At 37.9% G+C, this 72,089-nt stretch overlaps 1 protein-coding gene and 1 pseudogene across 1 annotated transcript; one reads left to right on the top strand and one right to left on the bottom strand.

Moving 5' to 3' along the window:
• The window catches only part of LOC126068347 (olfactory receptor 12-like), a 935-nt pseudogene extending 760 nt beyond the window's left edge, over positions 1-175 (top strand).
• Positions 176-46,587: 46,412 nt separating this feature from the next.
• Positions 46,588-47,582, bottom strand: LOC126068258 (olfactory receptor 10A2-like). The gene has a single exon (XM_049870702.1). The coding sequence runs from the start codon at positions 47,580-47,582 to the stop codon at positions 46,632-46,634; it is 951 nt and encodes a 316-aa protein (XP_049726659.1). The 3' UTR covers positions 46,588-46,631.
• Positions 47,583-72,089: the final 24,507 nt, after the last annotated feature.

Genomic DNA, 72,089 nt, shown 5'->3' with positions numbered 1-72,089 from the left:
CCATGGGACTGTGTTCTTCATGTATGCTCAACCTGGGACCATCGCCTCACCCCAGCAAAACAAGATCATTGCTGTGCTCTACAGACTTATAATACCAATGCTCAACCCTCTAATATACAGTCTGAGAAACAGAGATGTGAAAGATGCTGTGAAAAGAAAATTATGTAGGAAATAATCCTCTCACTGATGTTTTTAAGGCTATCAGTCAGTGGACACAATTTATTTTCTAAGACTTCTAGTTCAAAATATGTCTGGTTCCAGAATTCTTTTATCTAAATATGTACTCAGTGTATGGCATGTGAAATACTGTAAAAATGTAGTTTTACAACCTAGAAACAACCACTGTAAGCATTTTATTCTACTTTCTTATAATATTTATTAATCAAATGTAAATTAATTAAATTTAATGTATATGTATACATTTATGTACACACATATATATGTATTTCAAAATTGGGACCACACTTTAGGAATTTTTTCATTGTTATCTTTTCACTTAACTCATTTTGTTTACAGAGAAACATTTATCAATGTCATTAAATATTCTATAAATGTATGAATTTTGATATTTTTATAACATTGTAGAATATCAATGCACCATTATCTGCTTAAACGGCCCTTTTCACTACACATTTCCTGCACTGCAGTGGGATATGAAATGTTTCAAAGGTTTATCTGTGTGGGATCACATTGACAACGGCATCTCAGAAGGTTAGATGAGAAGCTCAGGAGGCAGTTACTATATGCTGATGGTTGTGGAGTAGTTTGGAAAGGGAGAGCAAGAACAGCTACACAGCCTGAAGAATGTAAACAATGGTACTGGATTGTACTTGTAGAATTTGTTGAAAGGGTATATCCTTTTTCATGTATGAGTCTGAGTTGACTCAGTTGCAATGGTTTTTTTTTTAATGTATATTTTCATAAAAACATTAAAAAACATATCTTTGGTATTTTGATAGAAATTGCATTACACTTGTATATAAATCTAGGGAAAATTGACATCTTTGCTATGTTGAGTTTTCCAATCCTTGAGCACCGTATGTCTCTCAATTTATTTAGATCTTTGGTTTGCTTTGCCAGCATTCTCTAGTTTTCATCATATAAGTCCTATAGATGTTCTATTTACCACTATTTTTATTTTAGCAGTTCTATATGGTATTATATTTGATGTACATGTGTTCATTGCCAATATATAAAATACAATTGTTTTTTTAAAAAGATATTTTTAGAAGTTTGAGGTTTCCAGAAAATTTGGAAAGATAATACAGAGTTCCCATCTACTCTACGCACAGTTTTCTTTATTGTTAACGTTTACATTAGTATACTAAATTTGTTATGATTAGTAAAACAATATTGATATATTAACTATAGTCCATACTTTATTCAGATTTCTTTATTTGTTATTTGATATCTTTTTTTCTGTTCCAAGATTCCAACCAGGATACCACAGTGGTTAAGAGCTCAGGCTGCTAACTAAAAGGTTGGCGGTTTGAATCCACCAGCTACTCCTTGGAAACCCTATGGGTAGTTCTACTCTGTCCTATAGGGTCACTATGAGTTGGAATTGACTTGACAGCAACCGGTTTAATTTTTTAGTTTGATTCAATGACCTTAGCAGTATTTAGGAATACTTGTTATGTATTTTATAAACTGTCTTTTTATTGGAATTCATCTTCTGTTTTTCTGAAGGTTAGATTGAGGTTGTGGGTTGCTGGGAGGAAAATCACAGAGGTAAGTGCCATTTTCATCACATTGTATCAAGAGTAAATACTGTCATCGTGAGTTATCACCGTTGATGTTGACCTTGATCACCCAGCTAAGACAGTGTTTGTCAGGTTTTTCCACTGTAATGTTACTCTTTTTCTTCTGCTTTCCATATTACACTCTTTGGATGGAAGTTATCATGCATAACCTATGCTTAAGTAACGGGGAGCTATGTTTAACCTTTGTGGTGGCAGAGAATTATTTGGAATTCTTCTGCAGGGGAGGATTGTCTGTTCTTCATTTATTAAAGCATTCAGCCATGTATTTATATTGGTTTGGATTCATGACTATTTATTCTGTACTTTGAGTTATAATCCAATCCTATGTGTTTTTTTTTTTGCTCAAATTATTCCAGATTTGCCACTGGAAGTTCTTTCAGTTGGCTTCTGTGTTTCCTTGGCATATCTTATTTACATTCATTATTATAAACTATTATTTATCTTTATTTTGCCATTTTAAATATTTTTTGTTCTTTCTCCATTCCTCCTTTTTGTATTTTTCTATTGAGAAAATAATTTCCTGCTATTTACCTCTTTAAAAAGAATAAGGCTATATTATATTATGTCAACTGTATTTATATTCAGCTTATAGTGCTACATTTTTTTACCTTTTAAATTTTATAACCAAATTATTATAGCTCATTTTTCAAGAGCTTTTGTAAAAATTATACATATTTTTCAGTTGTCTTTGCACTATAAATAAATAACCTGGCATGTGAGAAACTTGTTTTTTTTTTCCTGAAAATGGTTTGTATCATTATAACAGATGTTGTTGTTCGGTGCTGTTGAGCCGGTTCTGACTTGTAGCGACCCTATGTACAACAGAATGAAACGCTGCCTGGTCCTGCACCATGCCCACAAACCTTATGTTTGAGGCCACGTTGCAGCCACTGTGTCAATCCGTCTCATTGAGGGTCTTCCTCTTTTTTATTGACCCTGTATTTTACCAAGCATGATGTCCTTCTCCAGGGCCTGATCTCTCCTGACAACATGTCGAAAGTATGTAAGATGTAGTCTTGCCATCCTTCCTTCTAAGGAGCATTCTGGTTGTACTTCTTCCAAGACATATTTGTTCATTCTTTTGGCAGTCCATGGTATATTCAATATTCTACCCCAACACCACAATTCAAAGGTGTCAATTTTTCTTCTGTCTTCCTTATTCATCATCTAGCTTTCACATGCATGTGATGCAATTGAAAATACCAGGGCTTGGGTCAGGCACACCTTGGTCTTCAAGGTAACATCTTTGCTTTTCAGCACTTTAAAGATGTCTTTTGCAGCAGATTTGCCTGATGCAATGCATCTTTTGATTTCTTGATTGCTGCTTCCATGGATGTTGATTGTGGATTCAAGTAACACGAAATCTTTAACAACTTCAACCTTTTCTCCATTTATTGTGATGTTGCTAACTGGTCCAGTTGTGAGAATTTTTCTTTTCTTTATGTTGAGGTGCAATCCATACTGCAGGCTGTGGTCTTTGATTTTCATCAGTAAGTGCTTCAAGTTCTCTTCACTTTCAGCAAGCAAGCCTGTGTCAGCTGCATAACACAGGTTGTTCATGAGTCTTCCATCGATCCTTATGCCCTGTTCTTCTTCATATAGTCCAGCTTCTCAGATTATTTGCTCAGCATACAGACTGAATGTGGTGAAAGGATACAACTCTGATGCACACCTTTCCTGACTTTAAACCACACAGTATCCAGTATCCCCTTGTTCTGTCCGAACAACTGCCTCTTGATCTATGTACAGGTTCCTCATGAGCACAATTAAGTGTGCTGAAATTCCCATTCTGGAAAACCACTGCCTATCCCTAATTTCATCCTTCTGTCTCACTGATAAACTAAACATTACCCTGACGTTGTGCTAAGTACATTTTGTTTTTTTAGAAAAAACAATTGTACCATCTCTGTGTATTTTACTAAACAATATATTGTTTAGTTCTAAAAGTAAAAATAGTAAGCACAAGCCTGTCTTGCATGTGTGTTGTTTTATATTTTTTATTTTTATATCTCTTTTCCTGACTTTCATTCTTAGCCGTAGATCAAAGCAAATTATGTCTGTGAGGTAAAATAAATGTATCCAGTTGATCCAAGCCAAAGGAAGTGGAGTGGGGAGAAGAATCTGTACCCATCAGGAAAAGTTAAGTTCAGAAAGAAGCTAGGCCAAATCTATCTGAGCATTCTGTCTTCACATTAAAACAATAATATCTTGCAATTTACTGTATGTGAATTGTACTTTAATAAAGTAATATAAAAAGAGGAAAATAATACCAACATGCACATTGGAGATGTGCCTTTGATGTGTCCATTTCTTGAGTCACAATGATAAGCTCCAGAGATGCACTCTGGATCGAAGACTTCTACATCTATTGTAGAGCTGCCATCTTGGAATCTCACTTTGTCATCCTCACTTAGATTCTCTTTGTCTCTCTCATGTTGGCTATATTGAACATCTGTCACATTCTTGGTTTAGTCTCTCTTTTGGTAGAAGGTATCCTACAGAAATCTCTTGATAAGAGTGTGCGTGATATATATTTTTGAACTTTGTTGAAAATCCTACCCTTATACTTGATTAATAGTTTGACATGGTATAAGATTCTATGTTGGAAATAATTTAACTTCAGAATTTTGAAGACCTTCTTTTATTTATTTGTATTATTGATTCCTGTATTACAATGAAGAATCAAAAGCCATTCTAATACATGCCATGTTTTTTCTTCTAAAGCTTGTGAAATTTTATAACGATGTGTCCTTAGGTCAGTTTTCATCCATTTTTTTGAATTATGGTACCTGTTGTCGTCGTCAATTTGAACTCATAGCAACTCTGTAGGACAGAGTAGAAATGTCCCATAGAGTTTCGAAGGAGTGGTTGGTGAATTCGAACTGCCTACATTTTGGTTAGCAGTTGAGCTTTTAACCACTACACCACCAGGGCTCCTGAATTATGGTACCAAAAAACCAAAACCCAATGCTGTAGAGTCAATTCCAACTCATAGCAATCCTGTGGGACAGAGTAGAACTGACCCATAGGGTTTCCAAGGAGCAGCTGGTGCAGTTGAACCACCAACCCTTTGGCTAACAGCCCAAAACTTAACCAGGGCTCCAGAATTATGGTAGAGCCCTTTAAATTAAAAATGTTAAATCCCTTAGTTCTGGAAAACTCTCTGAAATATTTTGTTGATAATGTTGTTTTCATATCCCTACTTCTTTTAAATTTTATTATTTTTATGTTGGACACACAAAATTGTCCTCTAACATTTGTATCTTTTCTCACTGTTTTCTTTTTTGAGTGAAGGGTGGGCTTCTACTCTGTGTGAGATTTATTCAACTCTATCTCCCAAGCTTTTTATTAACTTTAGTTTTATTTTTGTTATTATGTTTTTAATCATCATGAGCTTTTTAAAAATTATTTTTCTCTGAATGAATGATTTTATAGCACCTGTTCCTTTCTTAGAAGGCAAATCTTCTCTTATTTTTTGAGACTATTAATGATTGGGAAACCCTGGTGGTATAGTGGTTTAGTGCTATTGCTGCTAACCAAGAGGTTGGCAGTTCGAATCCGCCAGGCTCTCCTTGCAAACTCTATTGCACAGTTCTACTCTGTCCTACAGGGTCGCTACGAGCCAGAATCAACTCGACGGCAGTGGTTTGGTTTATTATTATTAATGATTGAATTTTTGTTTAGTTTCTGTTTGTACTAGAAGGTTTTTTGTTTTTTTTTACTGCTACCTTGTCTGTTTCTTCCATATGTATATATCTATATATTTTTTTCCTTATTTAAAGTCAGTTTTCACTGAAATGACAGTTTCAGTTACTGAAGTTTTGTAGTTGTGGTTTCTTTTCCTATTCTCCCCTTTTAAATTTTATTTCATCTTGTAAAATACTTTTGTGAGTGTGTGTGTGGAGTTGTAGAAGGAAGCAAAATCAGAAGCATATGTCCAATTTAATATCTAGACCTACAAAAAGGATTTTATAATTCTTGCTTGTGTCCAACTAATGAGGATAAAGCCAATTTAGTGAGCCATGACACGTAATACATTGCTACAATTATTCCTTTAAAATGAGGGACAGCAAGAGTATGCGAGACATAGTCTCGCCATCCTTGATTCTAAGCAGCATGCTGGTTTCACTTCTTCGGAACCAGGTTTGCTCATTCTTTTGGATGACTAGTGGATAGGATGACTTAATGTTGTCAACATGGTAGTACTTCCTAAACTGATCTACAGTTTCAATGCAATTCCTAACAGAATTTCAGCTGACTTTGTAGAATTCGACAGTTTGTTTCTAAAATTTGTATGCAATTTCAAGAGACCCTATTATTGCCAAAACAACCTTGAAAAGAAGAATAAAGTAGGAGGAATCATTCTTCTTCATTTCAAACTTACCACAAAGCAACAGTAATCAAGATAGGGTGGTACTGGTATAAGAGTAGTCCTATTAACCGGTGGAATAGAATTGAGAGTCCAGAAATAAACCCATACATTTATGGGCAGCTTATTTTAGACAAGAGTGTCAAGATTTTTCAGGAGGGGAATGAACAGTCTTTTCAACAAATGTTACTAGGACTACTAGATATCCACATGCAAAAGAATGAAGGTGGATCCCTTCCTTATACCATACAAAAAAATTAACTCAAAATGGATCACCGAAGTAAATATAAGAGATAAAACTCTTAGAAAAAACATAGACGTAAATCTTTATGACCTTGGATTAGGAAAAGTCTTCTTAGATATGACACCAAAAACACAGAGGGCAAAGGAAAAAAATAGATAAATTGCATTTCATGAAAATAAAGACTTTTGTACTTCAAAATATACCATCAAGGAAGTAAAAGGAAAACCGACAGAATGGGTGAAAATATTTGCAAATCATATACCTGTTAAGGGATTTGTATCTATAACATGTAAAGAACTCTTCCAATTTAAGAATAAAAAGACAGCTCAATTTAAAAAAAAGGGAAAAATAATTAAACATTTCTCAAAAAAAAAAAAAAGATAAATGGCCATTAAACAAAAGAAAGGATACTTAAAACCATCAGCTATTCACACCACCCATTGCCAAGGAGTCAATTCCAACTCTTAGCGATGATATAGGACAGAGATGAGTTGCTGTGTAGGGTTTCCATGCAGCACCTGGTGGATTCGAACTGCCTGCCATTTGGTTAGCAGCCATAGCTCTTAAATACTAAGTCACCAAGCTTTCCTCATTAGCTATTAGGGAAATGCAAATCAAAACCACGTTGTAATAATAGCCTAAAAATGAAAATAAATTAACTGTTCATCAGTTGATGAACTGATACATAAAATGTGGTATATCCATGTGTCTTAGTCATCTAGTGCTGCTATGACAGAAATACCACAAGTGGATGGCTTTAATAAAGAGAAATTTATTTTCTCACAGTCTAGTAGGGTACAAGTCCAAATTCAGGGCATCGGTTCCAGGGGGAAGGCTTTCTTCTCTCTGTCGACTCTGGAGGAAGGTCCTTGTCATCAGTCTTCTCTTGGTCTGGGAGCATCTCAGGTACAGAAATCCTGGGTCCAAAGGATGCACTCTGCTCCTGGTGCTGCTTTCTTGGTGGTATGAAGTCCCCAACTCTGCTTGCTTCCCTTTCCTTTTATCTTTTGAGAGATAAAAGGTGGTGCAGGCTCCTCCCCAGGGAAAAACTCCCTTTACATTGGATCAGGGAGGTGATCTGAGTGAGGGTGATGTTACAATCCTACCCTAATTCTCTTTAGCATAAAATTACAATCACAAAATGGAGGACAACCGCACAATACTGGGAATCATGGCCTAACCAAGTTGACACACATTTTTGGGGGGTAAAAAATTCAATCCATGACTTTCCATCCTTTGGCTCCCCCAAAATCACATCCTGTAACATGCAAAACATATTCACCCTGTCATATCAGAGCAAAAGTCTTAACTCCAAGTCCAAAATCCAAAAATTCCTCTTCATCTGTAAAATCTAGAACACAATTTATTTGTTTCTAAAGGTACAATGGCAGAAAAGGCAGAAGCTAGACATTTCCATTACAAATGGGAGAAACTGGAGGGAAAGAAGAGATAACAGGCACCAAACAAGTCAACAGAACACATTACATTAGCCCTCAAAGCTTTGAAAATAATTCTCTGTTCTCTGAGATAATTTACACAACAGCCCTGCGCACCAGACTCTAGGTATTGGCCACACTCTCTGGATTCTGACTGGAACCCATCAGCCCTGGGCTTTACCTCCACCTTCCAGGCCCACTGGGAGAGGAACTCTGCTCCCTCAGCTTTAGGCGCACCATTCTCGTAGTCCATCTGAGTGGAAACTCCACCTTAGAAACACCAGAGACCACGGCTCCACCCTTTGAAACCCCTTAGGTCATGACAATATCTTTTGAGACTGAGGCAGCTCCTCTTCTTGTGTTGTCTCTTCAGCTTCTGCTTCCTGGCATCTTGGCCTCTCAGTTCCTTGGGCCTCATGCCTGCATCTGTCCTGCTGGGGCATGTGTTCCAAAGCTCTGTAGCTCCACCAATAAGTGCCAGGAGGCACCCCACTCCGCCAGGAAGCCTCCTATGCACAGGCACTCAGCTCTCTCGCTCCGTGGGTTGGTTCCAGCGCTGTCTTGTGCTGGTCTGCTGGTTCTCTGCTGTTGCTGCTTCTCTGCTGCTGCAGGTTCTCTGCTGTGCTGGCCCTCTGCTGCTTTCGCAACGCTATCCACTCAGTTTCAAAACCGGTTCCACATTTTAGGTATCTGTTAGAGCAGCACCCCACTCTCTTGGTAAAAAATGCTGTCTTAGTCTTCAATCCATAACACCAGGCAATGAAATGTTATTCAGGAATGAAATCCTTTTACATGCTGCAATATGGATGAACATTAAAGACATTATGCTAAGTGAAAGAAGTTAGTCACAAAAGACCAAATGTTGTATTATGTCATTTATACGAAATGTCTGAAATAAGAAAATACATAGATACTTAAAGTAGACAAGAATTTGTCTAGGGCCGTAGGGACCTGTGGTGAAAATGGTGAGTGACTGCTAATGCACATGGGGATTCTTTTTGAGGTAATGAAAATTTCTAAAATTAGATTGTAGTGATGGCTACATAACTCTATGAATAAACTAGAACCTACACACTTCATGTGAATTATATCTCAATAAAGCTGTTAAAAAAAAAAAAGAACAAGAAGTAATAAAATACTCCTCAACTATTAAAGGGATAAGGCAGAACTGTTTGTTACAGATTTATAATGAGCTAAGGAGCTTGTTCTGGAATCTAAATCAACCTCATCACTAAGTTCAGTTTATCTAACATTTTGTATTTACCAAGACGTTCTGGATAAACAAAGCAATACCATGATCTACATGTTACAAAAAGAAACTTCCAAATAATTTTTCCAGAAAGTTGTATGACTTTACATTCTCAACAAGAGTGTGTGAGTTCCAATTGCTCCTCATCCTTACCTTTACATTTTATGTTCCCCTTTTTATATGTTTTTGCTTATTTATTTGTTTATATTATAAATATTGTGTTTGTTTATATTCTCAATCTCCCTTTCTTGCTCATTCTTCTCCATCTTGATTTTAGCTTTACAGTTTAATTTGGTCATAGACTCTCATCTTCTTAGTTTAGACTTCCTTCATAGGTGATAAAATCTGTATTGCCTATTACAGTGTATGCATAGCTCCCAAATTTATATCTCTGACCCAAATATCACTTCTGACTCCAACATAATGCATAATTTATCATCCAACCCTTCCTCCCTCTATTATTCCCTATCTCAGTTAATGCATTTCTAATTCATTCATTCCTTTTCACTTCAACAACACTTTCAAATCAAGAATGGTAGAATTAGGCACTTCCTGCTCCACGTTCACTGAACCTTATCAATAAGGTAGTTATAAGGATACTAAAGTGAATGTTAAACAGGCCCTTAATACAAAGATTTGTAGAATATCCTGTTGGACAATGTATGAAACTCACAGCAAAATCTAAGAAATAAAATGGATCAGAACATATCAAAGAAAATATTTTGTTCAAGATATTTTTGGAGTAAAGTATGCTGTAAGTTAAAACTGAAGCAGGAGTGTCGTTCAACACATTTACAGAAGCTACCATAATCTTTGTCTCTACTGACAAAATTGCCTCTGTATACATTTCCTATAATTACTCTTCCTTTTCCAATCTATTTCCTAACCTGTATTTCCAATAATTTTTCTATGTAAATATATTCATATCAATCCATTATTTGGACTCCATTGAATGGCTTGTCTTTATTATTTGGAAAAAGACCAGAATTCATTTTCTGTCTAACATATGACTGCTGTGAAACTTTCCAGTCTCATCTGTCATCTTGACTCATTTTCTCTCTCATTCTTTCTATTCCAGCTTCCCAAGTTTTGTTTGGTCTTTCTCCCCACCTCATGGCCTTTACAAATACTATTAATTTTTGCTAAAATATTCTGTGCCTTCTCCTCTTTATCAAAGTAAAATATATATTCTTCAAATTTGGTTAAAACATATGTCGTAAGTGGCCCCTTTACCTGACCTGAAAGAAAGAGCAGATCCAGTTGATATTCCCCTTACAAGGCATGCTATGCATTGCCTAGCAGTTATGTTTGAATAGATTTTATTGATTTTGGTCTTCCCTACTACAACGGCAGTGGTTTTTATTTTCTACTACTTACAATCTCCACAAGATGACATAAAGTGTCTGACTTATCATTATATTCCAAAACCACACCACAAAATATGACAAGACAAAAATAAATACGTTGATAACAATGTTGATAATTACAACAATAAACCATATTTTCAGCACTTATGCTATGCCACGTGCTATTCTAAGCACTGTAACAAAACAGACAAATAAAAAACTATTTCCATGGAGTAGATTCCCACTCATTGCAACCCCACATGTTTCATTGCACTCCATAGGGCCTCCAATGGCTATAATTTTATGGAAGTAGATCACCAGGCCTTTCTTCCACAGCTCCACTGAGTGGATTCAAACCACCAACCTTTTGGATAGTAGCTAAGAGTAAACTCTGATCTTCCCAGGAACCTATTCTAAGTACAATACATGGATAATATTATACAACTCTCAAAAAACTGACAGTTACTATGTTTCCATTTTATACACAAAAAACAGATGAAATGTTAAGAAATTTTCCCAAATTGATGCAGTTAGGAAATATCATTTCAAAACAGACACTGTGATGCCAGAATGTTTGTAATTTACCATTTAATTAACTAAATAATACTTTAATTAACTCATTTCCCACTAGATTTCTTCTGACTGCTATACTTTTTATCACCACTCACTCATTCAAGTACAAAATTGGAAAGATATGTCTCACTTGTTTATGCTTTCCTCAAATTAATTAGTTAATATGGTCTGTGTATATTACCTACATTTAAAAATACGCCCTTCTTCATTAACATATGCATACTTCATGTCCACATCAATAACAGGAATTGATGCAGCCATTCCCTGACTTCAGTCTTGTCCATTTTATGCATCTTCCACTTCGCCCAAGAAGAGCTTCTTAAACAACCACCTAGTGATCTCTGTAGGGTCTCTATGGGGCTGCTATGAGTTGGCATCAACTCGACGGCAATGGGTAGTGATCTCTGTATCTTTCGCACTCATTTCTCTGGATTTTAATTTTTTTTTTTTTTATCCTACACAAGTAGTAACCAAAGTTAATCAAATACATAAATACATTCAGAGACAGAGATAAAGAAATTTTGGATCAAATCCAATTTTTATGACTCTCTTCTACACCTTCATTAAACATTCTTTAGCAAGAAGTAACACAGGACAAAATTATGAAGATACAAATGGAGCGAATGTTGGCTCAAAAACATTGGCAGATTCCTACTTTCCATTTATCAGACTCTAGGAATAAACAGTACTTCAGAGCATCCTACAATGTCTGCTGCATAATACACACTCAATACGCAAATTTGCAAGTTAATTTATCCAGTAAAAATTATTTGAAAACCCTAGGGGCATAGTGGTGAAGAGCTAAGGCTGCTAACCAAAAGGTTGGCAGTTCGAATACACCAGGCACTCCTTGGAAACCCTGAGGCAGTTCTACTCTGTTCTGTAGGGTTGCTATGGATCAGAATCAACTCATTGGCAAGGTTTTTTTTTTTTTTTTTTTTAAGATTACTTGTTTGTTTCGTCTTATTACAACTTCCTGTCTAGGTAACATACATAAAACACTTGATTAAAGGGGAAAATTCAATAACCATTTAACTGCTAAAGAAGGTAGTTATAAAATTTGAAAAAAAATATTTTATTTAAAAAAAATTAAGTTGGGCATCACTTTCAATTATCCAGTATAGTGTGTAAGGGAAAGGGACAATACCAAAAACAAACACAAAATAAAATACTGTTTAAGTGCATGCCATGAGAATGAATAGATACAAATTTCCTGAAATAAAATACTCTCTGAGATCAGTGAGGACAATGTTCACAAAAATTCTTCTCTAATGACCAGAACATTTACAAAGTCCAGGACTTTCTGGGCTAATACCACCTCAGAAGAAAATAACAATAATATATTGTATTTATCTAGGAAAGTTGTCAAAAATGAAATGGAACGCATAAACATTGATATTCTAGGAACTCAAAACCAAAACCAAACCCAGTGCCGTCGAGTCGATTCCGACTCATAGCAACCCTATAGCACAAAATAGAACTGCCCCACAGAGTTTCCAAGGAGCGCCTGATGGATTCGAACTGCCGACCCTTGGGTTAGCAGCTGCAGCACTTAACCACTATGCCATCAGGGTTTCCTATTCTAGGAACTAGTGAGCTAAAATGGACTGGCATTTGCTATTTTGAATCAGACAATCATATGGTCTACTCTGCTGGGAATGACAAATTGAAGAGGAACAACATCACATTCATTGTCAAAAAGAACATTTCAAGATCTATCCTGAGGTACAATGCAGTCAGTGACAGGATAATATCCTTAAGCCTACAAGGAAGACCAGTTAATATGATTATATTCAAATTTACACACCAACTTCTAATGCCAAAACTGAAGAAATTGAAGATTTTTACAAATTTCAGCAGTGTGAAATTGATCAAACAAGTAATCAAGATGCATTGACAATTACTGGTGATTGGGATGTGAAAATTGGAAACGAAGAAGAATCAGTGGTTGGAAAATATGGCCTTGGTAATAGAAACAATGCTGGAGATCAAATGACAGAATTTTGCAAGAGCCACAACCTATTTGTTGGAAATGCCTTTCTTCAACAACATAAACAGCGAGTATACACATGGACAATACTAGATGGAATATACAGGAATCAAATCGATTACATCTATGGAAAAAGACAATGGAGAAGCGCAATATCATCAGTCAGTTGCTCATATGCAAGTTCCAGTTGAAGCTGAAGAAAATTAGAACAAATCCATGAGAGTCAAAGTATGATCTTGAGAGATCTCTCTTGAATTTAGAAACCACCTCAAAAGTAGATTTGATATATTGAACACTAATGACCAAAGGCCAGACGAGTTGTAGGATGGACATTATATATGAAGAAAGCAAAAGGTCATTAAAAAGACAGGAAAGAAAGCAAAGACTGATATGGATGGCAGAAGAGATTCTGAAACTTGCTCTTGAAAGTAGAATAGCTAAAGTTAAAGAAAGAAATGACCAAGCAAAACAGCTGAACAGAAGATTTCAAAGGTGGCTGTAGAAGACAAAGTAAAGTATTATAATGAAATGTACAAAACCTGTAGATAAAAAAACAAAAGGGAAAAACACGCTCGGCATTTCTCAAGTGGAAAGAACTAAAGAAAAAATTCAAGACTCGAGTTGCAACACCGAAGGATTCTACTGGGAAAGTATTAAATGACACAGGAAGCATCAAAAAAAGACGGAATACACAGTCATTTTACCAAAAACAGTTGGTCAATGTTTAACCACTTCACGAGGTAGCATATGATCAAGAACTCATGGAACTAAGGAAGAAACCCAAGCTGCACTGAAGGCATCGCGAAAAACAGGCCCCGGGGATTTGCGGAATACCAACTGAGATGCTTCAACAAATGGATGCAATGCTGGAAATGCTCCCTAGTTTATGCCAAAAATTTGGAAAATAGCTACCTGGCCAACCAACTGGAAGAGATCCATATTTATACCGATTCAAAGGAAAGTGATCCAACAGAATGCAGAAATTATTGAATAATATCAATACCACACACAAGTAAAATTTTACTGAAGATCATTCAAAAGCAGTTGTAGCAGTACATCAACAGGGAACTGCCAGGAATCTAAGCCAAATTCAGAAGAGTAAATGGAGCAAGGGATATCATCACTAATGTCAGAAGAATCCTGGCTGAAATCAGAGACTACCAGAAAGATCTTTACATGTGTTTTATTGACTATGCAAAGGTATTCGACTGTGTGAATCAAAGCAAATTATGGATAACATTGCGAAGAATGGGAATTCTAGAACACTTAATTGTCCTCATGAGCACCTGTATATAGATTGAGGCAGTCGTTCGAACAGAATGAGAGGATACTGCGTGCTTTAAAGTCAAAAAAGTGTGCTTAAGCTTTGTATTCTTTCACCTTATTTATTCTATCTGTATGCTGAGTATATAATCAGACAAACTGGACTATATGAAGAAGAATGGGGCATCAGGATTGGAAGAAGACTCATTAACAACCTGCATTATGCAGATGACACAACTTTGCGTGTTGAAAGTGTAGAGGACTTGGAGCACTTACTGAAGAAAAAATCTGTGCAAAGGACCTCTTTAGTGTTGAAAAGCAAAGACGTCACCTTGAAGACTAAGGAAGACCTGAACCAAGCCATAGTGTTTTCACTCTCCAGTCCCTGTCCTTACTGGAAGAAAATGAATACAGGAGAGCAGAGTTAGTCCCCCTGGGGCTCCACATGGCTGGTTTCCATAGGAAACGTGACTCTGGTCTGATTGTTAGGGTGTAAGTGGGTAGTGAGAAGGATGTGGAGGTAGCCCCTAAAGGGGTGGCCCTGCCCACTGCTCTAATGAGAGGCAAGCCTGCAACTGGAATCACAACAGATGGGGTAAGAATACCAGACTGGCACCTTGAAAGTGCTTCTCAAGGGCTTGCAGAGGCAGAAGGGTGGAGTCGAAGCCTGGGAATGCAACAGTGATGAGCCATCTCTGCCTCCCACTCCATCTCTATTTATCAACAAGGCCCTGAGAAATTTCTCTCTCCCTAGAGCCCTGGTGGTGAAATGGTTAAACGTTCAGCTGCTAACCAAAAATTCAGCAGTTTGAATCCTCCAGCCACTCCTCAGAAACCCTATGGGGCAGTTCTACTCTGTCCTTTAGGCTCACTATGAGTCAGAACCAACTAGAGAGCAATGGGTTTGGTTTCAATGGATTTAGACCAGTTTTGAAGAAAATATACCACTCTCAGAAGACTGTAAAAATATTTCCCAGGACACTTTGGTCTGTTAATAACATTTCTGCCAAAACGGACTATTTGTAGAGCCGTGCTACAAGGCACTGATGTTGAATCTCGTCAATTCCCTATGTAAAACCTATCTCCAACCTGACAGAGTACAAATACCTTAAAAACCAAAAATCTAATCCCATTGCCATCGAGTAGATTCCAACTCATGGTAACCCAATGTATTACTAAGTACAACTGTTCCATAGGGTTTTCTTGGCTGTATTCTTTCTAGAGGCAGATTGCCAGGTCTTTCTTCCACAGAGCCAGTGAGCAGGTTTGAACAACCAACCTTTCTGCTAGTAGTTGAGCACAAACTATACTACCTAGGAACCTTACAAACACCTTCGGCTGGCACTTCATGGTCACAGTTTACTTGGTCTCAACGTTAAGGCCCCAACCCACACACTATCAACTATTACAACCCTGTACACTTACTTAGAACATTCCCTATTCCCAGGACACCCCAGTTACTTTCAATCTTGTCTTGTACACTGCCATTCCAACAGCTTGGAATGCTTCTCTCTACTTTGATCTCTTTGTTGTTGTTGTTGTTAGGTGCCATCCAGTCAGTTGACTCATAGCGACCCTACATACAACAGAATGAAACACTGCCCAGTCCGGTTGTTAATGCTTGAGCCCATTGTTGCAGTCACTGTGTCAATCCATCTTGTTGACAGTCTTCCTTGTTTACACTGGCCCTCCACTTTACCAAACATGATGTCCTTCTCCAGGGACTGGTCCCTCCTCATAACCTGTTCAAGGTATGTGAGACAAAATCTTGTCATCCCCACTTTTAAGGAGCATTCTGGCTGTACTTCTTCCATGACAGATTTGTTTGTTCTTTTGGCAGTCCATGGTATATTCAATATTCTTTGTCAACACCACAATTCAAAAGCATCAATTCTTCTTTGGTCTTCCTTATTCATTGTGGTTTTCCTTATTCATTGTCCAGCTTTCACATGCATACAAAATGATCGAAAATACCATGGCTTGGGTCAGACAGGAGTAAGTCTTGAATCCTGCTTTCATGGGTGTTGATTGTGGATTCAAGTAAAATAAAGAACTTGACAATTTCAGACTTTTTTCCATTTATTATGATGTTGCTTATTGGTCCAGTTGTGAGGATTTTTGTTTTCTTTATGTTGAGGTGTAATCCATATTGAAGGCTGTGGTCCTTGATCTTCTTCCTTAAGTGCTTCAAATCCTCTTCACTTTCGGCAGGCAAGGTTGTGTCATCTGCATAACGCAGGTTGTTAATGAGTTCTCTTCCAATCCTGATGCCCCATTCTTCTTCATATAGTCCAGGTTCTTGGATTATATGCTCAGCATACAGATAGAATAAATAGGCTGAGAGGATACAACGCCGAAGCATATCTTTCTTGACTTTAAACCATGTAGTATCTCCTTGTTCTGTTCTAACGATTGCCTATTGATCTATGCACAGGCTCCTCATGAGCACAATTAAGTGTTCTGGAATTTGCAAACTTACCAATGTTATCCATAATTTGTTTTGATCTACATAGTCAAATACCTTTGCATAGTCAATAAAATACAGATAAACATATTTCTGGTATTCTCTGCTTTCAGCCGGGAGCCACCTGACATCAGCTATGATGTCCCTGGTTTTATGTCCTCTTCTGAATCTGGCTTGAATTTCTGGCAGCTCCCTGAAGATATACTGTTGCAGCTGCTTTTGAATGATCTTCGGTAACATTTTACTTGAGTGTGATATTAATGATAATGTTTAATAATTTCTGCATTTGGTTGAACCACTTTTCTTGGGAATAGGCTTAAATATGGATTTCTTTCAGTTGGCTGGCCAGGTAGCTGTCTTCCATATTTCTTGGCATAGAGGAGTGAGCACTTCCAGTGCTGCTTCTGTTTGCTGACACGTCTCAATTGGTGTTCTGTCAGTTTCTTGAACCTTGTTTCTTGCCAATGCCTTCAGTGCAGCTTGAACTTCTTCCTTCATTACCATTGGTTCCTGATCATGTGCTACTTCCTGAAATGGTTGAACGTTAATCAATTCTTTTTGGTATAACGACTCTGTATTCCTTCCATCTTCTTTTGATGCTTTCTGTGTTGCTTAATATTTTCCCCCATAGAATCCTTCAATATTGCAACTTGAGATTTGAATTTTTTCCTCAGTTCTTTCAGCTTGAGAAATGCAGAGTGTGTCCTTCCCTTCTGATTTTCTATCTTCAGGCGTTGGCACTTGTCATTATAATATTTTACTTTGTCTTCTAGAGCCGCCCTTTAAATTCTTGTGTTCAGCTCTTTTACTTCATTTTTCTTCCTTTTGATTTAGCTACTTGACATTCAACAGTAAGTTTCAGAGTCTCTTCTGACATTCATTTTGGTCTTTTCTTTCTTTCTTTCCTGCATTTTTAATGACCTCTTTCTTCATGTACGATGTCCTTGATGTCATTCCACAATTTGTCTGGTCTTTGGTCATTAGTGTTCAATCAGTCAAATCTATTCTTTTTTTTTTAATTTTTATTGTGATTTAAGTGAAAGTTAACAAATCAAGTCAGTCTCTCATACAAAAATTTTATATACACCTTGCTATGTACTCCTAATTGCTTTCTCCCTAATGAGACAGCCAGCTCCTTCCATCCACTCTCTCTTTTCATGTCCATTTCGCCAACTTCTGACCCCCTCTGCCCTCTCATCTCCCCTCCAGATAGGAGAATCCAACATAGTCTCAAGTGTCTACTTGATCCAAGAAGCTCATTTTTCACCAGCATCTTTTTCCAGCCCATTGTCCAGTCAAATACCTCTCTGAAGAGTTAATTTTGGGAATGGTTCCTCTCTTGGGCTAACAGAAGGCCTGGGGGACTTGATCGCTGGGGTCCTTGTAGTCAGACCATTAACTCTGGTCTTTTCATGAGAATTTGGCTTCTGCATCCCACAGCTCTTCTGCTCCCTCTGGGGTTCTCTGTTGTGCTTCCTGTCAGAGCAATCATCGGTTGTAGCTGGGCATCATCTAGTTCTTCTGGTCTCAGGCTAATGTACTCAATTACCTTGTGTCCTTGGTGTTCTTCATTCTCCTTTGGTCCAGGTGGGTTGAGACCAATTGATGAGTCTTAGATGGCCCCTTGCTAGCGTTTAAGACCCCAGATGCCACTCTTCAAAGTGGGATGCAGAATGTTTTCCTAATAGATTTTATTATGCCACTTGACTTAGATGTCCCCTGAAACCATGGTCTCCAAACCCCTGCCCTGCTGCGCTGGCCTTCAAAGCATTCAGTTTATTCAGGAAACTTCTTTGCTTTTGGTTTAGTCCAGTTGTGTTGACCTCTCCTGTATTGTGTGTTGTCTTTCCCATCACCTAAAGCAGTTCTTATCTCCTATCTAATTAGTGAATGCCTATCTCCCACCTCCCTCGAACCCCCTCTCGTAACCATCAAAGAATATTTTTTCCTCTGTTTAAACTGTTTCTCGAGTTCTTATAGTAGTGATCTTGTACAATATTTGTCCTTTTGCAACTGACTAATGTCACTCAGCATAATGCCTTCCAGATTCCTCCATGTTATGAAATGTTTCACAGATTCATCACTGTTCTTTATCGATACATAGTATTCTATTGTGTGAATATACCATAACTTATTTACCCATTCATCCATGGATAGGCACCTTGGTTGCTTCCATCTTTTTGTTATTGTAAACAGTGCTGCAATGAGCATGGGTATGCATATATCTGTTCGTGTAAAGGCTCTTATTTCTCTAGGATATATTCCAAGGAGGGGGATTGCTGGATCATATGGTAGTTGTATTTCTAGCTTTATAAGGAAGTGCCAAATCAATTTCCAAAGTGGTTGTACCATTTCACATTCCCACCAGCAGTGTATAAGTGTTCCAGTCTCTCCACAACCCCTCCAACATTTATTAGTTTGTGTTTTTTGGCTTAATGCCAACTGTGTTGAAGTGAGATGGAATCTTATTGTAGTTTTGATTTGCATTTCTCTAATGGCTGATGATCGTGAGCATTTCCTCACGTATCTGTTAGCTACCTGAATGTCTCCTTAGTGAAATGTCTGTTCATATCTTTTGCCCATTTTTTAGCTGGGTTGTTTGTCTTTTTGTAGTTGATTTTTTGCAGTATCATGTAGATTTTAGAGACCAGGCACTGATTGGAAATGTCATAGCTAAACACTTTTTCCCAGTCTGTAGGAAATCTTTTCACTCTTTTGGTGAAGTCTTTGGATGAGCATAGCGGTTTCATTTTTGGGAGCTCCCAGTTTTTTTTTTTTTTCAGTTATCTAGTTTTTCTTCTGCGTTGTTAGCAACATTCTCTATACTATTTATGCCATGTGTTGGGGCCCCTAACATTGTCCCTATTTGTTCTTCCATGATCTTTATCATTTTAGATTTTATATTTTGGTCTTTGATCTACTTTGAGTTCATTTTTTGTGCATAGAGTGAGGTATGGGTGTTGTTTCATTTTTATGCACATGGATATCCAGTTATGCCAGCACCATTTGTTAAAAAGACTGTCGTTTCCCCGTTTAACTGATTTAGGGCCTTTGTCAAATATCATCTGCTCGTATGTGGATGGTTTTATGTCTGGATTCTCAATTCTGTTCCATTGGTCTATGTATCTGTTGTTTTGCCAGTACCAGGCTGTTTTGACTACTGTGGCTGTATAATAGGTTCTAAAATCAGTTAAAGCAAGGCCTCCCACTTTGCTCTTCTTTTTCAGTAATGTTTTATTATCCGGGGCCTCTTTCCCTTCCATACAAAGTTGGTGATTTATTTCTCCAACTCATTAAAAAAAATGTCCTTGGAATTTGAATCGGAATTTCGTTAAATCTGTAGATGGCTTTTGGTAGAATAGACATTTTTACAATGTTAAGTGTTCCTATCCATGAGCAAGGTATGTTTTTCCACTTATGTAGGTCTGTTTTAGTTTCTTGAAGAAGTGTTTTTTAATTTTCTTTGTATAAGTATTTTACATCTCTGGTAAGATTTATTCCTAAGTATTTTATCTTCTTGGGGGCTACTGTAAATGGCATTGATTTGGTGATTCCTCTCTGATGTTCTTTTTGTTGATGTAGAGTAATCCAACTGATTTTTGTATGTTTATCTTGTATCTTGATACTCTGCTGAACTCTTCTATTAGTTTCAGTAGTTTTCTTGAGGATTCCTTAGGGTTTTGTGTGTATAGGATCATTTCATCTGCGAAGAGAGATACTTTTACTTCTTCCTTGCCAATCTGGATGCCCTTTATTTCTTTAATTAGCCTAATTGCTCTGGTTAGGACCTCCAGCAAAATGTTGAATAAGAGTGGTGATAAAGGGCATCCTTGTCTGGTCCCCGATCTCAAGGGGAGTGCTTTCAGGCTCTCTCCATTTAGGGTGATGTTGGCTGTTGGCTTTGTATAAATGCCCTTTATTATGTTGAGGAATTTTCCTTCTATTCCTATTTTGCTGAGAGTTTTTATCCTGAATGGGTGTTGAACTTTGTCAAATGCCTTTTCTGCATCAATTGATGAAATCACGTGATTCTTGATCCATTAATTGTTTGTCAAATGTTGAACCATACCTGCATAAATCCCACTGGGTCAGGGTGAATTATTTTTTTGATATGTTGCTTAATTCTGTTGGCTAGAATTTCGCTGAGAATTTCTGCATCTAAGGTCATGAGAGATATAGGTCTGTAATTTAATTTCTTTGTGGTGTCTTTACCTGGTTTTGGTATCAGAGATATGCTGGCTTCATAGAATGAGTTCGGGAGTATTCCACCCTTTTCTATGCTCTGAACTACCTTTAGTAATAGTGGTGTTAACTTTTCTCTGAAAGTTTGGTACAACTCTGCAGTGAAGCCATTCGGGCCAGGGCTTTTTTTGTTGTTGTTAGGAATTGTTTGATTTCCTTTTCAATATCCTCTTTTCTTTTGGGCCTATTTAGTTGTTCTACCTCTGTTTGTGTTAATTTTTGGTAGGTAGTGTGTTTCTACGAATTCATCCATTTCCTCTAGGATTTCAGATTTGTTAGAGTACAATTTTTTATAGTAACCTGATATGATTCTTTTAATTTCAGTTACGTTTGTTGTAATATCGCCTATCTCATTTCTTATTTGGGTTATTTGCTTCCTCTTCTGTTTTCTTTTGTCAGTTTGGCCAATGGTTTATCAATTTTCTTATTTTTTTCAAAGAACCAGATTTGGTCTTATTAATTCTTTCAATTGTTTTTCTGTTTTCTATTTCATTTTATTTTGGTATAATTTTTATTATTTGCTTTCTTCTGGTGCCTGAGGGTTTCTTTTGTTGCTCTCTTTCTGTTTTTTCAAGTTTTAGGTATTATTCTTTGGTTTTGGCCCTTTCTTCTTTTTGTATGTATGCATTTATTGATATAAATTGACCTCTGACCACTGCTTTTTCTGTGTCCCAAAGGTTATAACAGGAAGTGTTTTCATTCTCATTGGATTCTATGAATTTCTTTATTCCATCCTTGTTGTTGTTGTTGTTAGGTGCCATCGAGTTGGTTCTGACTCATAGTGACCCTACGCACAACAGAACGAAACACTGCCCGGTCCTGAACCATCCTTACAATCGTTGTTGTGCTTGAGCTCATTGTTGAAGCCACTGTGTCAATCCACCTCGTTGAAGTTCTTCCTTTCTGCTGACCCTGTGCTCTGCCAAGCATGATGTCTTTCTCTACGGGTTGATCCCTCCTGACAACACATCCAATGTACGTAAGAGGCAGTCTCACCGTCCTTGCTTCTAAGAAGCATTCTGGTTGTACTTCTTCCAAGACAGATTTGTTCATTCTTTTGGCAGTCCATGGTATACTCAGTATTCTTAGCCAACACCACAATTCAAAGGCATCAATTCGTCTTTGGTCTTCCTTATTCATTGTCCAGCATTCACATGCATATGATGTGATTGAAAATACCATGGCTTGGGCCAGGTGCACCTTAGTCTTCAAGGTGACTTCTTTGCTCTTCAATGCTTTGAAGAGGTCCTTTGCAGCAGAATTACTCAGTGCAATGCATCTTTTGATTTCTTGTCTGCTAATTCCATGAGTGTAGATTGTGGATCCAAGTAAAATAAAATCCTTGACAACTTCAATCTTTTCTCCATTTATCATGATGTTGCTCGTTGGTCCAGTTGTGAGGATTTTTGTTTTCTTTATGTGGAGGTGCAATCCATACTGAAGGCTGTGGTCTTTGATCTTTATTAGTAAGTGCTTCAAGTCCTCTTCACTTGCAGCAAGCAAGGTTCTGTCATCTGCATAACACAGGTTTTTAATGAGTCTTCTTCCAATCCTGATGCCCCGTTCTTCTTCATATAGTCCAGCTACTTGTATTATTTGCTCCACATATAGGTTGAATAGGTATGGTGAAAGAATACAACCCTGACGCACACCTTTCCTGACTTTAAACCAATCAGTCTCCCCTTGTTATGTCTGAACAACTGCCTTTTGATCCATGTAAAGGTTCCTCATGAGCACAATTAAGTGTTCTGGAATTCCCATTCTTCTCAACGTTGTCTATAATTTGTTATGATCCACACAGTCGAATGCCTTTGCATAGTCAAGAAAACACAGGTAAACATCCTTCTGGTATTCTCTGCTTTCAGCCAGGATCCATCTGACATCAGCAATGATATCCCTGGTTCCACGTCCTCTTCTGAAACCAGCCTGAATCTCTGGCAGTTCCCTGTCGATATACTGCTGCAGCCGTTTTTGAATGATCTTCAGCAGAATTTACTTGCACGTGGTATTAATGATATTGTTCTATAATTTCCACATTCATTTGGATAAACTTTCTTGGGAATAGGCATAAATGTGGCTCTCTTCCAGTCAGTTGGCCAGGAAGCTGTCTTCCATATTTCTTGGCATAGATGTGTGATCACCTCCAGCGCGGCGTCTGTTTGTTGAAACATCTCAATTGATATTCCATCAATTCCTGGAGGCTTGTTTTTCGCCAACGCCTTCAGAGCAGCTTAGACTTCTTCCTTCAGTACCATTGGTTCCTGATCATATGCCACCTCTTGAAATGGTTGAACATCGGCTAATTCTTTTTGGTATAATGTCTCTGTGTATTCCTTCCATCTTCTTTTAATGCTTCCTGCATCGTTTATAATATTTCTCATAGACTCTTTCACTATTGCAACTCGAGGCTTGAATTTTTTCTTCAGTTCTTTCAGCTTGAGAAATGCCAAGCATGTTCTTCCCTTCTGGTTTTCCATCTCCAGCTCTTTGCATGTGTCATTATAATACCTTGTCTCTTCGAGAGGCCCTTTGAAATCTTCTGTTCAGTTCTTTTACTTCATCAATTCTTCCTTTTGCTTTAGCTGCTCGACGTTTCACAGCAAGTTTCAGAGTCTCCTCCGACATCCATCCTGGTCTTTCCTTTCTTTCTTGTCTTTTTAATGACATCTTGCTTTCTTCATGTATGATGTCCTTCCGCAACTTGTCTGGTCTTCGGTCACTAGTGTTCAGTGCGTCAAATCTATTCTTCAGGTGGTCTCTAAATTCAAGTGGGATGTACTCCAGTTCATATTTTGACTCCCATGGACTTGCTTTGATTTTCTTCAGTTTCAGGTTGAACTTGCATATGAGCAATTGATGATCTGTTCCACAGTCCCCCCGGCCTTGTTCTGGCTGATGATATTGAGCTTTTCCATCGTCTCTTTCCACAGATGTAGCTGATTTGATTTCTGTGTGTTCCATCTGGTGAGGTCCATGTGTATAGTTACCGTTTATGTTTGTGAAATAAGGTATTTGCAATGAAGAAGTCTTTGGTCTTGCAAAATTCTATCATTCAATCTCTGGCTTTTTTTTTATCCCCAAGGCCATATTTTCCAACTACTGATCCTTCTTCTTTGTTTCCAACTTTTGCATTCCAATTGCCAGTAATTATCAATGCATCTTGATTGCATGTTTGATCAATTTCAGACTGCAGCAGCTGATGAAAATCTTCTATTTCTTCATCTTTGGCCCTAATGGTTGGTGCATAAATTTGAATAATGATTGTTTTAACTGGTCTTCCTTGTAGGCATATGGATATTATCCTATCACTAACAGCGTTGTACTTCAGGGTAGATCTCGAAACGTTCTTTTTGATGATGAATGCAACACCATTCCTCTTCAAGCTGTCATTCCCAGTGTAGTAGACTATGTGATTGTCCAGTTCAAAATGACCAATACCAGTCCATGTCAGCTCACTAATGCCTAGGATATCGATGTTTATGTATTCCATTTCATTTTTGAAGATTTCCAATTTTCCTAGATTTATACTTGCTACATTCCAGGTTCGGATTATTAATAGATGTTTGCAGCTCTTTCTTATCATTTTGAGTCATGCCACATCAGTGAATGAAGATCCCAAACCTTTACTCCATCCACATCATTAAGATCAACTCTACTTTGAGGAGGCATCTCTTCCCCAGTCATCTTTTGAGTGCATTCCAACGTGGGGGGCTCATCTTCCAGCACTGTATCAAACAATGTTCCAGTGTTATTCATAAGGTTTTCACTGGCTAATGGTTTTCAGAAGTAGACTGTTGGGTCCTTCTTCCTAGTCTGTCTTAGTCTGGAATCTCAGCTGAAACCTGTCCTCCATGGAGGAGACTGCTGGTATCTGAATACCAGTGGCATAGCTTCCAGCATTACAGCAACACGCAATCCCCCACAGTACGAGAAACTGACAGACACGGGGGGATTCCATCCTTAATGTCTTCTATAGTCCAGTTTTTTTTGAGTAGGGTATTGTTCAGTTTCCAAGTGTTTGATTTCTTTTCCCTGCTTTTTCTTTTATTGATTTCTACTTTTATGTCCTCATGGTCAGAGAAGATGCTTTGTAATATTTCAAGGTTCTGGATTCTGCTAAGGTTTGCTTTATGACCCAATATGTGGTCTATTCTAGAGAATGTTCCACGTGCAGTAGAAAAGAAAGGATACTTGGTTGCTGTTGGGTGGAGTGTTCTGTATATGTCTATGAGGTCAAGGTGGTTGATTGTGGCATTTAGATTGTTTGTGTCTTTATTGAGCTTCTTTCTGGATGCCCTGTCCTTCACCAAAAGTGGTGTGTTGAAGTCTCCTATTATTTTTGTGGAGCTGTCTATCTCACTTTTCAATGCCAATAGAGTTTAATTCATGTATCTTGTAGCCCTGTCACTGGGTGCATAAATATTTAATATGGTTATGTCTTCTTGGTATATTGTCCCGTTAATCATTATATAATGTCCTTCCTTATCCTTTACGATGGATTTAACTTTAAAGCCTATTTTTTCAGAAATTAATATTGCAACACCTCCTGTTTTTTGACTGTTGTTTGCTTGATATATTTTTTCCACTCTTTGAGTTTTAGTTTGTTTGTGTCTCTGAGTCTAAGATGTGCCTCTTGTAGGCAGCGTATGAACGGATGGTGTTTTTTTCAATGTATTCTGCCACCCTCTCTCTCTGTATTGGTGCATTTAGCCCATTTACATTTGACGCAATTATTGATAGGTATGAATTTAGTGTTATCATTTTGATGTCTTTTTTGTGTGTGGTTGACAGTTTCATTTTCCCACTTAATTTTTTGTGCTGAGTAGTTTATATATTGTCTTTTCCTCATCTTCATTGTTGTTTTTTTTTTTTCTGCTGAGTTCCTTTTTTTTTTCTTGTATTTTATTTTGATATGTAGGATAGCTTGTCTCCTTTGTGGTTACCTTAATATTTACCCCTATTTTAATAAATTTCAACCTAACCTCTCCTTCTTTGTATCGCCTCGTGTTCCTTTCCATATGAAAGATCTATGACCACATTTCTTAGTCCCTCTGTATTGTTTTATTGTTGTTTTCTTTTACATAATGACATCTCTGTTTCCCTGTTTTGAGTGTTTTTTATCTTGATTTATTTTTGTGATTTTCCTGTCTGGGTTGACATCTAATTGTTCTGTCCACTGTTGTAGTCTTGGGTTGATACCTGATATTATTGATTTTCTAACCAAAGAACTCTCTTTAACATTTCCTGTAGTTTTGATGAAATCCCTAAAGTTCTGTTGATCTGGAAATGTCATAGTTTCACCTTCATATTTGAGAGACATTTTTGCTGGATATACAATTCTTAGCAGGCAATTTTTTTCCTTCAATTTTTAAAATATGTCATCCCATTGCCTTCTTGCCTGCATGGTTTCTGCCGGGTAGTCCGGACTTTTCCTTACTGACTCTCCTTTGTAGGTGATTTTTCATTTATCTGTAGCTGCTCTTAAAATTCTCTATCTTTGGTTTTGGTAAGTTTGATTATAATATGTCTTGGTGACTTTCTTTTAAAATCTACTTTATGTGGAGTTCAGTGAGCATCTTGGATAGATATCTTCTCATCTTTTATGATATCAAGCAAGTTTTCTGCCAACAAATCTTCAACAATTCTCTCTGTATTTTCTGTTATCCCTCCCTGTTCTGGTAGTCCAATCACTTGTAGGTTATTTCTCTTGATAGAATCCCAGATGATTCTTAAGGTTTCTTCATTTTTTAAAAAATTCTTTGGAAGGGCCAAGATGGCTGACTAGGTAGAAGCTACCATGGATCCCTCTTGCAACAAAGACTCAGAAAAAAAGTGAATTGATCACATACATGACAATCTACAAACACTGACCATCACACAGAACTAAAGAGTTGACCTGAGTGACAGGGGAGTGAAAAGCCACGCCCTGAAGCATAAACCACTTCTGGAACTGACATCCCACACCACAGCCTTGGGCCCTCATGGTTCCTGGGTGCCAGAGTGGTGGGGCTGATTGCGACTTACTGAGACGGGGCAAGCATGGGTCACGCCCCTAACCCCTAACCCCCTGGAGTAACCTCGGTAGACTCAGCCAGCACAAGCAGGCTGCACACTGACGCGGCTGACAAGAGAATGAGAAACCACGGCAGAAGCAGCAACTGTTTTTGGAGCCTGGAGCCAGCATCCCAGTCAGAAAACCTTGGTGCCGGGCTTTTGACTAAGCACAGAGGAGCCGAGCACGGCTTCCTGACAGGGCGCAAGCATGGGATGCAGCCTTAGCCCCCTGAAGTAACCTCAGGGGAAACCCAGCCAGTGCACACAGGATGCACAATGATGCGGCTGACAAGAGGAGAAATCACTGGGAAGTAGTGACTGGTTTCAGAGCTTGGAGTTCAGCGTCCCAGCCAGAAAACCTTGGTGCTGGGCTTTGGACTAGGAGTGGAGGAGCAGATCATGGCTTCCTGAGACAGCACAAGCATGGGACCAGGCCTGACCCTCGGGGGCAATCTCCATCCAGCCACCACACACAGGCTACACGCCCCTCTGGAATCTCAGACAAAACAGTCATCACCAAGCAAGAAAAGTAACTTTGTCTATATTGCCCATGCAACTCTCTCCTATCTATCTGATTTCTCCCCTCCCTGCCCCAGGTGGCTTCATTAGCATTGGAATTTCCTGGGCCAGGAAGTGAAGTGCTCTTCTGTTTTTTTTTTTTTCTGAACCCATTCTCCTGGCCTGAGAGAAGCAGCAACTAACAACCCAGGGACAAAAAATCCTTCCCTGACTTCCCTAAACTGGAATAAAAATACAGAACCAGCTTCAGCCAAGCATATGAGATCCACAGTCTTGGGCTTTCATCCCTATAGGGAACAAGGTGGCTATTATAATGCAAAGGCAATTCTGATAGAGATCTGAATGTAATTGTTTTAGCTGAGCAGTGGAAAAAAAAGTTTTCCAGGTCTGATACCTCTCTACCTATTAAACAGAGTCCTCTCTGATCCACAGCTGGGAACTGAGGGCTGAAGCTCCACCCAAACCATCTAGCCACCTGCTAAAGCAGTCTGAGGATAGTGATGCTTACCAGTCTTTAGAGGTACAAGCATTGGGTACGTAAGGTAAAGCTGCAGAGCCCACCCACTAAAGTGCGCTAGTAATAGAGACACACCTACTTCACTGGCATGTGGGGGAAGGCTGTCAGCATCCTGCCCTCCTTGGCGTGTGACCCCTGGGTGCTACTAGAATCTGGTGCACACAACTATCACCACTACTCCTCTAAGTTAACAGGTGACAGCCTACACCACACACTCGGTGACCCAAAATCAGAACACCTAAGCTGATTCTATTCAGGAATAGTGAATGGACTTTTAGGCTTATATATCTGGTAACAGCTCAAACCAGCTGCTAATAGGACATAAGTGATTCAAAGGCTACAACAATCAAGACAGCACAATCTAGTAGCCCATCTGGGTATATTGAAAGGAAACAAAACAAGAAGATAAGACTCAGTGGGCAAATATAAAATAAATCATTACAATGTCTTATAGATGCCTCAGAGACAGCAGTTGATATCAAATCATATAAAGAAGCAGATCATGATTGCTTCTACAAATCCCCAAATTAAAGAATCAAAATCTTTCCCAAATGAAAATACAATCCTGGAATTGTCAGATGCAGAATAATAATAATAAAAAAAACCCAAGATATCAGGGATGACCTCAAAAATGAAATAAGGCAATCTACAGAAAAAGCCAAGGAACACACTGATAAAGCAGTTGAAGAAATTGAAAAGATTATTCAAGAACATGGTGGAACAATTAAAAATCTGCAAGAATCCATAGAGAGACAGCATTCAGAAATCCAAAAGATTAACAGTAAAATTACAGAATTAGAAAACTCAGTCAGAAGTTAGAGGAGCAGAATCGAGGAATTGGAATGCAGGGTGGGGGAGCTGGAGGATAAGACAATTGACACCAATATAGTTGAAGAAAAACCAGATAAAAGAATTTAAAAAAAATTAAGAAACCCTAAGAATCATGTGGGACTCTATCAAGAAGAATAACTTGTGTGTGATTGGAGTTCCAGAACAGGGAAGGATAAGAGAAAACACAGAGAGAATAGTTGAAGATCGGTTGGCAGAAAACTTCCCTGGAACCATGAAAGATGAAAAGATATCTACCCAAGATGCTCGTCGAATGGCATACAAGATAGATCCCAAAAGAAAATCACCAAGACATATTATCATCAAACTTGCAAAAACCAAAGATAAAGAGAAAATTTTAAAAGCAGCCAGGGATAAAAGAAAAGTCACCTACAAAGGAGAATCAATAAGAATAAGTTCGGACTACTCGGCAGAAACCATGCAGACAAGAAGGCAATGGGATGACATATATAGAGCAATGAAAGAGAAAAACTGTCAGCCAAGAATCATATATCCAGCAAAACTCTCTCTCAAATATGAAGGTGAAATTAAGACATTTACAGATAAACATAAGCTTAGAGAATTTGCAAAAACCAAACAAAAACTGCAAGAATTATTAAAGGAAATTCTTTGGTCAGGAAATCAATGATATCAGATACCAACACAACACAGGGTCACAGAACAGAACATCCTGATATCAACTCAGATAGGAAATCACAAAAACAAAATAATAATAATTTTTTTAAAATTGCTCAAAACAGGGAATCATTGGTATCATTATGTAAAAGATTAGAATAATCGAAAAAAAAGGGATAAATAGAGGAGGCATAGATCTTACACATGGAGAGGAAACCAAGGTGATATAGGGTAATACAAGTTAGGTTTTTACTTAGTCAGATAGGGGTAAATATTAAGGTAACCACAAAGAGGTCTAACAATTCCATACTTCAAAATAAAAACCAAGATAAACACAACGACTCAGCAAAAATAAATTCAACAACTATGAAATGGAGGAACACACATTCTACAAAGAAAAACTTCTCAGCCCAAAAAGTAAGTGGAAAATGAAATTGTCAACAACACACAAAACAGGCATCAAAATGACAACACTAAACTCATACTTATCTATAATTATGCTGAATGTAAATGGACTAAATGCACCAATAAAGAGACAGAGAGTTGCAGACTGGATAAAAAAAAACACGATCCGTCTATATGCTGCCTACAAGAGACACACCTTAGATTTACAGACACAAATAAACTAGAACTCAAAGGATGGAAAAAAATGTATCAAGCAAAAAACAATCAAAAAAGAGTAGGAGTGGCAATATTATTTTCTGACAAAATACTTTAAAGTTAAATCCACCACAAAGGGTAAGGACACTACGTAATGATTAAAGGGACAATTGACCAGGAAGATATAACCATATTAAATATTTATGCACCCAATGACAGGGCTGCAAGATTCATAAAACAAACTTTAACAGAACTAAAAAGTGAGATTAGACACCTCCACAATTATGGTAGGAGACTTCAACACACCACTTTCAGAGAAGGACAGGACATCCAGTAAGAAGCTCAATAGAGACACGGAAGACCTAATTGCTACAATCAACCAACTTGACCTCATAAACTTAAACAGAACACTCCACCCAACAGCTGCAAAGTATACTTTTTTTTTTCTAGCACACATGGAACATTCTCTAGAATAATAAAAAAAAAAAAGAATAGATCACATATTAGGTCATAAAACAAACCTTTGCAGAACCCAAAACACTGAAATATTACAAAGCATCTTCTCAGAACACAGGGCAATAAAAGTGGAAATCAATAACAGAAAAATCAGGGAAAAGAAATCAAATACTTGGAAACTGAACAATACCCTGCTCAAAAAAGACTGGATTATAGAAGACATTGAGGAGGGAATAAAGAAATTCATAGAATTCAATGAGACCGAAAACACTTCATATTACAACCTTGGGGACACAGCGAAAGCAGTGCTCAGAGGTCAATTTATATGAATAAATGCACACATACATAAAGAAGAAAGAGCCAAAATCAAAGAACTGTCCCTACAACTTGAACAAATAGAAAGCAAGCAACAAAAGAAACCATCCGGCACTGGAAGAAAGCAAATAATAAAAATTAGAGCAGAATTAAATGAATTAGAGAACAGAAAAACAATTGATAGACTAAACAAGGCCCAAAGCTGGTTCTAAATATGCCAGAGAGAAACCAGATAACTGGGAGCTCCTGAAAATCGAACACCTATGCTCATCTAAAGACTTCACCAAAAGAGTAAAAAGACCACCTACAGACTGGGAAAAAATTTTCATCCACGACGTCTCTGACTAGCGCCTGATCTCTAAAATCTACATGACTCTGCTAAAACTCAATCACAAAAAGACAAATAACCCAATTAAAAAAAGGGGTAAGGATATGAACAGGCACTATTATAAGATCTTGAGAAATAGTTTAAACTGAGAAGAACACACTCTTTTGTGGTTAAGAGAGAGGGGAGGGAGGGAGGGTGGGAGAAGGGTATTTACTAAATAGATAGCAGACAAGAACTACTTTGGGTGAAGCGAAGGACAACACTCAACACAGTGGAGGTCAGCACAACTGGACTAAACCAAAGCAAAGCAGTTTCCTGAATAAACTGAATGCTTCAAAGATCAGCGAAGCAGGGGCAGGGGTTTGGGGACCATGGTTTCAGGGGACATCTAATACAATTGGCATAATAAAACCTATTAAGAAAACAGTTTGCATCCCACTTTGAAGAGTGGCATCTGGGGTCTTAAATGCTAGCAAGTGGCCATCTAAGATGCATCAATGAGTCTCAACCTACCTGGATCAAAGGAGAATGAAAAATACCAAGAACACAGGATAATAAGGAGCCCAAGAGGCAGAAAGAGCTACATAAACCAGAGACTAAATCATCCTGTGACCAGAATAACTAGATGGTGCTCGACCACAACCGATGACTGTCCTAACAGGGAACACAACAGAGAAGTCCTGAGGGAGCAGCAGAACAGTGGGATGCAGACCCCAAATTCTCATAAAAAGACCAGATTTAATGGTCTGACTAAGACTGGAAGGACCCCGGTGATCACAGCCCCCAGACCTTCTGTTGGCCCACTACAGGAACCATCCCTAAAGCCAGCTCGTCAGACATGGATTGGACTGGACGATGGGTTGGAGAGGGATGCTGGTGAGGCCTGAGCTACTTGGTTCGGGTGAACACTTGAGACAATTTTGGCATCTCCTGCCTGGAGGGGAGATGCAAGGGTAGAGGGCCTTAGAAGCTGGCAAAGTGGTCACAAAAAGAGAGAGCGGAAGGAGGGAGCGGGCTGTCTCATGGGGAGGAAAGTAATTGGGAGTATTTAGCAAGTTGTATATGGGTTTTTGAGTGAGAGGCTGACTTGATTTGTAAACTTTCATTTAAAGCACAATAAAAAATTATTTTTAAAAAAGAGGAAAATCATTTGTAACATTTTTATCCCCCTAATGTTGAGAATTTGAATAACTGATGAAGGGATTTTCTGATTGACCTTTTTTTTTTTTGAAGGGGGGCTGTCATCTTAATTGTGGAAGAGGAAAAGACCTGTCTATGATACCCTTTTCACCTAAAGTGTCTAGGGTGCTGGCTGCTTTCTAGGCAGAAGAAATTTACGTCTTTAAAGCAGCAAACCCTGGAGACCAATTGGAGGAGTAGTGGGTAAGTGCTACGGCTGCTAACGAAGAGGTTGGTGGTTCGACTCCACCAGGTGCTCCTTGGAAACTCTATCGGGCAGCTCTACTCTGTCCTATAGGGTCACTATGAGTCGGAATCGACTCGATGGCAAAGGTTTTGTTTGGTTTGGTTTGGTTTATAGCACCCTTGTATCGTTGCCAATAGTCATCTTTGTCCCTTTATAATATTTATACAAATATTGTTAATTAAACATGAATTCATTCTCAGAGTAGTATGTTTGTAGCAAACTATTCTGATGGGCTCTAAATAGTGTGGTTCCCACTGGATGAAAAAATAACTCTCTTTTATCAAAGATACCTGTGCCAGTTAGAGAGAGACCTAAGAGAGATATAATCATGCCTTTGAGAAGGTTAATGAGAAGGTGGGACCCAACTGGTCTCAAGGTACAATCAGGGTGTTAGGAGATAATTTCTGAAACTTCTTCAGACAAATTGATATGGTTTTGTCATAAAGAGTAATGAGCTATAGGTTGCACCAGGACAACCAGGTGATTCCCACCGGTAGGATGAAACTTTCCAATCCTGTATTTGGTATTATAAATTACCTTAATGACATGCAAAATACCTCACCATTATAATCAGTCTCGTTGGGCCCTATTAAAAAGTGAATGTGGTCAAAGAACAAAATTAGAAAGAACCTGAAGAAATCCCTGGACAGGTGATTAAAGTGCAATGAAGCTTAAAATACTTTTAAGCCATACATTAAATGTTTAAAAATATAAAGTCAGAGAGAAATTTCTGTAATTTTCCACACTTGTCTTACACTCACAGGAATCTCTTGAGTGGATGCCAACATTTTTAGAATAATTCCCAAAGAGTCCACATATTAAAAGTAACTGTATAGTATGTCTGCAAAAACAACTCTTTGCCTCCTTCTATGCAAAATTACATCTGCCCTTGACCACATATCTTATCATTTTTTTAAATTTATCTGTAAGAGTAATTTATAGCTTCAAGTTTAAGCTTATTTTATATTCTTTCATCCTTGAAAGTTAGTTTAGAATTAATTTTCATTTGATATTCCTTCAGTGGGAATGGTAATCTTATATTATTAGTTTTACTAGACAAAACATAGAATAAATGGGAAAAACATAGAAACTCTTTTCCTAAAACTGTTTCCTTTCTCAACAAATTTGAATCAAATTTTCTCTTGGTTTTAGCATTCACGTGTACAAATGATACATGCCCAATTCTTTGAAAAATTTAATATATATTTTTCTTAAAAAAATCAATTTGAACGGGAAAATAAACACTCTCTACTGAGACTCTACCAAAATTTATTGGAGAGAGTTCAAAGAAAATATTTCCATTAATAAGTTGGATAAAAATTTTACAATGTTTATGTCACTCAATTAATATACTCTTTGTATTCGTTTAGGACCTATCAGATGTGTAGATACTATCGATGTATGGGCAATTGTTTAGACTGAGTAGTTCTGTTCAGGGCTACATTAGCGGCTCAATGAATGATGCACTATTATCAGCTGGTACTTTTAATCAGATTAGCTACACAACAGAATAATGAATTTCACCATCAATGCTCCTGAGAATTGATATCAGTTAAACATAAAAATCACATCACAAGCAATAACAAATAACAACAAAACATGTACACACAAGGTTTGAAGAATAGCTACTAAAGATTATACTTGTGTGAGTCTTCTCAAAGACTCTATACTCAGTCACCATAAAAAAGTTTTTTTCTCTGATACCCACCAATAATTTGGGATAACTCTGGGAAAACAATTATGAGGAAGAATTCCCTGACTGTGATAACAAAAATTGGTAAATATAAGAGAGCAAAATGGAAAGAATGCTGAACCTCCGTTTGTTATCTATCCAAAACAATGCAATGGGTCTTTCTAGTTACATCTTCAGAATAAGGAAAACAATGTATTACGTTAGCTGTTGATCAAAAGTAAAGCATGTTACATCTTCTGATTGAAGCTAATTCCAAGCATTACATAATTAATCTATAATTTGGATATTTTACATTTTCCAGAATCTCATATCACATAGAAATTGGAAGTTCAGATTTTAACTGAGAGAGTAGTGTTTAAAATTTAAACCTTTTCCCTAAAGCGGATAGACATTCTTGTTGTCACTTTTAGTTAAATACGGAATTTCAGTCTTGATGAGAAAGAATATAGGAATTCAATATTCATTAAGAAAATTTTAATTGTAGTTGTCTATTTTATAGCATTTGTGCATATAAATAATCTCCAAAAGCTTAGGAAGCATATCCTACCCAAAGATAGAGGGTGGCCGCCAGGAAGAAGGAAGAAACTGAGATTTAAATTTTAAGTACGCTCTTTCAGTGTTTAGTACTTTGAAAAGCAAAAGGTGTTTTTTTTGTGTGTGTGTGTGTGTTATGTCACAGAAATGCCTTAAAATAATTTAATCTTATCAGCAATTCAGAGTAATTTCTTCTCTTTGTTCCCTAAATCAGTAGCCAATTAGAACACTCATGAACAGTTTCATCAACGAGGGATTTCATGTTTTTGAAGACAGTCTATTTAATTTTCTAAAAGCCCTACTTCTTAGAAAAGTTTTCCTAATACTGAAGAGAAAGGTGCTTTTCTGTGACTTTCTCTAATTGTTTTAAATTTTGTCCTTTTGGTCCTTGTGAGCAAATCAAATCTCTTGGGTAAGTTCTTTACATGTGCAATGACAATAACCCAGTCTCCTTGTTTCCATACTCAACTTCTCTAATGACATCACCCAAACCTTATCAGCCATGCCCAAACACAGCAATCCTGATCACCGCAATGAACTTGCTCTATTCTGTCTAGATCTTTCAAATGTAGTAATTCCTAGAATTTAACACAATGTTTATTCATTCATTTATTTCAAAAATTCTTGTTTAGTGCTGCCTAGACCTTCCTTTAAGAATGGAGATGCAGTGCGTAGACCTCTTGGATTGAATATTGTGAAAATCACTGATGGCCATGAAAAAAGCCACCTCTTCTCTCCAACAGCTTATCAGTTACAAGGAAGAGGTGTTTCAGGGAGTTAGAAATGCTATAGAGAAAAATAAAATAGCGTTAGGAACAAAAAAGTGAGTCAAACTTGACATGATCCTCATTTGGCATGCACAGAAAATCCAGTGAAGGAGTAAGGGATGGGATGATTCTATTCATTTAGGTAGATTTTAGATAAATTTTAATAAATGTAATACTTTTAATAAAACTGTATATGTTACTGTATGCTCAGACTTAAAATGTCACAATGTGTTATATGTTATTTAACACTGTAAAAATGTCTGCACCTAACATACATTCGGAAACCCTGGTGGTGTAGTGGATAAGTGCTACGGCTGCTAACCGAAGGTCGGCAGTTCAAATCCATCAGGCGCTCCTTGGAAACTCCATGGGGCAGTTCTACTCTGTCCTATAGGGTCACTATGAGTCGGAATCGACTCGAAGGCAATGGATTTTTTTTTTAAAACATACATTCAGAAACAATAACTCTGATAGAGCTCTGTCCACCAGATCGCGCTGCGAGTGAGCGATTCATGGGCAAGACAATCAGTAAATAAAACTGTATCTGAATTTCTTTAACTGGTAAATATAACTATATAGCCATTTCCTCCTTTATAAGGCATTTATTCAGCAATTAATAAATTGAATGTATTGTATTGTTTAAACTGAAAAAATGTATAATCTAAACATTTTAGTATAGAAAAACTTACTCTGGATTTTATCATTGTTACTAGATTAATATTGACATATTAATCAATAAAAAAATTAGTAGGAAATAGGTGGCACCTGTTTTACTTAGTGATGATCGTAAATAAAAAGCGAGAGGAGGCTTTATTTGAATTTTTTGAATCTTACTTAGGCATTATTTTAAAAAGTTCCGAAATTAAAACATAATGACAGTGCGTGTATCTCCATCTTGAAAAGGTCTAAATAATAATCCTATAATTTAGTTTGCCTATTTGGGAAATTTTTCTTGAGTCGAGTGTTCTGGTCCAAAGATTAGTTTTGTCCAGTTCTTTCCTTCTGAGGAGAATAGAAAAACTTCATAAAATTAAAATCCTTGGAAATCTGCCAAACAAATTGATGGCTATGAACTATTTGACCCCTAATGTATGAATGTTACTCATTAAATAAATTTGCATCATTTTTGAATTACTGTTAATGGATACATGCATGCTAGCATGCTAAATTTTTTGTATTCACTAATGAAACCCATTTTAATTTATGAAATGTATAGGGAAAAACCACCAATTCCCAATCGCTGTTGAGTCAATTCTGAATTGTGGTGACCCCACGTGTGTCATAGCAGAGCTGTGCTACATAGGGTTTCAATGGCTGATTATTTTGGAAGTATAACACCAGGATTTTTTTTCTGAGGTACACCTGGGTGGAAGTGAACTTCCAGCCTTTTGGTTAGCATCCGAGTGTGTTAAACATTTGTACCACCCATTAACTCCTAGAGAAGAACACTGAGCATTTTAATTATATGTGTCAGACTAGATGAATAATCTGTGGTAATATTTAGTTTTTTTCTAGAAGAGTAATAAAGACATAGCAAAAAAAATTACCTGTGCCTAAGTCTCTAGAATTTCAGTTAAAATGATTTTTGCTTTAGCTGGGATTTTTCAGTTATTGATAAGAAACACCTCAGCTCAGAGTGATCTGAGCAAACGCTAAAGGGCGAGGGGTTTGTCTCACGCAACAGAAAATTACAGTGTATTATTAAAGCTAGATTCAGAGACAAATACATCATCATGACTCAACATTTATGTAGCTACAGGCGGTGTTTTCCTTCCACTGACATTGCTCTAAGTATGCTCTTTCCTGTGATGTAACACTCTGGAGCTCCAGAGTTATAACTTCCAAAATTCAAGTTTAGTACAAAAGATATCACCTTCTTATTGTTTCCTTAAGTAAATACTCAAGGTCCAATACTCTTGGACATAATTGAATCATGTACCAAACTTTAAGCCAATCTTTTCTGCCAGGTCTTGGGCACATGCCCATCCTTGAATTCTCTGAGGCTAACTTGTAGTTTGAGAATTGGGAAGGTTTGTTTTTCCAATAAGGTACAAAACAAAGAGACAATGGTAGCTAGGGAGACAAAAATAAAAAATTTCCTCTTAAACATTAAGATTAATAAAGGATGTAGAAACAATAGTAAAATTGTTAAAATAATAGTAAAATGTAAATAGAATAGATTTCTTTCCTCTAGCCCATGATAGGTGAGGTGTCAGGACAACTTACAACTTGATCGTTTTATCTAACTTTAGTTTCCAAACAAATTCTGAAGCTTCAAAATGCAAATTGATTAATTGATTTTGGGCCCAGGGTGGGGTTAGGCAGAATAATACCACATAACAGAATTAATATTCCATGTCTGTGTTTTGTATTTACCCTAGTATTCTTTTTTTTCTTTTAGCCTTAGGAAACTTTGAGTACCTTGTTAGTTTATTGTTGTTAGTTTATTGTTGTTAGGTGCCGTCAAGTTGGTTCCAACTCATAGCCATCTAGTGTACAATGGAGCAAAACCTGCCCAGCCTTGCATCATCCCAACAACCTTTACTATGTTTGAGCCCATTTTTGCAGCAATCTCATTGAGGGTCTTCCTTTTTTTTTGCTGACCCTCTACTTTACCAAGCATGATGTCCTTCTCTAGGGACTGGTCCCTCCAGATAGCCTGTTCAAAGTATGTGAGACAAAGTCTCTATCTTTGCTAAAAAGAAGCATTATGGCTGTACTTATGCCAAGATAGATTTTTTGGAAGAAGTACAACTGGAATGTTCCTTAGACAGTTCATTCTTCTGGCAGTCCATGGTATAGTCAATATTCTTTGCTAACACCATTATCCAAAGGCATCAATTCTTGTCCGGTCTTCCTTATTCATTGCCCAGCTTTCACATGCATATGAGGTGACTGAAAATACCATGGCTTGGGTCAGGCACACCCTTGTCCTAAAAGTGAAAGCTTTGCTTTTTAACACTTTAAAGAGGTCCTTCACGGCAGATTTGCCCAATGCAATGCATCCTTTGATTTCTTGACTGTTTCTTCCATGGGTGTTGATTGCGTATACAAGTAAAATGAAATCCTTGACAACTTCAATCTTTTCTCCATTTATCATCATGTTGCTTATTGGTCCAGTTGTGAGGATTTTTGTTTTCTTTATGTTGAGGTGTAATCCATACCAAAGGCTGTGGTCTTTGATCTTCATCAGTCCTTTTCACTTTGAGCAAGCAAGATTGCGTCATCTGCATAACAGGGGTTATTAGTCTTCCTCCAATCCTGATACCACATTCTTCTTCGTGTAGTCAGTTTCTCGGATTATTTGCTCAGTGTACAGGTTGAACAGTATAGAGAAAAGATACAACCTTAATGCACACCTTTCCTGATGTTAAACCACACAGTATCCCCTTGTTCTGTTCGAATGACTGCCTCTCTGTCTTTGTACAGCTTCTGCATGAGCGTAATTAAGTGTTCTGCAATTCCCATTCTTGGCAATGTTATCCATAATTTGGTATGATTTATATAGTCAGATGTCTTTGCATAGTCAATAAAACACAGGTAGACATCCTTCTGGTAGCCTCTGGTTTCAGCCAAGATTCATCTGACATTTACTTCCTCTTCTGAATTTGGCTTGAATTTCTGACAGTTCCCTGTAGATGTACCGCTGAAACCATTTTTGGATTATCTTCAGCAAAATTTTACTTGTGTGTGATGTTAATTATATTGTTTGATAATTTTTTACATTCTATCGGAAAACCTTTCTTCAGAACGGGCACACATATGATCACTTCCAGTCAGTTGACGAGGTAGCTGTCTTCCAAATTTCTTGGCATAGACAAATGAGCACTTCCGGCATTGCATCCGTTTATTGAAACATCTGAATTGGTACTCCATCAATTCCTGGAGTCTTGTTTTTTGCCAATGCCTTCAGTGCAGCTTGGACCTTGTCCTTCAGTACCATTGATTCCTGATCACATGCTACCTCCTGAAATGGCTGAATGTTGACTAGTTCTTTTTGTTACTGAGTACCTTAGTCAGTTTATTCTCAGGTTTCAAACTTCCTGATTCCTTTGTTTCTATCGTCAATAGAAAACTAATACTAGAGACCAGGCCTAGTCAGGCTCTGAATGTTTAGTTAGTTGACTGAACAATTTACTCACCTTCCCAGTTTGCCTGAAGGCCTCACTGCTACATCTATCTAAGGCAATATTGGAAGTTTCCTATGAACAATTGATAAATGATAAAAAAAAAAAATTTGAGCATACGTTTTACCAATGATTTTACTCTGTATCTGGAACAAGCAGGCAGTGAACTGCTGCATCATCCAGCCATCTCTAAGTGTTGCTCCTGAATGACAGTGGAGAAAAGAGTATAATTTGAAGGAAAAAGACGTATCATAGAATATTATTTAAGAGTATGGATCTGTCATTTACAAATGGTGTCCCAATGGCAATTTTTTAACTACTCTGAGCCTTCATTCTTTCATCTGTATAGTGGAGATAATAATACCTCCATTGTAGTATTGTTGTGAGATGTTAGAAATACAGACTTTGTAAAACACTCAGGACAATAACTAGCATACTTGTTGTTGATTGCCGTGAAATCAATTTCAACTCATGACGACCCCATGTAGGACTGCCCCATAGCATTTTCAGGGCTGTGACCTTTCAGAAGCCAGGCCTGTCTTCTGAGGCACCTCTGGGTGGGTTGGAACCACTAACCTTTCAACTAGTAGTCCAGGGATTAACCTTTTGCATTACCCAGGGACTCCATATAGTAGGTGCTAAGTGAATATTTATCTAACAATTTTTGCCTGTTTTGTTTGCAAAGATAGATGACCTGGGGTCAAAGTCTACCCTATATTCTCACAAAGGTCAATTATTTGACTGTATGGAAAGGGATTATGAAATTGCAAGATCTGTGGGCAAAGACAAGCACTTTAGAACTTTTTGCCTCTTTAAACTTCACGCAGATGGGAGTACCTTAATTGGCTGCAATTTCTGCATCGCTGCAAGCATCCAGTTGGAGAATTGTGGTCCAGTTTCACATTTTAATGGACATGTTGATTTTTATAAATAACTTTCTTTGAGGCATCCCAAATGTAATTTATTATACTTTTCGGAGCTCCCTTCCCATGTCTCGTGAGAAGTAGAGGGAAAATCTTTTCACGGACATTACAATTCTACAAGTACAATAATTCTATCTGCCTCACACCCTCTTCAGTCTGTTCCTCAAACACAGCTTGGTAGGGACATGTAGATGGCTGGGATAACCTTCCATCTTCTCAGTAAGTCTAATTATTTGTGACGCATTTGAAGTCTTCTCTAGAATTTAAAGTACCTCTTTCCTTCAGCTTTTTCCTCAAATGAAATTGCTAAACAAGTTCAAATCCCTACTCCCCACTTGTCATGTATTTAAGCAATAGTTTCAGTGACTATAACTTTACTACGTTATTTTGAAACACTTAAACATCTCGAAAATGAATGAAATAAAAATTTTGACATTTTTTTTTTAATTCTTTTGGAGATTTGTAGAAGTATTGACTACTAGAGATTTCTGGTACTTAAAATCAGTTTTGGCTGTGGGAGTGGTTATGCCAAGAAGTCTTTTGATTCAGGTGAATTCTCAGAGAAGTAGGCATGTATTAATAAAGCCTATCTTTGGTGTTCAAAATGTTTATTTTTTTTGTTTGTTTATCTTTGGTGTCCAAAATGTTTTATTATTTATACTCCAGATCGATACACTTTTTTCCTCCCATACATTCTGAATAGAACATTTTTGTGAGGTTATTTCTGGACCCCCCTTCTTACTCTTCAAAACATACAGCCAACATTGGTTTTCCAGTTGTGATATGTGTGAAAACTATTTTTTAAACTTTTATTGGGGATGAACTACTGTAGAGCCCAACCAATAAAATGTGACACAGTTTTGGCCAAGAGTTTTATTTTGTTTCTTTTCCTCAGAAGGCAGCACCATTTTGAAATCCCAGGCAATTGGAAGTTGAGAGCATTCAGTAACATTACTTCTGGCTCAAGCATGGGTTTCTTAATAGAGTTCAATCAGTCCATATAGCAACAAAGCTTCTATAAGTGTCTTGCAGGCAGTGAGTGTTTAAAAGTGAGAGCAAAACGATTTAAGAGATCAGACACTCTGTGATTGCTAGTGGCTTTTGGACTGGTGTGTGTGTGTGTGTGTGTGCGTGTGTGGTATTCATTGTGTCTCAGAGACAACTAAGAGACAGCTTTGGAGGCAATGAGGCTCTACTACTATGCAAGTTGTGGCTATGAAGGCTTCAGCCATTCCACTGTTCTAAAGTTGCCCTCACCTTAGGCTATCACAGTAGCCTGGGCAAATTGAAAATGTTCACTTCTTTCCAGCAGGAGAGAGCGCAAGTCATGTTGTTTAGCAACAGGAAATGGATATATATGTTCCGCTTCTACTTCCAGTAATGTTTAGTCTCTCGGTATAAAATCTCCTCATGTGTCCAACTCCAGTTGTAATTCTACCGATAAACACTATAGGTCCTGATCCTCCCCACCCTCAAGTTTAGGAGCTAAGTGATACTTTGACTAAAATGATCACTTGAACAAAGCAATACATTGTGTATTTAAAACAAAGAAAGACAGGAAAACTAAAAAAAAAAAATCTGCTACTGTTGAAAAATTAGATAAATAGGAAGAAATTCCTATAAATGCCATATTTTCATCATCAATTTAGTAAATATGTATGTATATATGTATTTTTTTTCATGAAATAAATAGTGAATGTAAGGTAACTAGAAGGACCAATGAATGACATGAACATCAGACATCAGGAGTTTCTGGGTGGTGCAAATGGCTAACGTGTCCGGCTGCTAATCAAAAGGTTGGAGGTTCAAGTCCACTCATGGTGCCTCAGAAGAAAGGACTGGTGATCTACTTCAGAAAGATCAGGCACTGAAGACTCCATGGAGCACACAGTTCTACTCTGACATACGTGGAATCTCCGAGAGTTGGACCTGGTTCTGATCACATTCTAGAGTCTGAAGTGGTTTCCTAGTTAGCAGATTCAGCTGCTTCACTGTGTGTCTTCTTGGAGTATTTATTGTTTGCCTGTCTTGGACACTACTGAGAATATTGGAGATTTTCCACTAGAGAACATTAGGATTATATAATCATTAAAACAGTAATACCTAAAAATCTTTCCACTGGAACTTGAGAGCAAAACTACGTAGTATATTTCATATTTATGTCCCACAGGATTGAACTTATTGTTCAACTATGTTTTAATTAATTGTTCTCACTTGCGTGTAAGAAATCAGGGCACACAGAACACTATGGCTTGACTGGAAGTATAATCAGAATTACTAAAAATACAAAAATCTCTGTTACAAAAACCACACTTTTTGACTTCATAAAAATGTCTCAGAATAATTTAAAATACACCAACTTTTATCAAAACATATCAGCATTAACCAAGTTAATAATGCTGTTGTTGTGTGCCATCAAGTTGGTTCCAACTCATAGTAACCTTACACAGCAGAAGTGCCCCCTAGGCTGAAATCTTTACAGGAACAGATCATCAGGTCTTTTTTCCCATGAAACGACTGATGTGTTCCAACTGCTGACCTTTTGGTTGGCAAGTGAGTACTTGACCATTGCGCCCCCAGTTCTCCTTAAAGTTATAATAATAACTAACTATTGTGTGACTACTCAGTGTCAGGTTATGTACTCAGTGATTTTTTAATAGCTCCTTTCACCCCATTTTGTCACTAAAACCTATTTAAAAAACCAAACCCACTGCCGTTGAGTCGATTCTGACTCATAGTGACCCTATCAGACAGAATAGAACTGCCCCATAGAGTTTCCAAGGAGCGCCCGGCAGATTTCAACTGTCAACCTTTTGGTTAGCAGCTGTAGTACTTAACCATTATACCACCAGGGTTTCCAAAATCTATAAGCATTACCAAAAAGAAAAGAATTATCTCTTCTGTTATTTGATCATATTAAAAATATTAAGAGATGAAGTTCATTGGGAGAGAATTCCATAGAGAAAATTATGAAGTATCATGTAGATTGAATATAAAGAGGCTGCTTTGTACTGGAATACACACGAAGGAGTTACCCAAGTCATTCTAGCCAAAGGATCTGCATAGCCAAATAACAGCAGAAGTAAGAACCTAACAAATAAAAAGAAGCCCAAAAGTACTGCTCAGTGTGCCTAAAAAAGTTGCTGTGTTTCTCTTTGTTTATCTTTAAGACAACTAGGGTATTTATCCTACAAGCAAATCAAGTGGTGGCATGTCACCTTGTATAACACGTAGAAATATTTACAATGGTGGATGTTCTGACGAACAAATGCGTACTTAGCTGGTTGCCTCTTTAATTTTTCACTCATAGAACTAAACGGAAGCAAGCAGAGAAAGTAATAGTGAAACTGATTAATTATATTTAATTCAAGTAATGATGGGTCATGATAAATCTTTCATTGGGTATATTGAAAACTAATCATACTTAAACACATTTCATATGCCTGTATTCTTGGAACTTTTACCTATATTTCTTCTCCCTACTGATTAATTTTAAAATGTTTAATTCGTATTTGCAAAGGCTATTCTAAGGAAGGTAACAGTTTTAGACTTAAAAAAATAAACTAGTGGGGCAATGAAAAGTCGAGATATAATGAAAAGGAATTTATATAGAAAGATTTTCTCCTGTGAAATCTCTATAATTCCACTGCCATAGAGTTGATTCCAACTCACAGTGACCCCATGAGGTATCCACGGCTGTAAATCTCTACAGAAGCAGACTGCCACATCTTTCTCCCATGGAGCCGCTGGTGCTATCCAACCGCTGACCTTTTGGTTAGCAATTAATTGCTTTCACCACATACAGTTCTATCTCTTGCCTTTGGAAATGAACCTACCGTTCCACAAATGGAGTTAGAAAATGAGAGAGGGAAAAATAATTATTAAGATATCAATCCTTATTTTCTGTTTATACCAATTCTTTATTTTACATACCCACACTTCACTCCTTGTATTCCAAATACAAGACTCCTTCCATAGAGTAAAAGTGTAGCTTTTGCTCACAGTGTCTCCTTCCATATCCCTTGAAACTTACCATTCCAAAGTACTGCAAATGCTTTCTTTATGGCAAGCCTATATGCGCAGAGTAGAACTGCATTCCATAGAATTTTCAGGGCTATGACCTTTTGGAAGCAGATTGCCAGGTCTTTCTTCCAAGATCCCTTTGGGTGGGTTCTAACCACCAAAATTTCACCATGAGTCAGAATTAACAGAGAGCAACTTTTTTTTTTTTTTGGTTTGCAGATGCTTTCCAGCTGCCAAATATCCACATCTCTGTGCTGAGGGCATTTAGAGAAGTCTATTCCAGTCAGCAGGAGAGCAGCAGCATCAGGGTTACTATCCCCCAGCAGCAGGCCTGGGTGTATGCAAATGAGCATGTATATTTCCCAACTACATATATCCAGGGGGCGGTGGTGGTGGTTCAGGGGTAGAATTCTCATCTCCCATGAGGGAATTCTGGGTTTGATTCCTAGCTGATGCACTTCACGGGCAGCCACCACCATGATACATGTTGCTATCATGTTGAACAAGTTCCAACAGAGCTTCCAGAGTAAGATGGACTAGAAAGAAGGGTCTGGTGATCTACTTCCAAAAATAACCAGTGAAAACCCTGTGGATCACAATGAAGATGGTGCAGGACTGGGCAGCAATCCATTCTGTTGTGCATGGGGTCTGCATAAGTCCAGGGTAACTCGAAGGCAGCTAATAACAACAACCTAGACCCAGAGGATGGCGAATCTCAGGGCTGTGTTTTACACTGTTTCCACACAGGTTTAAATTCTCGTATCCTTCTATATTACCTGGCACCATAATGGAACATTTTTTGGCTGCCTTCCCTTCCCTCCTTCATTGTCTCACTTTATAACCCCTCTGAAATACATTACTCACACCGTATTAGGGTTTGATTCTAGGGTAACATCATTAAAATAAAATCAAAGGTGGACATTACAAAATGTCACTGAACATTTAATTCTTTTGTACCTCACTTCTCCAGTTTCCATAGAAACTTAATATTTATTAAAAAGTTATTTGCTTTATTCTCTTGTGGAAGCCTTGTTCATTTTTATTCAAGGGGTCAAAAGCATGGTTAATTAGTTACAATATTATAAACAGTTCCTGAGGGAAATTACAATCCAAACCAACACATTTAAACAGGGTTCACAATAGTAGTAACAAAAGTGAATGTCACAAAGAAGTTCCTCTAAAAACTTCATTCTTTGGATAACAACAACAAAAAAAAAGAGAAAAAGAAGGATCTAGTTGTGAATAAAGATCCTGGGTTCCTTATGATATTTATAACTTTTACATTTAGGGTTGTTTCATAGTGTTCTCATCAGTATTTATTAATGACTGATTATTTAAGATGGTAAGTTAAGGGAGTGCATTCCACTTAAGAACTTAAATTCTAACAGTTTGTATTTGTTTTTACTTTTTACATTTATTTTATTTTTCTAACAGCTTATATTTGATGTTAAAAAAGTATCAATTACTTCTTCCTATTATTTTTTAAATTTTTCCCACAAGAAGAACACTTTGTTTTCCTCAGTAAAATGGCGTGAAAAATACTCACCTTAATCCTATTACTGTTGGGGAAGAAAAAAAAAAAATGAATAGTAACTGACACTCAGGAGATGCTCAGTAAATATCTTTGAATGAATGAATGATTAAATAATTTCATGATCCTACTGCATACTTTCCTCTTGTTTAAATACATTGAAAAACATAGAACAAACCCAATTGTTTTCTGGTTCCTAGGCTATACAGGTGTTAATGATTTTGTGTGCGTGTAAAAAAAAAAAATTTTTTTTTGATATATGTATATGTATATATATAATCATTAAAGTCGTATGTGCACACAGAAAGAGAGAGAGACAGAGAGAGACATTGATCGCGAAGTCTCGGGTGACTTCTGCGTACAGCAGTGTAAGTTTTATCTGCTATGGCCTAGCTGACTAGGTTTAGGCCATTTGTCAAAGAGGGTTCCTTTGTGTTACCCTTTGAAAGGCTTCCTTCACTTCCTTGTTCCTCAAGGTGTAGATGACAGGATTCAGAGCAGGAGTGACCACAGTGTACATAAGAGCGGTTGCTTTGTCTGTTTCTGGAGTGTGCGCAGTCTTGGGTTGGAGATAAGTGAACAAAGCAGTTCCATAGAACAGAGAAACAACCAGGATATGAGAAGAACAAGTGGAGAACACTTTGCATCTGCCAGCTGCTGAGGGGATTCTCAAGATGGCTATAAGAATATGCACATAGGAGCACAGAATGAGGAGACAGGGGCTCATGATGAAGAGCACGGAGACAGCAAACAACACAATCTCTTTGTGGGAAGTGTCAACACAAGCCAGTTTCACCACAGGCATGATGTCACAAAAAAAGTGCTGAATCTGTCCTGTTCCACAGAAGGGCAGGGTGAAGATCCAAGTGGTCTGGACTGACTCCACCACCACTCCAGTGGTCCAAGATGCTGCAGCCAGTTTCAAACACACATGAGGGCCCATCAAGAGAGTATAATGTAGCGGGTAACAAATAGCCACAAATCGGTCATAAGCCATGGCTGCCAGCAGCCAGCACTCTGTCAGCCCCAAGATGGTGAATATGTACATCTGAGCCGCACAGCCTCCTGTGTTAACAGTCTTTGTGTCTACTAGCAGGTGCACCAGCATCAGAGGCACCACACTGCTGATATAGCACATCTCCAGGAAGGAGAGATTCACCAGGAAGAAATACATGGGAGTGTGCAGGGAAGGAGTGATCCAAATCAGGCAAATGATGATGAGATTTCTTCCCACTGTAAACAAGTAGATAACTAAGAACACTACGAAGAGCAAAGGCTGTAACTCTCCTAGAGAGGAAAAAGCCACAAATGTGAATTTGGTGCAGAGGGACCGGTTTCCATCCACCACTGGCTCAGAGCCAGACATCTGTGGAGACGAGACAGAGAATACATGATACTTAAAAGATTCCGATCACCTAACACAGGTCTCCATCACACTTCAGCCAAAGAAGCTCCCCTAGGATCAGTGGTCTGAGCTGAGAACCAAGATACCTGGATTCCATTTATTAAACCTTTTTAAGTAAGTTTCAGTTAAAATGGATGCAATATTCCTTCCTTATTCTGAGTTGTGTATATTATTCTTTTGTTACAGACATTTAGAAAAAATAACCACTTTTAGTTACAGATTCAGATTTTCTTGTTTTCATCATATCACTACTATAATTATATGCACATATTATTACATAAGTAATATATTCTAATTGTAAAGGAGGTCACATGCCACCTAAGTATATAGAGTAAAATATATAGAGAGTAAAACGTAATTATTATGATCTTGCATATTCCACAACCTTCCTTAAAACTACTCATCACAGTTTGGAAGAGAATGTATTTCTAGATATTTTCCTATGTATTTACATACATATTTTTGCTTATCTTGATTTTAACACAGTAAGTCAATAATTAGGAAGCTAAAATCCAAAGAAGTCAAAGAATTTCCTTTCCAGAACATCAATGTAATTTTACAGCATAGTATGAATAAGGACTATACCCAGAGTCACAAGCACCCTAAACTTACTTCTTATTGGCTTCCTAGACTTTCCAGAATTCTAAGTTGTAATATGGTAAAGGAGTAGGCTGTATTTCTGTCTTTACTAGAGACCATAGGGATTGCATCTACTGCACAGCTTAATTATATTTGTCTCAAGAGAAATTTGTACAGAAACAACAACAATAAATGCTCGATGTGCAATTTGGTTTCCATTTCCTGAATACATTTTCCAGAGATAATCTATTGCTGTCAATTCCTTCACTTAAGTACTCAATCTGTAAAACTAAAAGTTTCTAATTAATAACCATCATGCAATTTAAATCACTATTGAACTTTATGCATGTTTGCCATAGTAACCTTCTATAAACTCCTCAAATGGACAGTGCAAGCTGTCAGGTTTTTTTTTACTATTGGTAGGTAGGGTGGAGTAGACATACACACAAAAAAACCAAACCCATGGCCATCGAGTCGATTCCTACTTGTAGTGACCCTATAGGACAGAGTAGAACTGCCCCAGGTGGTTTCCAAGGAGTGCCTGGTGGATTCAAACTGCCAGCCGTTTCGTTAGCAGCCATAGCTCTTAACCACTATGCCACCAGGGTTTCCAAATAGCACCATAAACTTCACAGATAACATCCACTTTATTTATTATCTACAAATTAATTGTTAGCAGCATAAATAAACAGGGCTGATCAGGGAAATTCCAAATTTCAATGGAATTAATTAAACTAATCTATCAAACATTTGAAAAAAATGCTTTTGGGCCTTGTCCTCAAGAAATGAAAAAATATGTTCATTTTCAAGAATCTCAGTTCCTTCTAGGAAAACATATTTTCTCTCACCACCTGGTCAATATTGCAAATTCATTGGGGTGGACATTAAGGTAAGTAAAAATGGTGTTTGAGAGATCAATTAAGAAGCTATTGTGTTAGGTAGAGAGGTCTTTTCTCTTTCCACAATTTCCATGTGAAACCAAAAGGATTTTAGACATTATTTTTCCCTTCTCAAAAAATACTGCTCAGAAAAATTATGCCTTTTTTTTTTTGTACCTCTCGTGCTACCCCAGAAAAGAAGAAAAGTTTTGCCTTTTGGGGTGGTAGTATTTCTCCAGTCAGCATGGCAGCATTGCCCAACAAATGTACAGTGTTGAGAAAGTAGTGGAGAAGGAAGACAATGTGTTCTGCTCATGGGCACAGACCCCTGGGCAATTGTAGTGAAAGGTCCGACCAAGCATGACCAGTGCATGTTTATTTACACTTCTCTACTCTAATGTCCACCAAAAGTCTGTGTTGTGTCCATTTCTCAATCTGGTTCTAAAACCGGAAAAAGATATTTAAAAAAAAAATCATTATTGGTAAATGATTGGATGTAGTGTTTCGATTAAAAGAGAAAAGTCAACAGTTCTAAGCTTTTGGTCCAGATAACTGGGTAAAGGCCATATAATGTTTGGTGAGAGAATGGTCAGGTGAGAACAAGCACTACTAGAAATAATAATAAATTATGGTGTGGTGCATTTGATTACTTTTGAGAGGCCTCTCTAGTCATGGTCTTGTAACTCCCACCCAAGTGATTGGGCGAGACTATGTGATAGGGTAACTGTGGCCTACCAAAAGAATCGGTCAGTTTTTCCCTTCTGCTGGGCTTGAAATGAGACATCCCAGAGAAGGGAAAAAGACGATCCCACCACTATTAAGGAAGAACACCAGGATCCAGCACATCCTTTGGACCAAAGATCCCTGCACTGAGAAGCTCCTGGAAGCAGGAGACCATGAGGAGCGAGATGTAACCCTGAAGACGGTAATAAGTGGTGGCTGGAGAGACCCAGCAGGAGAGACCTGGCAGCAGAGATCCAGCAGCAGGAGGCATGGTGGGATTCCCAGCCCACGGAGAGAAAAAGCTGACTGCCTTTGAGCAGAGGCCTAGGGCCAGGGAGAGGTGTGCCTATGAACACAGCTGGGAAGAGGTGTCCTGATGGAAGAACTATATCCTGAGTGCTCCTGAGCCAGAATTGTAACTGTTACTTCACTAACAAACCCCAGAATCCCGAGTATTGTCTATGAGTTCCATGTGGCCATTGCAATGAATTAACAAACCCAGGAGAGAAGTAGAGTGCTGTAGGTGGGATGGTTCATGTCAGAAATGGTGAAGATGGGGGAGAGAGGAGACATGTCTGACCTTGATTCTCCTTCCTAGTTGTGAAGTTAGAGGGGGTCATACTTCACCTCCAAGCTCTTTTTACATACGGGCTCCAAATTCCATGATGATTTCTCACATCCAATCTAATCCATACAACACGATTTGTGAGTGGTCCAAAAAAAAAAAAAAGATGGATCATAGCAATATCAAATTTTTGAAGGAAAGCTATAAGAGTGTTTAAGGGGGACTGATTAACTGTGTCAAACATTTCCGAGAGGTGAGGAGGAAAGTAGCTTTGAATTTTCTGTTGATGTTTAGCTATGCATTGGTTATCGATGAACTCAGAAAATAACAATTTGAAAGTGAGGTAACGGCAGCATTCAGATTGAATTGATTTACAAGTAAATTGAACTTAAGAAAGGAAAGAAACTAGTAAGGCCAATACATTCGAGGAATTTGCCCATGAAGGAGAGAAAGTACACAGGGCGATAGAAAAAGAAAGGATACGGCCAGCTTATTTATTATTGTTACTTACTACTATATTTTTAAGATGAAAAATCACTAACCTGTTCAACAGCTGGTAGGAGGCAGCTATCTAACACAAACCTTTTCTTTCCTACATTTTGGAAATAGAATAGTGTAATGGATTGAATTGTGTCCCCCAAAAATATGTGTCAAGTTGGTTTGGCCATGTGTGGTTGTCCTCCATTTTGTGATTTTCCTATGTGTTATAAATCATAATCTCTGCCTGTGGTTAAAAGGATTAGGGTGGGATGTAACACTCTTGCTCACATCACCTCACTGATCCAATGTAAAGGGATTTTCCCTGGGATCTGGCCTGTACTACCTTTTATCTCTCAAGAGATAAACATACATGCTATGTTAAGACCTTGCACTTCTAGTACTTACAATGTTTGATGTGGGATAAGGTTTCTTTGACTTTTTTTGTGTATGTGAGAGAGCTTAAATTCACCCATCACTTGACAGCATTTTATCTCTCAAGAGATAAAAGGAAAGGGAAGCAAGCAAAGAGTTGGAAACTTCATACCACCAAGAAAGCAGCACCAGGAGTGGAGCATATCCTTTGGACCTGGGATCCCTGTGCTTGAGAAGCTTCTCGACCAGGGGAAGATTGAGGACAAGGACCTTCCTCCAGAACCAACAGGGACAGAAAGCCTTCCTCTAGAGGTCACACCCTGAATTTGGACTTGTAACCTACTAGACTGTGCAAGAATAAATTGTCTTTGTGAAAGCCATCCACTTGTGGTATTTCTGTTAGAGCAGCACTAGATGACTAACACAAATAGTTTCACTTTAATTTTAATTTTTGAATTAAGGTATCAATTCAAAACTATGAGCATCTCATGGTAGAACAAATACAAATAAACGTACATGCTATATTAAGACCTTGCACTTCTAGTACTTACAATGTTTGATGTGGGATAAGGATTCTTTGACTTTTTTTGTGTATGTGAGAGAGCTTAAATTCACCCACCACTTGACAGCATTAAAATCAACTTTGTAATAGTAGTAGTAGCAGTAGTAGTGATATGACTAGTAGTAAAAAAAAAAAAAAAAATTTGCCATCAAGTCAATACCAACTCATGGTGACCCCATGCGTATAGAAATGCACATAGAGTTTTCAATGGCTGTGATCTTTCAGAAGTAGATTGCCAGGCCTTTCTTCTATGGTGCCTGTGGATAGATTTGAACTGCCAACTTTCCAGTTAAGTAGGTGACCACAGAACCACTTGTACCACCCAAGGACTCCTATAACTAAATGTAGTAGCTAATAATTTTAGTGCTTATAATTTGCTAGATACAATGTCTCACCATTTGCATGTATTATCTTCCTTAATTATTGTTACCCCCATTAGACCATGAAACGTAAATACAAAGTTGTTAAGGAATTTCCCAGTGTAGTATATTTACAGATGAGTGGGGCTGGGACCTGAAGCCAGGATGTCACCTTCAATACCAACATAACTAATATTTTCCCCTCCTTTAATTGTTCTCTGTTCTGTCTTCTAGGTCAATTTTGTTGAGATAGGGTAGAGACTTGTTGAGACATTGTGTGGGGAAAAAAGGAAATGAAAGCCCTCTAAGGGAAGAAGAAGAGTGTCCAATCATTCTAGTTATTCCCCTCATCTTCAAGAACTTATTTTAAAGAATGTGAATTATATTGTTTTCCATTTTTCATATTACAGTGCTGAGAGTGCAAGTCAGTTCTTAAAGAAAAATAGTAAAATGATAGAGATATAAAACAGAAGTTATGTGATTTATAAGACCTCTTTAATAGTCATATTCATACTTACAGAAGAGTATTTATTAGCAAAATAATCAACCAATCAATTAAATGAAGAAACTAACTTTTAAACACGTTCAAACAAAAGCAAAGCAAGGTTCTGAGCGGCTAAGAGCTCAGCTACTAACCAAAAGATCTGCATTTCAAATCCACCAGCCGCTCCTTGGAAAGTCTATGGAGCGGTTCTACTCCTTCAGATCAGGTCTCTATGAGTTGGAACTGACTTGATGGTACCTAACAACAACAACAATAAATATTTGTCCTACTCTGATTTGCTCATTAATTCTGTTTAGGCATTTAATATATTGGACTCTAATCTACTGTACTATAACTATTAGCAAAGATGTATACCAACCATACAATACATGGCATAGTCGGTCATATGCCCATGGGTGGACTAGAACCTATGACCCCTAATCTCAGGGACAATACAGTAAAAAGTAATAAGAAAAACAAATGCATGTATGAAATTATCCATTTCTAATTATTAAATTAAATTAATTAAATACAGATAGTCCTCAATTTACTACAGAGTTTTGTTCCAACCTCTCCAACCTAATTTGGTTCTAATGTGAGTCAAATACTGCATTTTCTTTTTTTTTTAGTTTCCATTATTATTGCTTTTTATTATCGGTATCTTAATAAATCTGATCTCTATTTGTCTTTGGGGGTTGGAAACTTCACGTATAAACTTAAGGATATATTTTAATACATACATGTTGTTATGGTTGTTAGGTGCCCTTGAGTCAGTTCCAACTCATACCAACCCTATGTACAACAGAATGAAACACTGCCTGACCCCACTACATTTTCACAACCTTTGTTATGCTTGAGTGCATTGTTGCTGCCACTGTATCAATCCATCTCGTTGAGGGTTAGCTTTTTCATTGACCCTCTACGTTACCAAGCATGATGTCCTTCTCCAGGGACTGATTCCTCCTGATAACATGTCCAAAGTGTATAAGATATAATCTCTCCATCCTTGCTTCTAAGGAGTATTCTGGTTGTACTTCTTCTAAGACAGATTTATTCATTCTTTGGACAATCCTTGGTATATCCAATATTCTTTGCCAACGCCACAGTTCAAAGATGTCAGTTCTTCACTGGCCTTCCTTATTCATTGTTCAGCTTTCACATGCATATGAGGCAATTGAAAAAACCATGACTTGGGTGAGGCACACCTTAGTCTTCAAGGTGACATCTTTTTAACACTTTAAAGAGGTCTTTTGAAGCAGATTTTCCCAATGCAATGTGTCTTTCGATTTCTTGACTGTTGCTTCTATTGGTGTTGATTGTGGATACAAGTAAAATGAAATCCTTGACAACTTCACTCTTTTCTCTGTTTATCACAATGTTGCTTATTGGACAAATTGTGAGGATTTTTGTTTTCTTTATCTTGAGGTGTAATCCATACTGAGGGCTGTAGTCTTTGATCTTCATCAGTATGTGATTCAATCTTTCAGGAAGCAAGGTTGTGTCATCTGCATAACTCAGGTTTTAATGAGTCGTCCTCCAGTCCCGACGCCCCATTTTTCTCCATATGGTCTGGTTTCTCAGGTTATTTGCTCTGCATACAGATTGAATAGATATGGTGAAAAGATGCAACCCAGAAACACACCTTTCCTGACTTTAAATCATGCATTATCCTCTTGTTCTGTTGGAATGAGTGCCTCTTGATCTCTGTACAGGTTCCTCATGAGCACAATTAAGTGCTCCGGAATTCCCATTCTCCGCGATGTTATCCATAATTTGTTATGATCCACACAGTTGAATGCCTTAGCATAGTCAATGCAACACAGGTAAACATCTTTCTGGTACTCTCTGACTTCAGCCAGGATCCATCTGACATCAGCAATGATATTCCTGGTTTCATGTCCTGTTCTAAATCTGGCTTGAATTTCTGGCTGTTCCCTGTCGATATACTGCTGCAGCCACTTTTGAATGATCTTCAGCAAAATTTTACTTGTGTGTGATATTAATGATATTGTTCAATAATTTCTGCATTCAGATAGATCACCCTTCTTGGGAATAGGCATGAATGTGGATCTCTTCCAGTTGCTTGGCAAGGTAGCTCTATTCCAAATTTCTTGGCATAGATGACTGAGCACTTCCAGCACGGCACCTGTTTGTTGACACATCTCAATTGATATTCCATCAATATCTGGAGCCTTGTTTTTCCCGAAAGCCTTCAGTGCAGCTTGGACTTCTTCCTTCAGTGCCATAGGTTCCTGATCATATGCCACCTCCTGAAATACTTGAACACTGACCAATTCTTTTTGGTTAGCGACTCTGTGTATTTCTTCCATATTTTTTTTTTTAATAATTTTTATTGAGCTTTAAGTGAAGGTTTACAAATCAAGACAGTCTGTAACATATATGCTTATATACACCTTACTCCATGCTCCCACTTATTTTCCCTCTAATGAGTCAGCCCTTCCAGTCTCTCCTTTCATGACAATTTTGCCAGTTTCTAACCCTCTCAACCCTCCTATCTCCCTTCCAGACAGGAGATGCCAACACAGTCTCAAGTGTCCACCTGATACAAGTAGCTCACTCTTCATCAGCATCTCTCTCCTACCCATTGTCCAGTCCCTTCCATGTCTGATGAGCTGTCTTCAGGAATGGTTCCTGTCCTGGGCCAACAGAAGGTTTGGGAACCATGACTGCCGAGATTCCTTTAGTCTCAGTCACACCCTTAAGTCTGGACTTTTTATGAGAATTTGGGATCTGCATCCTACGGATCTACTGCTCCCTCAGGGGTTCTCTGTTGTGTTCCCTGTCAGGGCAGTCATCAGTTGTGGCTGGGTACCATCTAGTTCTTCTGGTCTCAGGATGATGTAGGTCTCTGGATCATGTGGCCCTTTCTGTCTCGTGGGCTCATAGTTATCTTGTGACCTTGGTGTTCTTCATTCTCCTTTGATCCAGGTGGGTTGAGACCAATTGATGCCTCTTAGATGGCCGCTTCTTAGCATTTAAGACCCCAGATGCCACATTTCAAAGTGGGATGCAGAATGTTTTCATAATAGAATTATTTTGCCAATTGACTTAGAAGTCCCCTTAAGCCATAGTCCCCAAACCCCCGCCCTTGCTCTGCTGACCTTTGAAGCATTCAGTTTATCCCAGAAACTTCTTTGCTTTTGGTCCAGTCCAGTTGAGCTGACCTTCCATGTATTGAGTACTGTCCTTCCCTTCACCTAAAGTAGTTCTTATCTACTAACTAATCAGTAAATAACTCTTTCCCACCCTCCCTCCCTCCCCGCCTTGTAACCACAAAAGTATGTGTTCTTCTCAGCTTATACTGTTTCTCAAGATCTTATAATAGTGGTCTTATACAGTATTTGTCCTTTTGCCTCTGACTATTTTCACTCAGCATAATGCCTTCCAGGTTCCTCCATGTTATGAAATGTTTCAGAGATTCATCACTGTTCTTTATCGATGCGTAGTATTCCATTGTGTGAATATACCACAATTTATTTACCCATTCATCCGTTGATGGACACCTTGGTTGCTTCCAGCTTTTTTGCAATTGTAAAGAGAGCTGCAATAAACATGGGTGTGCATATATCTGTTTGTGTGAAGGCTCTTATTTCTCTAGGGAGTATTCCGAGGAGTGGGAATTCTGGGTTGTATGGTAGTTCTATTTCTAAATTTTAAGAAAACGCCAGAGAGATTTCCAAAGTGGTTGTACCATTTTACATTCCCAACAGCAGTGTATAAGAGTTGCAATCTTTCCGCAGCCACTCCAACATTTATTCTTTTGTGTTTTTTGGATTAATGCCAGCCTTGTTGGAGTGAGATGAATCTCCTCGTAGTTTGAATTTGCATTTCTCTAATGGCTAATGATCGAGAGCATTTTCTCATGTATCTGTTAGCTGCCTGAATATCTTCTTTAGTGAAGTGCGTGTTCATATCCTTTGCCCACTTCTTGATTGGGTTGTTTGTCTTTTTGTGGTTGAGTTTTAACAGAATCATATAGATTTTAGAGATCAGGCGTTGGTCGGAGATGTCATAGTTGAAAATTCTTTCCCAATCTGTAGGTGGTCTTTTTACTCTTCGGGTGAAGTCTTTAGATGAGCATAGGTGTTTGATTTTTAGGAGCTCCCAGTTATCTGGTTTCTCTTCGTCATTTTTGGTAATGTTTTGTATTCTGTTTATGCCTTGTATTAGGGCTCCTAAGGTTGTCCCTATTTTTTTCTTCCATGATCTTTATCATTTTAGTCTTTATGTTTAGGTCTTTGATCCACTTGGAGTTAGTTTTTGTGCTTGGTGTGAGGTATGGGTCCTCTCTCATTTTTTTGCAACTGGATATCCAGTTATGCCAGCACCATTTGTTAAAAAGACTATCTTTTCCCCAATTAACTGACACTGGGCCTTTGTCAAATATCAGCTGCTCATATGTGGATGGGTTTATATCTGGGTACTCAATTCTTTTCCATTGGTCTATGTGCCAGTTGTTGTACCAGTACCAGGCTGTTTTGACTACTGTGGCTGTATAATATGTTCTAAAATCAGGTAGAGTGAGGCCTCCCACTTTCTTCTTCTTTTTCGGTAATGCTTTACTTATCCGGGGCTTCTTTCCCTTCCATATAAAGTTGGTGATTTGTTTCTCCAACACATTAAAAAATGTCATTGGAATTTGGATTGGAAGTGCATTGTATGTATAGATGGCTTTTGGTAGAAGAGACATTTTTACTATGTTAAGTGTTCCTATCCATGAGCAAGGTATGTTTTTCCACTTAAGTAGTTCCTTATTAGTTTCTTCCAGTAGTACTTTGTAGTTTTCTTTATATAGGTCTTTTACATCTTTGATAAGATTTATTCCTAAGTATTTTATCTTTTGGGGGACTACTGTAAATGGTATTGATTTGGTTATTTCCTCTTGGATGTTCTTTTTGTTGATGTAGAGGAATCCAAGTGATTTTTGTGTGTTTATCTTATAACCTGAGACTCTGCCAAACTCTTCTATTAGTTTCAGTAGTTTCCTGAAGGATTCCTTAGGGTTTTCTGTGTAGAAGATCATGTCATCTGCAAATAGAGATAATTTTACTTCCTCCTTGCCATTCCGGATGCCCTTTATTTCTTTGTCTAGCCTAATTGCTCTGGGTAGGACCTCTAGCACAATGTTGAATAAGAGCGGTGATAAAGGTCATCCTTGTCTGGTTCCCGTTCTCAAGGGAAATGCTTTCAGGCTCTCTCCCTTTAGAGCGATGTAGGCTGTTGGCTTTGTTTATAAAAATGCCCTTTATTATGTTGAGGAATTTTCCTTCAATTCCTATTTTGGTGAGAGTTTTTATCATAAATGGGTGTTGGACTTTGTCAAATGCCTTTTCTGCATCAATTAATAAGATCATGTGGTTTTTGTCTTTTGTTTCATTAATGGTTTTTCTAATATTAAACCAGCCTTGCATACCTGGTATAAATTTCACTTGGTCGTGGTGGATTTTTTTTTGATATGTTGTTGAATTCTATTGGCTAGAATTTTGTTGAGGATTTTTGCATCTATTATGAGGGATATAGGTCTGTAATTTTCTTTTTTGTGATGTCTTTACCTGGTTTTGGTATCAGGGAAATGGTGGCTTCATAGAATGAGTTAGGCAGTATTCCGTCACTTTCCATGCTTTGAAATACCTTTAGTAGTAGTGGTGTTAAGTCTTCTCTGAAAGTTCGGTAGAACTCTGCAGTAAAGCCATCCGGGCCATGGCTTTTTTTGTTGGGAATTTTTTAATTACCTTATCAATCTCTTTTTTTGTTATGGGTCTATTTAGTTGTTCTACTTCTGACTGTGTTAGTTTAGGTAGGTAGTGTTTTTCTAGGAATTCATCCATTTCTTCTAGGTTTGCAAATTTGTTACAGTACAATTTCTTGTAATAATCTGATATGATTCTTTTAATTTCAGTTGGGTCTGTTGTGATGTGGCCCAGCTCATTTCTTATTCAGGTTATTTGTTTCCTTTCCTGTATTTCTTTAGTCAGTCTGGCCAATGGTTTATCAATTTTGTTAATTTTTCGAAGAACCAGCTTTTGGCTTTGTTGATTCTTTCAATTGTTTTTCTGTTCTCTAATTCATTTAGTTTAGCTCTAATTTTTATTATTTGTTTTCTTCTGGTGCTGGATGGATTCTTTCGTTGCTCTCTTTCTATTTGTTCAAGTTGTAGGAACAGTTCTCTGATTTGGGCTCTTTCTTCTTTTTGTATGTGTGCATTTATGGGTATAAATTGACCTCTGAGCACTGCTTTTGCTGTGTCCCAGAGATTTTGATAGGAAGTATTTTCATTCTCGTTGCATTCTGTGAATTTCTTTATTCCGTCCTTAATGTCTTCTATAACCCAGTCTTTTTTCAGCATGGTATTGTTCAGTTGCCAAGTATTTGATTTCTTTTCCCTAATTTTCTGTTATTGATTTCCACTTTCATGGCCTTGTGGTCTGAGAAGATGCTTTGTAATATTTAGATGTTTTGGATTCTGCAAAGGTTTGTTTTATGACCTAATATGTGATCTATTCTACAGAATGTTCCATGTGCGCTAGAAAAAAAAGTATACTTTGCAGCAGTTGGGTGGAGTATTCTGTATAAGTCAATGAGGTCAAGTTGGTTGATTGTAGCAATTAGGTCTTCCGTGTCTCTATTGAGCTTCTTACTGGAAGTCCTGTCCTTCTCCGAAAGTGGTGTGTTGAAGTCTCCTACTATAATTGTGGAGGTGTCTATCTCACTTTTCAGTTCTGTTAAAGTTTGTTTTATGGATCTTGCAGCCCTGTCACTGGGTGCATAAATATTTAATATGGTTATATCTTCCTGGTCATTTGTCCCTTTAATCATTATGTAGTGTCCTTCTTTATCCTTTGTGGTGGATTTAACTTTAAAGTCTATTTTGTCAAAAATTAATATTGCTACTTCTTTTTTTGCTTATTGTTTGCTTGATATATTTTTTTCTATCCTTTGAGTTTTACTTTGTTTGTGTCTCTAAGTCTAAGGTATGTCTCTTGTAGGCAGCATATAGACGGATCGTGTTTCTTTAGCCAGTCGGAGACTCTCTGTCTCTTTATTTGTGCATTTAGTCCATTTACATTCAGCGTAATTGTAGATAAGTATGTGTTTAGTGCTGTCATTTTGATGCCTTTTGGTGTGTTGTTGACAATTTCATTTTTCCACTTACTTTTTTGTGCTGAGACGTTTTTATTTGTAAATTTTGTGTTCCTTATTTTCATAGTAGTCGACTTTATGTTTGCTGAGTCGTTATGTTTTTCTTGGTTTTTATTTTGAGTTATGGAGTTGTTATACCTCTTTGTGGTTACCTTAATATTTACCCCTATTTTCTAAGTAAAAACCTAACTTGTATTGTCCTATATCACCTTTTATCCCTCTCCATATGGCAGTTCTATGCCACCCGTATTTAGTCCCTTTTCTTGATTATTGTGATCTTTTACATATTGACTTCAGTGATTCCCTGTTTTGAGAATTTTTTTCTTTTTAAAATTAATCTTAATTTGTTTTTGTGATTTCCGTGTTTGAGTTGATATCAGGATGCTCTGTTCTGTGACCTTGATATTATTGGTTTTCTGACCAATTTCCTTTAGTATTTCTTGTAGCTTTGGTTTGATTTTTGCAAATTCTCTAAGCTTGTGTTTACCTGTGAATGACTTAATTTCACCTTCATATTTCAGAGAGAGTTTTGCTGTATATATGATCCTTGGCTGGCAGTTTTTCTCCTTCAGTGCTCTATCTATGTCATCCCATTGCCTTCTTGACTGCATGGTTTCTGCTGAGTAGTCTGAACTTATTCTTATTGATTCGCCTTTGTAGGAGACCTTTCTTTTATCCCTGGCTGCTTTTTAAATTTTCTCTTTATGCTTTGGTTTTGGCAAGTTTGATGATAATATGTCTTGGTGATTTTCTTTTTGGATCAATCTTAAATGGGGTTCGATGAGCATCTTGGATAGATATCCTGTCATCTTTCATGATGTCAGGGAAGTTTTCTGCCAGCAGATCTTCAATTATTCTCTCTGTGTTTTCTGTTATCCCTCTCTGTTCTGGGACTCCAATCACACGCAAGTTATTCTTCTTGATAGAGTCCCACATGATTCTTAGTGTTTCTTCATTTTTTTAAGTTCTTTTATCTGATTTTTTTTCAGCTATATTGGTGTCAATTCCCTGGTCCTCCAGATCTCCCACTCTGCATTCCAATTGCTTGAGTCTGCTCCTCTGACTTCCTATTGCGTTGTCTAATTCTGTAATTTTATTGTTAATCTTTTGGATTTCTGAATGCTGTCTCTCTATGGATTCTTGCAACTTATTAATTTTTCCACTATGTTCTTGAAGAATCTTTTTGATTTCTTCAACTGTTTTATCAGTGTGTTCCTTGGCTTTTTCTGTAGATTGCCTTATTTCATTTCTGAGTTCATCCCTGATGTCTTGAAGCATTCTGTAAATTAGTTTTTTTATATTCTGTATCTGGCAATTCCAGGATTGTATCTTTATTTGGGAAAGATTTTGATTCTTTAGTTTGGGGAGTTGTAGAAGCAATCATGGTCTGCTTCTTTATGTGGTTTGATATCGACTGCTGTCGCCAAGCCATCTCTAAGATATTGTAGTGATTTATTTTATATTTGCTCACCGAGTCTTATCTTGTTTTGTTTTCTTTCAATATAAGTAGATGGGCTACTAGATTGCACTGTCTTGATTGCTGCAGCCCTTGACTCATTTATGTCCTATTACCAGCTGGTTTGGGCTGTTACCAGATATATAAGCCTAAGAGTCCATTCACTATTCTTGAGTAGAATCTGATTTTGGGTCATCAAGTGTGTGGTGCAGACTGTCACCTCTCCACCTTGAGAAGTAGTGGTGATAGTTGTGTTCACCAGATTCTAGTAGCAGCAGGGGGTCACACTCCAGGGGGGCAGGATGCTGACAAGCTTCCCCCAAGTGCCAGGGAGGTAGGTGTGTCTCTATTCCTAAAGCACTTTGGTGGGTGAGTTCTGCAGCTGTACCTTAGGCCCCCAATGCAAGTGCCTCTACAGATTGGTTGGTGTCACCCTCCTTAGACCCCTGAGGCAGGAGGCTAGGTGGTCTGGGGAGAGCTTCAGCCCTCAGTTCCCTGTTGTGGGTCAGTGAGGGCTCTGTTGAATACGCAGAGATATCAGACCTGGGAAACTTGTCTTTCCAGCAAAGTGCTAAAACAATTACAGTCAGATCCCTATCAGAAATATCTTTGCATTATAATAGCCACCTTGTTCTCTGTAGAGATGAAAGCCCAAGACTGTGGATCACATATGCTTGGCTGGAGCTGGTTCTGTGTTTTTAGTCCAATTAGGGAAGGATTTTTGGTCCCTGGGCTTTTTGTAGCTGCTTCTCTCAGGCCAGGAGAATGGGTTAGGAAAAGAATAAACAAACAAAAAAAGAATGAAAAACCACAGCACAGTTCACTCTCTGGCTCAGGAAATTCCAATGTTAATGAAGCTGCCTGGGAAGGGGAGGGGAGGGTTCAGATAAATAGGAGAGAGTAGCACCCCGGAATATAGACGAAGTTACTTAACTTGCTTGGGGTGACTATTTTATCTGAGATTCCCGAGGGGCGCGTCGACTGTGTGCGCTGGCTGGGTAGAGATTGCCCCAGAGCGTCAGGCCTGAGTCTCGTGCTTGTGCTGTCCCAGAAGCCGTGTTTAGTTCCTCCGCTCCCGGTCCAAAGCCCAGGGCCAAGGTTCCCTGGCTGGGACGCCACACTCCCGGCTCCAAAACCAGTCACTGCCTCCAGGTGTCTTCTCCTCCTGCCAGCCGCGTCGCTGCACTGCCTGTGTGCACTGGCTGGGCTTCCCCTGAGGTCAATTCTGGGGGCTAGGGCTGCGTCCCGTGTTTGCGCCATCTCAGGGTGCCGTGCTCAGCTTCCCTGTGCCCAATCCAAAGCCGGGCGCCAAGGTTTCCTGACTGGGACGCTGGCTCCAGGCTCTGAAAACAGTTGCTGCTTCCCCGTGGTTTTTCGTTCTCAGTCTCTGTCACTGAGGTCAACTCTTTAGATCTGTGTTTGATGGTCAGGGTTCATAGATTGTCATGTATGTGATCGATTCACTTGTTTTTCCGAGTCTTTGTTGCAAGAGGGATCCGAGGTAGCTCCTACCTAGTCAGCTATCTTGGCCCGCCTCTTCCATATTCTTTTAATGCTTCCTGTGTTATTTAATATTTTCCCCATAGAATCCTTCAATATTGCAACATGAGGCTTGAATTTCTTCTTCAGTTCTTTCAACTTGAGAAATGCTGAGTGTGCTTTTCCCTTTTGGTTTTCTGTCTCCAGCTATCTGCACATGTCATTATCATACTTTACTTTGTCTTCTCCAGCTGCCCTTTGAAATCTTCAGTTGAGCTCTTTTACTTCGTCATTTCTTCCTTTTGCTTTAGCTATTCAAAGTTCAAGAGCAAGTATCAGAGTCTCTTTTGATATCCATTTTGGTCTTTTTTTCTTTCCTGTCTTTTTAATGTCTTCTTGCTTTTTCATGTATGATGTCCTTGATGTCATTCCACAACTTGTCTGGTCTTCAGTCATTAGAGTTCAATGCATCAAATCTACTTTTCAGGTGGTCACTAAATTCAGGTGGGATATACTCAAGGTGGTATTTTGGCTCTTGTGGGCTTATTGTCATTTTCTTCAGCTTCATTTGAACTTGCATGTGAGCAATTGATGCTCTGTTCTGCAGTCGGCCACTGGCATTGCTCTGACTTTTGATATTGAGCTTTTCCATTGTCTCTTTCCACAGATGCAGTCGATTTGATTTCTGTGTATTCTATCTGGTGATGTTCACATGTGTAGTTGCCATTTATGTTGGTTAAAAAAGGTATTTTGCAATAAAGAAGTCGTTGGTCTTACAAAATTCTATCATGCCATCTCAGGCATTTTTTCTATCACCAAGGCCATATTTTCCAACTACTAGTCCTTCCTCTTTGTTTCCAACTTTCACATTCCAATCGCCAGTAATCATCAATGCATCCTAATTGCATGTTTGATCAATTTCAGACTGCAGAAGTTGGTAAAAGTTTTCGTCTTTGGCCTTAGTGGTTTGTGTGTAAATTAGATTAAAAGTTATATTAACTGGTCTTTCTTGTAGACGTATGGATATTATCTTATCACTGACAGTATTGCACTTCAGGATAGATCTTGAAATGTTCTTTTTGACTACGAATGCAATGCCATTCCATTTCAAGTTGTCATTCCCGGCATGGTAGACCATACGATTGTCCAGTTCACAATGGCCAGTACCAGTCCATTTCCACTAACTAATGCCTGGGATATCGATGTTTATGCCTTCCATTCCATTTTTGATTATTTCCATTTTTCCTACATTCATACTTCCAACATTCCACATTCCAGTTGTTAATGGATGTTTGCAGCTGGTTTCTTCTAATTTTGAGTCATGTCACATCAACAAATGAAGGTCCCAAAAGCTTTACTCTATCCACGTCATTAAGGCTGACTCTACTTTGAGGAGGAAGCCCTTCCCCAGTTGTCTTTTGAGTGCCTTCCAACCTGAGGGGCCCATCTTCTGACACTATATCAGACAATATTCTGCTGCTATTCATAAGGTTTTTGCTGGGTAATTCTTTTCAGAAGTAGACTGCCGGATCCTTCTTCCTAGTCTGTCTTAGTCTGGAAGCTCAGCTGAAACCTTTCTGCCATGAGTGACCCTGTTTGTATTTGAATACCGGTGGCATAGCTTCCAGCATCACAGCAACAGGCAAGCCCCCACAGTACGACAAACTGACAGTCACGTAGGGACTGTGTGTAATAGATTCTTTCAACTAAATTTTTATTTTAAAATAGTTTTAGCTTAATAGAAAAGATACTAAGATAACGCAGAGTTCTCATATAACTCACATGCAGTTTTCTTTTTGTTAACAGTTTACTTTAGTATGGTATATTTGTAATGAGCCAATATTAACACATTAATTAAAGTCTGTATTTTATTCATATGTCCTTGTTTTTTGTTTTAATCTAATGTCCCTTTTCTATACCAAGATCCCATCGAAATATTTCACAACTTTTAATCATTCATCTTGTTTCCTTAGATGCCTCTAGATGTTGATATTTTCAGTCTTTTCTTATTTTTGATGACCTTGACAGATTTGAGCAGTACTGGTCAGGGACATTGTAGAATGTTCCTCAACTAGGATCTGTGTGATGATATTTTTCATGATTAGACTGGACTTATGAGTTCCTGGGAGTCAGACCACAGAAGTAAAGTGCTATTTTATTGCTTCATATCAAGGAAACTTGGTATCAACCTGATTTATCAATGTGAGTATTAATCATTATAACCTGACCAAGGTAATACTTATTAGTTTTCTCCTATAAAGTAACTCCCCCTTGAAGTCCATACTGTAGTCTTTGGAGAGAAGTCATTATGCACAGCCAAGACTTAAGGAATAGGGAGTTATTCTCTGCCTCTTTGAAGCAGATCTGTCTACGTAAATTGTCTGGAGTTCTTCTGTATGGGAGATGTGTGTATTCTCCCCACTTAATTGTGTATTCAATAATTTATTCACATCATTAAGGAATCAGGGATATTTATTTTATACTCTGAGCTAAAATCCAGTGATACTTTATTTTGTTGCTCAAATTGTTCATCTTGACAAGAATTTTTCAGTTAGTTCCTGTGTCCCTTTGACATGCTCCCATTGTTGTTTTTTATTTTGTTTTGTTTTAGCTCTTCCTAACTTTATGGCACTACAAAATACACCAGGATCATCTTGTATGTTCCCTACCCAGTTCTAGAATCATACATTTTTCCAAGGAGCCTGATTCTTTTTCTTAGGGAATGGTATTAGAAACCAAAATCTAGGCACTGGGTACATTCTTTTCTGGGGTGTTGTGGCTTCTAGGCCCTCTCAGCTAATAGAAGCAAGGGAATATATGTGTGTATGCTAACCTGCATGTATAACAGAACTATAAACACAGTGTCAGGATAGGAGGAAGGCTCATTAACAACCTGAGATATGTATACGACACAACTTTGCAGAAAATGAAGACTTGAAACTCTTACTAATGAAGGTTGACAACTACAGCCTTCAGAATATATTATGCCATTTCATTCTCTTACGCATAAGGTTGGCATAAGTAAGAGCCAACTCAATGACAACTAACATGTGCATGTTTATCTTTTTTTTTTAGTTTTTAAAATAATTTTTATTGTGCTTTAAGTGAAAGCTTACAAATCAAGTAAGTTTCTCACATAAAAACTTATATACACCTTACTACATACTCCCACTTACTCTCCCCCTAATGAGTCAGCCTGCTCCCTCTTTCTAGCCTCTCCTTTTGTGACCATTTTGCCAGTGCCTAACCCCCTCTACCCTCCCATCTCCCCTCTAGACAGGAGATGTCAACATAATCTCAAATGTCCACCTGATGCAAGTAGCTCACTCCTCATCAGCATCTCTCTCCAACCTATTGTCCAGTCTAATCCATGTCTGATGAGTTGGCTGCAGGAATGGCTCCAGTCCTGGACCAACAGAAGGTTTGGGGACCATGACTGCTGAGATTTTTCTAGTCTTAGTCAGACCATTAAGTCTGGCCTTTTTATGAGAATTTGGGGTCTGCATCCCACTGTTCTCCTGTTCCCTCCAGGGTTCTCTGTTGTGTTCCCTGTCAGGGCAGTCATCGATTGTGGCCGGGCACCATCTATTTCTTCTGGTCTCAGGATGATGTAGTCTCTAGTTCATGTAGCCCTTTCTGTCTCTTGAGCTCATAATTACCTTGTGATTTTGGTGTTCTTCATTCTTCTTTGATCCAGGTGGGTTGAGGCTCATTGATGCACCTTAGATGTCCACTTGTTAGCGTTTAAGACCCCAGACACCACACTTCAAAGTGGGATGCAGAATGTTTTCTTAATAGACTTTATTTTGCCAATTGTATTAGATGTCCCACGAAGCCATAGTCCCCAAACCCCTGGCCAAGCTCTGCTGACCTTCGAAGCATTCAGTTTATTCAGGGAACTTCTTTGCTTTTGGTCCAGTCCAGTTGAGCTGACCTCCCCTGTATTGAGTGTCGTCCTGCCCTTCACCTAAAGTAGTTCTTGTCTACTATCTAATCAGTAAATAACCCTGTCCCACCCTCCCTCTCTCCCCCCGCTCGTAATCACAAAAGAATGTGTTCTTCTCAGTTTAAACTCTTTCTCAAGATCTTATAATAGTGGTCTTATACAATATTTGTCCTTTTGCATCTGACTGATTTCACTCAGTATAATGTCTTCCAGGTTCCTCCATGTTATGAAATGTTTCACAGATTCATCACTGTTCTTTATCGATGCATAGTATTCCATTGTGTGAATATACCATAATGTATTTATTCATTCGTCCATTGATGGACACCTTGTTTGCTTCCAGCTTTTTGGTATTGTAATAAACAATGCTGCAATAAACATGGGTGTGTATATATCTGTTCGTGTAAAGGCTCTTATGTCTCTGATATATTCCGAGGAGTGGTATTTCTTGGTCATATGGTATTTCTATTTCTAGCTTTTTAAGAAAGCACCAAATTGATTTCCAAAGTCGTCATACCATTTTACATTCCCACCAGCAGTGTATAAGTGTTCCAAATCTCCACAGACTCTCCAACATTTATTATTTTGTGTTTTTTGGATTAATGCCAGCCTTGTTGGGGTGAAATGGAATCTCATCATAGTTTTAACTTGCATTTCTTTAATGGCTAATGATAGAGAGCATTTCCTCATGTGTCTGTTAGCCTCCTGAATGTGCATATTTATCTTTATCTGTATTAAGCTAAACATGAGTTCATACTGATGTCTCTGTACCACATGGGATTTTCTAGCCTCCTGTCCCTTGCTTGTCTGTAACTTCCCACTCCAACACTGAGAATCTTGGCTCCTATCATTTGCCATATATTTACTTAGTTGTTCAGTGTATAGTGGTTTCAGAACTGTTAGCCAGTAATGCTATGGGAAGCAATGCTATCAACTACAGTACAGTACATACGTACTGTTTCTTTTGTCTTTAGTCTTGTGTCCCTCGCCCATTTTCAGAGTTGTTTAGGTAGGGCCATTCTCTTTACTCCTTTAGTGAGCTATTTCATAGATTTGTAGAATACCTATATTCTTTTGCCACAGTCCACATAGTATAGTAGATTTTCTCGGTTAATGGTAAGTGGCAATTACTTAAAAAAGAAGAATACATCTCAGAGCAAATTGGCAGATACACATAACTTGAATTATAGTTTATGAAATTCATTGATAGGAGACCTTGGGTAACTGTAATTTGTCCTTGGTCTATTCCGAGTCCTCCAGATAAGGCCACGAACGTTAAAGCAGTTGTGTGTAATAGATTTTATTGGTAAAAAGTAACTCAAAGTCTAGGTGGGAGGAACTTCACAATTATATATAGCATAATTTAAATTTGAGTAGTAGACAGCCTGTTTTTAAACAGTCACTCCGTCATGCTTCGATCAACTCAAAACCAGCTTTCCATCATATTGATAACTCCTCTGGCTCCCACCTCTCTGTCCTTTCTCTCTCTTTCTTCTTCTTGTTTTTTTTTTTTCTTTTTTTTGTATCTTGTTCTTATCCATTCCCTGTTGAAGATTTTTTATCAATCACTTCCTTAACTTGTTTTCAAGCCATATCTCAGGAACTTCTGTCAATAATCACAAAAATCATGTCTCAAAATCTTATTAAATAAATTTACTTCATTCCCCAAAAAGTAATCAATCTGATACTAGCTGGTGAAAACCAACGAACTGAACAAAGTAGCTCTTAATTTTTTTTTCTTATCCTGTTGTAGATATGTGGTGTGGAAGGTATCCTGATTAATACCTTGTATTTGAGGATGCACGAACCATGTTCAGAAGACTAGAGGTCCATATGTTTACTGTACTAAGATGTTCAAAGTTCTGTTGGTAAAAAAGACTTGAAAGATATATTTAAGCCATAGAATAGAAGATTCTGGGTGCTACCAATGTATTAGAACTAGTATGTGAATAATGGAATAATTTTGGAACAGTAATTGTAGGATTAAAATTGGAGGAATGGGAGTGATGTGTGGTACAAAAGACAGGCTTGATTCAGAGAGATCAGTTAGGATATTATTGTAGTATAGTTGGTGTGAGAGACTAAGCACATATCATAGTACTAGGGGAGATGTTGAAAATGAAGGGAAAAATGAAAGGGATAGCACAATGAAGGTATTTGACAATTTATTAGTTTTATGAGACAAGAGAGAAAGAACAACAAATATATTTCAGATACTGGGAAAGTGGGGGATCTGTCACAGATTAAAGGTGTCTGTAAGGGATTTAGAGCACTAAGGATGGGAATCAGTTGAAAGGACAGCATTTACAGAGAAGCTTCTCATTATGTAACTTTGTATACATGACAGTATTGACATAAAGCTATGATTTTTCCTCCAAATACACATCAGTGTGAATCTTGGTAATGTGAAGATAAAATAAATTGCAAACTCTATGACGGTATGATTTATTTTTAATTTTTCTGCTTTGTTCACATATCTATCACAAGTGCCTGAAAGAGTGCCTAAAACATAAAGAGTGCACAATAATGACTTGTTAAAAACAGGACTCAATGAAACATCGTTGAATTAATGTGTGAAATTTTATGTTGATTTATTACTTCAGTTTCAGCTTACATATTTCACCCTAACTGTGTTAAAGGAATGTGGAAACACATTAAAAAATAGAAGCCTTTTTTTTCTTTCAGCTTATCTCCCCTGTTTAACGTATCATCACTGGGGCTGCCCCAGTGGTAAGGTGTCTAATGATAGTATGTCTAATACTATTAATGACTTAAAGCTCAAGCTGCATTTACTATATTCTCTGCTTCAAAGTGTATATATATATATATAATTTACTGTTATTTCTTTTATGTTCAGAGTGATTCATTCCCTTAACAAGCTCTATTGTTGTTGTTAGCTGACATTGGGTTGGCCCCCAACTCTTGATGACCCCATGCACAACAAAAAGAAATGTTGTTGGATCCTGTGCAATTTCCATGATGTGTTGTGGATTGGATCTTTGTGATCCATAGGGTTTTTATCGGCTAATTTTCAGAAGTAGATAGATGCCAAACCTTTCTTCTTAGTCTATCTTAGTCTGGGAGATCTGCTGAAACCTGTTCAGCATCACAGCAACAAGCAAACTGTGTATGAGGTGGGTTGGCTGGAAATCAAACCCAGGTCCATTTTTTTTTTTAAGAAGGTAAGAATTCTACCCCTAAACCAGTATTTCCCTCCTTAATAAGCTCTACACCCGTTGCCATTGAGTTGAATCCAAATCATACCAACACTATAGAACAGGGTGGAACTGCCCTCATAGTGTTTCCAAAGAGTGAGTGGTAGATCCAAACCGTCTACCTTTTGGTTAGCAGCCAAGCTCCTAACCACTACGCCACAGGGACCCCTAATAAGCTCTAATAAAACAATTCTTATCCTTCCAAGTACCTCAGTGGGAGATATTTAAATCATTATCTCATTGCTGTTGTTCTTGTTAGATGCCCTCAAGTTGGTTCCGACTCAGAGACCCTATGTACAACAGAACAAAGATTCCTGCTCCTGCGCCACCTTCACAATCATGGTTATACTTGAGTCCATTTTTGCACCCATTGTGTATCCATCTTGTTGAGGGTCTTCCTCTTTTTTGCTGACCTTCTACTTTACCAAGCATGATGTTCTTCTCCAGGGGCTGGTCCCTCCTGATAACATGTCCAAAGTGTGTAAGATGAAGTCTGACCATCCTTGCTTCTAATGAGCATTCTGGCTGTGCTTCTTCCAAGACAGATTTGTTCATTCTTTTGGCAGCCCAAGGTATGTTCAATATTTTTCACCAACACCATAATACAAAGGCATCAATGCTTCTTCAGTCTTTCTTATTCATTGTCCAGCTTTCACATGCATATGAGGCTATTGAAAATGGCAGGACTTGGGTCAGGCACACCTTAGTCCTTAAAGTGACATCTTTGGTTTTGAACACTTTAAAGAGATCTTCTTGAAGCCGATTTGTCCAATGCAATGGATTGTTTGATTTCTTGACTGCTGCTTCAATGGGTGTTGATTGTGGATCCAAGTAAAATGAAATCCTTGACAGCTGCAAACTTTTCTCCATTTATCATGATGCCGTTTATTGGTCCAGGTATGAGGATTTTTTATTTCTTTAGGTTGAGGTGTAATCCATACTGAGGGCTGCGGTCTTTGATCTTTGTCAGTAAGTGCTTCAAATCCTCTTCACTTTCAGCAAGAAGGTTGTGTCATGTGCATATTGCAAGCTGATAATGAGTCTTCCTCCAATCCTGATGCCCCATTCTTCTTCGTGTAGTCTGGCTTCTCAGATTATTTGCTCAGCATACAGATTGAATAAGTATCCTGAGGGATACAACCCTGCCACAAACCTTTCTTGACTTTAAACCACGCAGTGTCCCCTTGTTCTGTTCAAACAACTGCCACAATGTCTAAGTATAGGTTCCTCATGAGTACAATTAACTGTTCTGGAATTCCCATTCTTTGCAATTTTCTGTGTAATTTGTTATGATTCACACAGCCGAATGCCTTTGCATAGTGAATAACACAAGTAAGCATCTTTCTGGTATTTTCTGCTTTTAGCCATGATCCATCTGACATCAACAATGATATCCTTCATTTCAAGTCCACTTCTGAATACACTTTGAATTTCTGGCAGTTCTCTGTCAATGCATTGCTGCAACTACTTTGGAATGATCTTCAGCAAAATTTTACTTGTATTTGATATTAATGATAATTTTCTCGTTCTGTTGGATTACTTCTTTAAGTAGGTTGGCCAGGTAGCTGTCTTCCAAATTTCTTGGCATAGACGAATGAGCACTTCCAACACTGCATCCATTTGTTGAAACATCTCAACTGGTATTACTTCAATTCCTAGAGCCTAGTTTTTCACCAATGCCTTCAATGCATCTTGAGGCTCTTCTTTCAGTGCCATCGGTTCTTGATCATATGCTACCTCCTGAAATAGGAAGAAGGACTTGGCAGCCTGCTTCTGAAAAAATTGGCTAATGAAAACTCTATGAATAACAGCAGGACAGTATGTCATTAGTTTTTTTTTAACCCTGAAAACATTCTAAAGTTTTTTTTCCCAAAATATTCCAAAATATATTTGGAAATGCATTTTATTATAGGTTATTGAGTTCCAATAATATTTGTTTCAATTTTTTGAAGTCTAAATTTTTACATAATTTTATAGATGAAACTCAGTAAAACAAGTTGCAAAAACTGTACAAAGAATTTTCAATGTCCTTTGCTAAGATCCTGTACAAGTTAACATTTTACTGTACTCTTTCCTCTATTGGTTCCTTTCTCTTTCTCTTCTTGAAATCTGATAATACATTATAGATATCATTCATTTCCTAAATGCAAGTACTTTGTCACAAGTATGTCCTCATAGATACCACGAAACAGTTTTAAAATCAAGAAAC

Source organism: Elephas maximus, chromosome 27, assembly GCF_024166365.1.
Source record: "Elephas maximus indicus isolate mEleMax1 chromosome 27, mEleMax1 primary haplotype, whole genome shotgun sequence".
NCBI classification, from domain to species: domain Eukaryota; kingdom Metazoa; phylum Chordata; class Mammalia; order Proboscidea; family Elephantidae; genus Elephas; species Elephas maximus.
Note: the sequence above shows the minus strand (reverse complement) of the source record. Positions and strands in the feature narration are given on the sequence as shown.

Bases quoted from the DNA above. Each gene is read 5' to 3' on its own strand.
- LOC126068258 (XM_049870702.1), bottom strand. From the start codon at position 47,582: ATGTCTGGCTCTGAGCCAGTGGTGGATGGAAACCGGTCCCTCTGCACC.